Source organism: Ochotona princeps, chromosome 6 (assembly GCF_030435755.1).
Source record: "Ochotona princeps isolate mOchPri1 chromosome 6, mOchPri1.hap1, whole genome shotgun sequence".
In the NCBI taxonomy this organism is placed as follows: domain Eukaryota; kingdom Metazoa; phylum Chordata; class Mammalia; order Lagomorpha; family Ochotonidae; genus Ochotona; species Ochotona princeps.
The window spans coordinates 77890993-77963081 of record NC_080837.1 but is presented as its reverse complement, the minus strand read 5'-3'; the positions used below and the strand labels follow the sequence as shown (position 1 = coordinate 77963081).

The 72089-nt window shown below is 42.0% G+C and overlaps 2 protein-coding genes across 2 annotated transcripts; one reads left to right on the top strand and one right to left on the bottom strand.

The window, feature by feature from the left end:
• Positions 1-45309: 45309 nt before the first annotated feature.
• Positions 45310-47025, top strand: MKRN3 (makorin ring finger protein 3). The gene has a single exon (XM_004593141.2). It carries the CDS (start codon positions 45404-45406, stop codon positions 46892-46894), a length of 1491 nt encoding a protein of 496 aa, XP_004593198.2. The 5' UTR covers positions 45310-45403; the 3' UTR covers positions 46895-47025.
• A 17743-nt stretch (positions 47026-64768) lies between these two features.
• Positions 64769-68307, bottom strand: MAGEL2 (MAGE family member L2). Its single transcript, XM_004593177.2, has one exon. It carries the CDS (start codon positions 68273-68275, stop codon positions 64769-64771), a length of 3507 nt encoding a protein of 1168 aa, XP_004593234.2. The 5' UTR covers positions 68276-68307.
• Between the last annotated feature and the right edge of the window lie 3782 nt (positions 68308-72089).

The window sequence follows — 72089 nt, the reverse complement described above, 5'->3', positions numbered from 1 at the left end:
CCTCACTCCCCACACTCACCAGCATTGATTGTTTTCTGATTTCTAAGTGGAGTGAGGTGAAGCTTCATTGTGGTTTTTATTTGCATTTCCCTGATGGCTAGTGATCCTGTGCATTTTTTCATATGTCTGTTGGCCATTTGAATTTCATTCTTTGAAAAACTCCCTGTTCTTTAGCACCCACATTTATTTTCTCTCAGGGTGACACTCTGAAGATGATATGCAACATTGATGTTTTCATCACCCGTTTTAGGACACTATGAGCTATAAAATGCTTTCATAGCATTTAGTCCCAGTGTCTATTACTACTGGGACTAAATTGTAGCCTGCAAAGGCTACTGGTAACAATTCATTGTAGTCTACTTGGCAGGTGGCTTTGAGATCCTCCCTTTGAAAATTACACTCCATAGCCATCTCTAGCATTTTTTTTTTTTTTTTTTGCACACAGAACAACACATTGGCAAATCATACTTGAGAGATACAAGAATATGATTATCATAATCTCACCTCTACATGGCCTTAGTTCCCCCAAGTCCAGTCTTATTTATTCATGGTAAAGAAAATTGCTATTCAGTCTGAGCTTGATTCCTTTTTCTAATTTTCCCTAGTATTTCTCCATCTGTGCTGATACTTTTTCTCCTGATATTCTTCAGAGTACACCTTCATCCATTTTCAGGTAGCCTCCAAAACAGAGTAAGGATTATCTATATGGAATTGTCAACTTCCAACCAAGTAGCCTTTTTATGATCAATAACACCACTCATAGAGCTCACACATATGAACTGAGAATTTGATTTTTTTTCCTCCATTTGTCCAAAGGAGAAGTGAGGCTCCCAGCTCATGAGTGTGAGGAGTACTCAGATGTCATTTCCCTGGTAGTATGTCAGTTTTAGAATTATTTTTCTTCATTATAGACTCTCCAGGGTACTGCTTTGCTTATTCAAATGTCTCCATTGTCATTAAAAGAATAAGAAGATTGTTTCATATGTTTTGATTGAAGCTAATCAGTGTGTATTATCAGTCCCATGTTACAATAACTTGGTAATTATTTATACGGCTTATTCTATACTCTTTAAATTCATTCTTTAAACAATTATCTGTCACTTGAGAGTCTGTGATTGTTTAGTTCATGTTTATGTCTTGACTGATTTCTGAAATCTTGCTTCTGCAGAATGGTCATGTACTTTAATAACTCAATTGAGATTTTCAGGACTGAATGTGGTACTTTATTAGGACATATGACCTATACAATCAAACTTCCTATTCACTTCATAAACGCATTCTTTTGCTGTAATGTAGAGTTGATCAGGAGTAAATAAGCAAAATATCAGTACTCGAATTTAAAAGTCTAGAAATACAGGTTAATCTGTGATGGTAACATTAACCCACATATGACACCCTATAGACTAAGTGGGTGTCATTGAATCGTGACTAAAAACGCCATTTTTTTTTTTCCTGGAGAGACAGATGGTGTATAACCAATATAAGGAAATGTGGTGACCACCATGACCCCTAAAGAGTTTGGGAACTATGATTAAACTGAACAGACACTCATGGATGTACCATTTACACTAAGATCACTGAGAAATGTGAAAAAAAATAGGAAAATAGTTTACAGAGGAATAATCTAACATCATTTTCCAGTCCTGATTCTCCTTGCTGTTTCCCCAGGAAGATAAGCTCTAGGCTAGATATAAAATTCTTGTTGTAAAACTTTTTATCTGAAATATTAAATCCAGAAACAGCATTAACATCCTTGTCCCACAACTGAATGGTTTACAGTAGTCACCAATTGTGGATAATCACAAATTTCATCAGGTAATTGAGGATGGGGACACTAAGAGTCATCAGCTCTGGGGAACCAAATGAGGAACTCATGCAGAGTTGAGGCTGGAGTAACATAACAGGTATAAAATGTCATGAATCAACTTGGAATGATAGAGGAGACGATGAGACATCTGGGGAAGTCAATTATATGAGAAGATAATGAAGCATATAATCTAAATGAAGAATGGATGAGACTCATCTAATTCTTAATAGTGTCTTTGAATCCGGACAGTCTACTTTATCATGAGGTTTAAAGGAACCATATTTGGTGCCTGTGAATTCTACATTCTTACACTATATTTTGGCTCATATCAATCTGTATCTGTTACTGTTCTTTAAAAAGGGAAGATGCTAATTATGAATAAAAGCTTTCTTTGGGAGCAATAACTGCAAAATAAGGAACTTCTGTAAACAAATTTCTGACTAAATTCTGAATCACAGATTAGCTAGCGGCAATGAATGTGCTCATCCTTGAATACCGCATTATCAACCTGTGGATTAAAATTGCCTATTTTGTAAATACCATAGCTGCATTCTCTGATATTTTACACTTTTTCCCCATTGTTTCAGGCTGTGAAGTAACAAAATATAATAAATACAAGTGACCGTGTGGCCTGTTAGTACACTGGGATAAAGAAAATTGTAGCCCCAGCTTAGCAATGTGGAAACAGAAAAGGAGAAACAGGAGATTCAGTTTTAAAAAAATAATGCATATTACCTAATCCAGTATGCCTTAATTAATATGTCTTCATTTGAATTTTCCCTGTCTTTACCCATATCCTGCAACATACACACATCTGAATCAAGGCCTTTGATGCGGGTTATCTATTTTTAAAGTGCTTCCTGGACATACAAGTAGGAACAGTAAAAGTAGACAGTAGGAGAGCCCATGAAGTTAGTGTAACTGAGAGGTTTACCTCTGTGAGCAACTAAGCATATTTCCATCAAGGACCCATTAGAGAGTTTGTGCACAGTTTTTTTTTTTTTTTTCATAATGTTCCACTAAGAGAGCTGCCATAGTTCTTTGTCAACTTACATAACTTTACTATTGTCCCAAAGTACCTGTCGGCTGCACAGTGATCAGGCTGGTCAAACAAGTGAATTAAATGGGTTCTTCCAGGTGAGAATGAGACAGTCAGATCCTGGGGGGGGCGGGGCGGGTAGAAACACTGAGCATGCCAGACCTGTTCAGGTACAGAACATACAATATAGAGTCTGATGCATTACTGACTGTGCTGAGAATTCATATCAAGTAGGAACTACAAGGAAATAGTGTCTGTCACTCCAGAATCTTAAGGTGTCCAAGGGAGCACTGGAATTCCTTGTCTGCAGTCCCTTTGATCTCAGCCAGAACTTTTTGTTGCCTAGGTAACTGCCTGTCTTACACAATAATACAGATTTTAATTGTTGAAGTGGCTAAATGGCTAGCTTGCTCTCCAGAGGATGGTTATTTCAAAGGACAATTTGTTATCTATAACCATGTAATCTTGAGGCAATTCAGAGAGGATTGACTGAATATTATTCCTTCATTTCCTTTACTTTTTTGGAGTCACAACTCCAACCTCTCAGAACAGTCCAATACAATTAGCCTCTGTGATACAATATAAATGTACATATTTGTCAGTTGCCACAGCGACCTCACAATGACTACACAGAAAATGCTCATATCAGAATAATTGGGCCCTTACTGATCTGGTGCACATTTGCATAGGTCAGAGTTTGGTTTTACTTATAATCCAGAGATTGAATTACCTTTCCTGCTGGATTTTTAAACAGAAAACACACTAAAATCTTATTAGCTTTAGTAACTCTTGCAACACAAAACTTTCCAGCTCATATACCATAAGCATTAGGGCAACTTGAACTATTTATTTGCTCTAGGTATAACTTGAAATTCAACCTTCCAAGTCACCCAACATATGAGTGACAGAAGTATCACCAGTATTAGCCATGAACCAAGTAATACACTTCCCAAGGCATTAACCAAGTACTATATGGCTTTCTTCTTTATAAAAAAGATTTATTATTGCTTGAAAGTCAGATTAACAGGAGAGACAGATATCCTCAACTCACTGGTTCACTGGCTAAGTGGCCACAATGGCTTCAGCTAAGCCAATCCTAAACTAGGAGCCAGGAACTTCTGGGATTCCCATGTACTGGTTCCCCAGAACTTGGACCAATCTCCATTGCTCTCTCAGGCATAAGGAGGGAGTTGGATTAGAAGTGCAGCAACTGGAACATGAACTGAAAGGAAGCAACAGAGTTCACCCAGACACTAGAGCAAATGGACTTATTTGATATCTACCAAGTGTTACACTCTACAGACAAATAATACACTTTTATTGTCAGTACAAGGAACTTTCTCCGGGAATGACACGTTATAGGTCACAAAACAAGCCTCAGCAAATTAAAAAAATATATACAATGCATCTTTTCTGATCATCACAGAGTCAAACTGGAAACTAATAAGTCCATACCACAGAAAACATGCAAATACCTGAAGACTAAATAATAGGTTGCTAAGTGAACAATGGGTTATAGAGATCAAAGGGGGACATAAAAATTTATTGAAATAAATGAAGGCATCAACACAACATATCAAAACTTATGGAGCACAATTAAGGCAGTGTTAAGAGGAAAGTTCATCTCAATTAAAGTTTATGTTAAGATATTAGAAAAGTTTGGCCCGGCATGATAGCCTAGCGGAATCCCATATGGGCACCGATTCTAATGCCGATAGCCCTGCTTCACATCCAGCTCCCTCTTGTGGCCTGGGAAAGCAGTCGAGGATGGCCCAAGGCTTTGGGACCCTGCACCCGTGTGAGAGACCCAGAACAGGTGCCTGGCTTCAGATTGGCTCAGCTCCAGCCACTGTGGCCACTTGGAGAGTGAACCATCAGATGGAAAATCTTCCTCTCTCTCTCTCTCTCTCCTCCTCTCTGTATACCTATCTTTCCAATAAAATTAATAAATCTTAAAAAAAAAGAAATTAGAAAAGCACCAAGTAAAGGAACTAGCCATACATTTGAAGGAGTTAGAAAAACAGCAGCAAAGCAAACAAAATTATCAGGAACAAAGAAATCACCAAAATAAGGGAGCAAATACACCATATAGAGACAAAAAGAGCAATACATTAGACCAGTGAATCAAAGATCTGGTTCTTTGAGAAACCAACAAAGTAGACACCGCACTAGTCAGCTACAAAAAAGACAGCAGGGAAAAGATGAAAAATGGTAGAATCAGAAATGAAACAGGAAATATGAAGCAGATGCCTCAAACTTACATAGTATTACTGCAAACTATTACAAGCAATAATATGGCAACAAATTAGAAGACCAAGAAGAAATAGATAAGGTTTTGAACACACACAACCTATTAAAACTGAATCATGAGGCAAAGAAGAATCTCAAATACCTTAGACTTAACATAATCAAACATGTGAAAGATCTCTATAATAAAAACCATAAAACACTGCAAAAAGAATTAGGAGAAAAATTAAGAGATGGAGAAATTTACCATGTTCCTGGATAGGCAGGATCAAAATCATAAAATGCTTAGAACACCAAAAGTGATACACAGATTCAATGCAATCTGAATCAAAACACCAACAACATTCTTCTGAGAAATAGAAGAGATGATACAAAAGTTCATCTGGAAACACAAGAGACAATAAATAGCCGATGCTATTCTGAAGAATAAAAATCAAGCAGGAGGAATCCCAATTTCAGACTTCAGGACATACTACAGAGCAGTGGCCCTCAAAACTGTCTGCTACTTGTACAGAATCAGATAAGATGATCAATGAAACAGAATAGAAACACCAGAAGGGTGTCTACACATGTACAGTCAAGTAATATTTGACAAAAAAGTGAAAACAATCCAAGGAAAAAAGCTGGTCTCTTCAATACATGCGATTGGGACAATTGGATAGCAGCCTGCAGAGCTAAAAAGCTAGTTGATAAATAAATAAGTAGCTGTTTTCTCTGCTTTGATTTGTCCTGTTACAAATATTAATGTTTATAATATATACAACAAAAGTTTTTGGGAAACTCAATGGCTTAAGATTGCATAGAAGTTTCTTGATTTGAAGAAGTTTGAGAACTACTGTTCTAGGGTGTTGAACCTCTACCACTTCACTAAGGCAGTGTGTCTTTCTTCTTTTGTTATCTACTTATCTTACCAATCATCCAGAGTATTTGCCTTATCCTGTAAGTTGCAGTTTCAAGGAGAATTTTCTTTGGAACTGGTTCCAAAATAAGCAAGAGGATTGAGAACTCAACCAAAGAAGCCATTGGGCAACATTTGGCCATCACGGGTAATCAGTATGCAGTCACTGTGATGAGTTCTGTGACTTGTTTTGGGGGGTCTTTTTTAATTGAGAATTTATTCTGGAGTGTATTTTCTATCAGAAAATATAAAAATTATTTCTCTTTCATAAAGGCAGCAGTATATATATTTTTTGTGTATGTGGCGTATCTACTTTATCAGTTCCCAGTAACTGATAAATGAGAGAGGATAGTACAAGGGAAACTACAGGGGTGACAGCTGTAAAAGATCTGGTTACATTACACTAGCCCTCCTGCCAAAAGCAACAGTAAAAGCTAGATGCAGTGTATAAAAGAGTTGTCTGAGACATTGTGAAGCAAGGTACAAGTCAGTAATTGAGGGTCTATAACCTTGGAGAAGCAAGCCCATGAGGTGAACTACACAATCACCTTGGTTTCCACTGTGGGGATTTTCCATATCAGAGTGCAAGGCAGCAGAGGTCAAACAGAAATCCGAGTCACATTAGTGTAGACAGAAAAGACACAGGTTGGTGTTCCTCGCTGAAAAAAAAAACCAGCTTGGAATTATGAAAGAGAATTCCAGAGAGGAAAAATCAGAGACGTGAGCTGAAAACTAAGTGGAATGGTGGAGTGAATGCTGCCATAACTCTGCTCTCCCATCAAGGCCATGAAAACCCTGACAAAGCTGATCAACATCAAAATTTTCAGGACTCTGGAAAGAAATTTAAGGCTCGAAAAACTTCAAAGAATGTTAGTTCAAGAAAGCTGAGTGGATGACAGCAAGAACATCAGATTAACAGACCTGTCAACATGTCCTAGTGCTCTCCACTTCTTCTCAACTTCACCGCCCCCATGTGACGATGTGATCCACCAAAACCACACTGGAGGGATCAGAATATGCCAGAGCAACCCCATTGCGACCGCCAGAGAATGCTTGCTATTTGCTCTGAGAGGAAGTTTGCTTACAAGCACCATCCACAGGAACCTGTCCTTATGAAATTGAAGTCAGAGCTCTCACTATGCAGACTCTTCTCTGAGGCCACCGGCCAACAATGAAACAGAGCAACACAAAGAAAACACTTCTTTTGTAGCTGCCTGAGGTGATGGCTTCAGCTGGGGCAAATATGTGACTGCCTGATCAGAACCTTGAAATAAAAATAATGGGAGTCACACGTCTTCAGGGGATTTTGAAAAGCTCTCACACAATGTTGAGTTCAGAAGGCATGGCCATGTTTAAGGATGTATGCTTGACCAGCAATTGGAGCAAGTTTCAGCTTCAGAGGTCTTCGGAGGGTTTTAAGGCTCTGTGTTTGCAAGAACTGAAGGCAAAAATGTAAATAGCCTGTCTGTGCACTACAAGTGAGCTTGAACACACACACACACACACACGCATGCACACACAAGCACTCATGCATGCATGAGCAGAGTGAGGCGCTGAGAGAGCCTTTCCCCAACGTGAGACTCATTGCTTGCAGGCATTTATGGGAATCTTGACCCATTCGCTGGCTGGTGACTGACACAATGAGGCCGAGGCTTCAGTGGCTGCACTAGAGATGCAGTGAGGATGCCAAGGAGGCCAAGGAGGCCAAGGGGATTGGATGCCCTCGGAGGCCGAGTACTCTAAGGTCACCCACTCCCAACCGGAGCTTCCGCAGGGGATGGAAGAAGTCCAAATACTACCGTGCAGAAACCAACGTCATCGGAATGACAACCAGAAGCCCTGAGCGGTCCGCAGAAACAGAAGAACAATAAACGTCCTTCGGGACCAGGGAGGAGAGCTTTCTCTGGTCCGAGCCTGGCTCCACCTCTGGACCCCTGCCCTCCCTCGCAATGACCATCGGGATCGCTCCGAACACCCCTCATAGCAAACAAACAATCATACAAACTAAAAAAACCTAAAATAAATAGACAAACAACAAAAAGTAGAGCTTGGAATCGGACAGGAAAGAGCTGGCGTGGATTGGCTCATGCCTCGCTGGGTGGGACACAAAGATTAGTCACTCCTCACCATGGTGTTGGGGATTTTCCTGCACAACCCCCCCCCAAAAATGTTCTGCACTTTAATTGTCGACAAATGTCTTGTTAGAGTTACAAGCCAGTCTAGATTATCCTAAAATCTGCCAAGAGATGCAGTGAGGACTGGCCGCCTCACTGAGGAAGTCACTCAGCAACAACAGCCGTTAGTGTCAAACTCCCAGCAAGTGGGAGCATATAAAATGCACATGTTTAAACAAAAGTTACATAAAGGGATCAGGGAATTATGGTTCTTAAATAGGGGAATGAGCAGTGAGTGAAGTGTGCCTGAGGAATAATAGACTAGACTTGGTCATCAAGGGCTTGAACTCAGCTGTTTTCATAAAAGTGAAAAAGACCTTACCGAAAGAACAACACAAATACAGGGACTGCCTTGGCAGAGATCAATGTATAGGGCAGTATTTAAAATAATAGAAATTATAATATAGTACAAATTCTAGAAATCATATTTCTTCTAAGTAATAACAACTATCAAATCACTAAAGGAAATAAAACATTGATTTCAAGTGACTAGAGAAAAATAGTTAGGTCAACTAAAATTATTTTATTGAAAGAACAGAAAGATACAGCCTCAACAAGGAAAGAAACCAAGTAAACCTAAGGTCCACAGTTGAAAAAAATCATATCCATCTATAGTATATTGAATGGATGTCATTTCAAAAGCTGAAAGAAATCATAAGGAAGGAAACAGATAGACAATGTGGGACTGGGCAGTATCATGCTGTTCTTAAAACTGCATGTATAAAATACGTAACATCCATGCCCTCCATGTAAGAAAATAAATAAAAATTTAGAAGAATGTTCCACATGACAAAACAAGAGCATTACTTTTTCTTAAACGTATAGAAACATGGCTAGACCACTAGGTCACAAAACAAATCTCACTAAACTTGAAAGTATTTCAGTTATAGAAAATATATTCTTATAGTGTAAGGACAGGAAACAGAAATCAGTACCAGTAAAATTTGTAGAATTCACAAACATGTGAATTTTGAACAGTATGTTTATAAACAGTTGCTGAAAGAATATGTCACAGGGAACTTAAGTATTTTGAGAATAATGACAACGAAATATGTATCATGCCAAAAGAAATGGGATACAGCTAAGGTATTACTTGCAAGAAAATTATATTTGTAAATGCCTGAATAAAGAAGAAGAAGGATATAAATCAATAATAAAAACCTTGAGCCTATGAAACTATTAAAACATGAATGATACCAAGGCAAGTGGAAGGAAGAGTAAAGATTAATCAGGATGCATGAAATAGAAGACACAAGAATAAAAATAATGAGTGGCATTGAAAGTTGGTTATTGTAACATTGAACAAATTTGATGAACATGCAGCTATAATGAATAAGAACAAACTCTTATATTAACAAATCATGAATTAAGAGATGATGTCATAAGTGAAAATCTATTGTATACCATGGTGACTATAGCTAACAACTCCTCATTATATAATTGAAATTTGCTGGAATAGTAGATGTTAAGTGTTACTACTACACACAGACAAAAGATAAATACATGAACTGGGGGTGTATGAATTAGCTAGATTGTGAAATCATTTCAAAATGTATATGGGATCCCAGTACGTGCAAAGTGAGGACTTTAGCCACTAGGCTACCACGCCGGGTCCACAAGATCCTTTAAATAGACAGTAAACAGCCCTGAATTTCTTTTACATTTTTAATTACTTTCTAGCATGTTCAATGTGATTTTTTTTAAGATTTATTTTTATTTTTATTGGAAAGGCAGATATGCAGAGAGGAGGAGATATAGAGAGGAAGAACTTCCGTCTGATGGTTCACTCCCCAAGTGACCACAATGGCTGGAGCTGAACCAATCCAAAGCCAGGAGCCAGGAGCTTCTTCCAGGTCTCCCAGCGGGTACAGGGTCCCAAGGCTTTGGGCCGTCCTCATCTGCTTTTCCAGGCCACAAGCAGGGAGTTCGATGTGAAGCAGGGCCACTGGGATTAGAACAGGCGCCCATATGGGATCCCGGCGCGTGCAAGGCGAGGATCTTAACCACTACGCTATCACGCCGGGACCTCAGTGTGATTTTTAAAAACAATTCCAAAGCGATACTAGAGTCATTCCTTCCCACTTCCAGTTTCTGCCTCACACACCCTCCTTTATTCTCTCTTTGTTTTAAATTTGTATACAGTATTTTGCATTTACACTGTGTCAAAAATTTTAATCCTTCCCCGAATGGTGTTTAACATAAAGGCTATCATTTAGTAGAATCATTTCATCCATATACAGTACATTCTAAAGCAATCACAAATCATAAACAGCATATCAGTATAAAATTCTTAACCACTGTTTCATAAAGGTATGAAACAAAGTTTCTTTTTTTATATAATTAGAAGTGTTTATTTATTTATTTATTATTTTTAATTCATTAATTACATTGTATTATGTGACACAGTTTCATAAGTACTGGGATTCTCCCCACCCCTCCCCAAACTCTCCCACCATGGTGGATTCCTCCACCTTGTTGCATAACCACAGCTCAAGTTCAGTTGAGATTCCCCCATTGTAAGCGTATACCAAACATAGAGTCCAGCATCTTATTGTCCAGTCAAGTTCAACGGCTTCTTAGGTATACCCTCTCTGGTCTGAAGACAGAGCCAGCAGAGTATCATCCCGGTCAATTAAAAGCTCCAACATACCATCAGCAAAAATTTCCATCATTATGGAATTAATTGACATAGTAATGAGTAACCAATATGTTAAAAGTAAATGCGAGTTCTTAACCACCTTCTGTGACCACCTCATTGACAATGGCAAATAAACATATGAAAAGATGCTCAAGTTCCCTGGCAATAAGGGAAATCCAAATTAAAACATCAATGAGGTACCACCTAACGCCAGTAAGACTGGCCCACATGAACAAAAGCACCAACAACACTTGTTGGCGAGGTTGCGGGGAAAAGGGATCCCTACTCCACTGCTGGTGGGGCTGCAGGCTGGTACAGCCTCTATGGAAATCAGTATGGAGAATATTCAAACAACTCAAATCAACATACCGTATGATCCAGCAATAGCACTCCTAGGAATATATCCAGAACACTTGTTTTATGAGAAACCAACATGCACTCCTATGCTCATAGCAGCACAATCAGTAATTGCAAAAACATGGAAGCAACCAAAATGCCCATCAGCAGAGGATTGGATAAGAAAGCTATTGTTCATCTACTCCATGGAATACTACTCAGCTATTAAAAAAAACAAAATGCAGTTATTTGTGGCCAAATGGGCCAAACTGGAAACCATAATGCTAAGGGAAATGAGCCAATCCCAAAAGGTCAGATACCACATGTTTGCCTTAATTTAAGATGATATGATGTTATGTATAACATGTTATGTTTTGCATGTTATATGTTGTGTATAAACTAAAATTGAAGTATAGGTGAGGTGGTCACAGAAGGTGGCTGGGAACTCGCATTTACTTTTAACATATTGGTTACTCATTACTATGTCAATTAATTCCATCATGATGGAAATTTTTGCTGATGGTATGTGGGAGCTTTCAATTGACTGGGATGATACTCTGCTGGCTCTGTCTTCAGACCAGAGAGGGTATACCTAAGAAGCCGTTGAACTTGACTGGACAATAAGATGCTGGACTCTATGTTTGGTATACGCTTACAATGGGGGAATCTCAACTGAACTTGAGCTGTGGTTATGCAACAAGGTGGAGGAATCCACCATGGTGGGAGGGTTTGGGGAGGGTTGGGGAGAACCCAAGTACCTATGTAACTGTGTCACATAATACAATGTAATTAATGAAGTTAAATAATAAATAATTAAAAAAAATCAAACAACTCAAAATCAACATACCGTATGATCCAGCAATAGCACTCCTAGAAACAAAGTTTCACAAAGCTATATTTGCAGCCTGAATTTCTCAGTGTTGAAACTAGCTCGTCTCTCAAGAAAGCATCAGGGATATGGTGAGCCATGGGCGCCATCTGGTGGTTAGATGGTTTAAAATAAAAACAGTGATGCAAGGCTAGTGAATCCATGCTGCCTGGGTCTGATGCCGCTGCCTGGGTCTGATGCCACTTCCTTGGAGACAAGGAGTGCCATTAAGTCCCGGAAACACCAGCCTCTTTGTCTACTATCTCATCCGTGAGTCAGTCGTGTGTCTGCATCTTTGTTGAGTTCTTTTATTTCTTCTCCTGACCTATAGAACAGTGTGTTCTCCGCCGGGGCAGTTCTTAAACATTCTCATGATTATAAAATGTTACTTCTAAGAAGAAAACCCCAAGCCTCAAACATTTCTCATGATCCAGTATCTCAACCTGAATATCACTTTGGACTCACAACCTCATAGTGAAACAATATGTCTCAGGTTATGTCTCCTCTTCAATACTAACCTGTTACCCTGTATTTTCCCACTTACGTGCCTTTACATTTGGGCAGCATATGGAGTGCTAATTTTATTATGTTTGTCCTTTCAGTAGACCCTTTTTTAGTCCAAAACTTGTTTCTTTATAATTACACTGGCATATTAATTTGTTTTCCTCTTCCTTGTGAGATGTACGAATTTCAGTCTCATTCAACAGTCGTTATTTTTCCAAAATACCCACTTTTATCAACACATTATCCCCAATTTTCAATGTTAATTCAGTCAATTATCAGTACCTGATTATTGCTGATTTTTTTTTAGATTCATTGATTCATCTTCAGAGTCAGATATCATACTCATTCACCTTGTTTACATAAGAAATAAACCAAGTTCCCAAAGTCAGAGCCTTTTTGGACAGACACATAGGAAATGGTGAGTGATAGAGCCACAATTAAGACCCAAGTTGGTTTAATAAAACCTTGGATTCTCTCTAATTGCCCAGAATAAAGTTTCCACCAGTGGGTAGCTGTTAATGAGAAGCTTCAAGATGAAGTCTCTAACTCCTTAAGAACCATCTTTAAGCAAAAACCACTTGATTCTCTCGCTTTAGTCTCTTACTGCTCTTCTGCTCAAGCTTGCTGCTTTAGGTGTCTTTGACATGGTTATTTTTTTCCAGATTCCAGGAGGATTCTGTTACACACAGGAAGATATCTGCTGATATCTGGGGTGGCCATAAGATGCATGTCTTCAAATCAAAGTGTGAGAAGTAATTCAGTGGCATATTCTCATAAAATACTTAGTTTATCCTTACTCTGGCCTTATCAGGTCTCCATAGCACATAGGATAGAGTTGTAAGAATGCCCAGGCAGGTTAACTGTTGAGCTGGCTTTGCAGTCTTTGCAGTTTTCAGCAACTCTGTAATCTGTAACTCTGGATACTGGTTACACAGTGCCCACAGCTCAGTCCCTGGAATCCCGACAGCTCAGTCCCTGGAATCCCGACAGCTCAGTCCCTGGAATCCCGTTGACCTCACTAACCAAACAGTGTAAGTTCTCTTTCCCCTTCTCCTGTCCTAGACGTGCCCAGAACCACCCATTCCCAATATGCCTGTTCCTTTTCCATGTTGGGAATCACATTGAATTTAGCATGTACCTCCCAAAGCTTCTCAACCAATTAGAAACTGGGGGAAAAATGAGAGTCACGAATAAATTCAGTCTCTGAAAGCAATGCCTGCTCTTTAGACTGTGTAACAATAAACGCCTCATTTTCTGCTTCTTTCACATTTGAGTCCATCTTTTGGACTACAGCAATAACACTCAGATAAAAACAAAAGCATGTGTTGGTTAATGGTTGGGCTAGCTTAGTGCAAGGTCTTAAGTCATTGGAAGAAAAAGACTCACCCCAGGAAGCTTTAACGTGGTTGGGTTGAAGCACACTAAGACTGCTAGGGAGGTTGACATACAAATCATACTTGAAATAAGAATAATGGGAAAGCAATAGGATGCTGCTATACCTGTGTGCACTCTTCCCCTTCATGCTTAGCCTAGACTACACTAGAAATCAAAGGGCAAGGCCTGCCCCTAGGGAAGGGGAGGCTGGAGGGACCATAGCTTATTTTTCATGATGCAGGCATCATGCAGGCAGCAGGGCAGCTATGCCCAGGAGCAGGAAAACCTGGCATGACTCAGGTTAGACAGCCAGGGCACCAATGGCACCTCGCAAATTCCTCAGGCTACCTGGCAGTGCACTCTGGGGACTTGAGCCTTTGGCTTACAGGGCCCTGTCCAGGTGAGGAATGACTGCTGAGGGATGTTCATGCACAACACCACTGTACTTCCAGGTAAGCAAAGGGACTGAGATCCAGTGGATTGGAGAGAAGAACTGGAAGAACTTTAAAGGTAGACTGAGGTACTAACATATGTGGGAGACCTGAACTTGGGTAGATAGCATCGACCATCACTGAATACTACCCACTGGCACACACTAAAGCTAGGGCTAGGGGCCTACTTGGCATGTGTAGATCAAAGTATCTCCCAGTGAGTCAGAGAAGGGGATGAGTGTTAGGCTGAGCCATGAAAAAGCTGTGTGTGGGGGTGTATGTGGGCTCACTCCTGTAGAATAGCAATCTCCATTGGCATGTACAAAATCTGTGGCTCATAATAGGCCTGGCTGGGGAGCTAAGAGGACACTCCAGTTGCACTCTGGTTCCCAATAGTGAGTACGAGAGCCAGAATGGTGGCAGAAGGCTGGGTTGGACCTGCATTCTCCCTCAGCATGGGTGTGGACTGGGTCTGGGGAGTGCTAGACTGGGCTAGACCTCAACACCCACTGGTACTCCTGAGATCCAGGGTGGGTGTAGTAAGGGTTGAACTAGGTTTTGGCTCCTGCTGAACCATGTGAGAGTGGTGTTGTGGTGTGGATCAGGTGTGGCTAGGCTGTAACACCCAATAGTAAGAACCCAAATGGGTGTGAACCAGTTGGTCAGGACACTATTCCTGCCAGGAAAAAAAGGTGGACAAAGTCAATCTGGACCAAAGACCCACCAGTGTGTGTGAGATCTGTCATTAGGAGGAGACTTCATAGATGAGCTTGGGAACTCCTTTGTCAGGAAACAGCACCTACTGGTGAGCAAAACAGCCAGGTCAAGAAGCAACCCAAACCAAGCCAGATTATTGTGCTCTCCAGCATACATGTGGGTCAGGTCTAGGGGTGGGCCAGGCTGGGCCAGTTCATAACACCCACTGGCATATCTGAGAACCATGACAGAATACAGGAGGGGCTGGGTTGGGCTGCAACACCAACCACACTCTGGGGCTGGGGGGCTGGCTGGGCCAGGCTGGCTGCAGCTCCCACCAGAGTGTGCTAGACCTGGGGGCAAACTGGGCCAAGCCAGACTGCAGCACCTGCTGGTGGATGCCAAGGTGAGACAAGCCATGCCAGTCTAGGGGTGGAGGGTGCCAGGTCTATGAGCTTGGAGGCTGAGGGTTCTGGCAGGGCCTGGGTTGCCTGGTCCAGGTACTTGGACTCACCTGTGCAGTGAGTGTCAGGTCTGTGAGCCCCATGGATGGAGGTCCAGGGCCCAGGTGACCTGGCCTGGGTCCTTCCTTGTGCCTGCCTGGGAGGTGGATGCTGAGTCCTTGAACTCTGATAGTGTGCGGTATGTTGGGGACAGGGTCACCTGTCCCAGGGCCCACCTGTGTGGTTGTTGCCAGGTCTTTGAACCCCAGGGAGCGGAGTCTTGTAGGGCCTGGGTCACCTGGCTGGGGTCCTTAGGCCCACTTGTGAGGTGGGTGCTGGATCTGTAAGCTCCAGGGTAGGGGAGATCCAGTGGAGCCTAGGCCGCCTAGCCTGGGTCCTTGAGCCCACCTGTGAGAACTGGTCCTCCTTAGTGGAAATGATGGAGCACTAGATGGCAGGCCCTGATGCACATCGAGAATATAGCAGCCTATAGTAGTCTGTAGAGGACATCTGGTACCATAGCAGAGGAAGAACAGAACAAATTGTGCAATTACACTAGCCAAATAATGACAGCAAAAATCTGGACGAATGTTGACTCTAAGGTTGACTGTCAGCCAATGGTCATTGGAAGAGTTTTCTCATCTTTGGATTGAGGAGCTTGATGACATTTCAGAACTATCAAAACCACCTGGGCAGAACTCTCAGAGCCTGTGCCACAGCGTGACCCTGGGTTGAAATCTTTGGCCATTCACCATTCCTGAGTACTGGGGCAGTTGGGAGGCTAAGTATGGATTCTCCCATTATCTCCATCCTTCCACCAGAAATAGGAAGAAGAAATAGAAATTGTGGAGGAAAAGAAAGAAAAGAATACAAAAGGCAGTAAGAATAATTCTAAATGTGATCACTGCTTCACACAAACCTGAAGGTATATATTTACTACTAGCTAGTGCAATATTTAATATTATCCCTCCTTTTACACCATAACTCTTCAGTGATTACACAAACACAACTAAAGATTAAATTCCAACATGGGATGTCTTCTAACATATCTAAAATGCTTTTCTTCAATCTTTAATACCTAAGACATGACAAATGTAAATGGAATTTTAGTGCATATAGAGGCTTTATAGTATCAATATCAGCATTGCCATGGTTTCTTAAAATATAGTATCGTTTTACATTATTCATATTTGTCGCATATAGAAATTTTTTAATTCACCAACTTTGACCAAAGGAGCACTCAAGAAGTAAGATCAATGTATTCACTCACTTGTCTCCTTCTCATTAGTAAGTGACCAACAGGAAGTGGATATTAATGATTTGAAGAATATTGGTATTTCTCTACTATGAAAAGTTATTAGTCAATGGCTGTTATATAAATAATTTAAAAGTAATTTTCATTTTTATTTATACAAGTGATATGGAGAAATACAGAGAAGGGAGACTTAAAGATACACCCTGCATTGCTCGCCACCCTGAAAGCCCGCATTAGTCATTTGTCAACGGTAGGTAAGAAGAACACACTCCAGGTCTCCCAAGTGGGTAGAAGCAAATGAGGATTAGAACTTGGACATTCCATATGGGATACAGGTGTCTTTACCGATGTCTTAACTGTCACCTTTACTACTACATCAAGCATCTATCCCAACAGTTGCTTACAGTGCCTTCAATGAAACTAATCATGAGCTGAAGTAAGATGAGGAAAGGAGAGATCAGGAGGAAAATATAACATACGATGCTTGAAACAGCAGGTGATGGCATAAATGTCATATAATTGTATAATTACAATACCTTTTCTTGTACTCCACTGTCAGTGTTTCCCACCACAGTCAAGCTTAGAAATGCTTGGTCTTGGGTTGGCACAATAGCCTAGTAGCTAAAGTCCTTGCTTTGTATGTGCCAGGATCCCATTTGGGCACCAGTTCTAATCCCTGTGGCCCACTTCCCATCCAGCTCCCTGTTTGTGGCCTGTCAACGACAGCCCAAAGCCTTGGGACCCTGAACCCATGTGGGTGACCTGGAGGAAGTTCCTAGCTCCTGGCTTTGGATCAGCGCAGCACCGGCCATTGTGGTCACTTGTGCAATGAATCATCAGATGGAAGATCTTCCTCTCTGTCTCTCTTCCTCTCTATATATCTGACTTTGCAATAAAAATAAATCTTTATAAAAAAGAAGAAAAGAGAGAAAGAAAAGTTTGGTCTTGGTTTCTGCTTATATTGCTGTAGGTGAATCCAGGCCAAATGGAGAGTCGTTGTATAAGACTTTAGGCTGACATTGTCACAGTTCTTCTAACAGTTGACATCAAGTTTCTGATGTGTGAGTGGCAGGGCATCAGGAAGACTCCAGCCACAGCCACTATCTAGGTATCAGTACAAGAGAAACTCTGAGGAAGAACCACCTAGCTGAGTCCTACCAAGTGTCAAGGGCCAGGAAAAAGAATAGCATGATAAATCTTATTTGATGCTTTTTTGGAAATACTTCTATACATTTACAGAAATTTTTTGATAAGAAAGACAGGCTTTGGGTACAAAAGATTCAGAAGTGAGTGAATACAATTTTTCATAGAGTTAGCCTTCTAGTGTATAGAGAAATATGATAAATTCATAAATTGTCATTTATTCTTTTGCATTGGTCTTAGGATAACAATATGCCTTTAAGACCATTCATATGTATCCTAAGCTGTGATTATAAGTCTCTTCAATGAAGTCATCTCCAACTACACTGGGATATTCTTAGGATTTGTTGGTTATAAGGCTCCCTCAACTAAGGAATCATGCTAGTTTATCCTGTAAAGGATAAAACCAACAAATCTTACTTTTAAAAACATATCACTGATTTATAATGTATATGGAAAACATTTTTCATATCTTAAAAATGATCAAAGACTGAGAGAGAGAGAGAGAATCCCTTATCTACTGAAAGAACTCCTCAAATACTCCATAATGACTATTAATTGCTTGGCTAAAACCAGGGTCTGGTTTCAACCTAGATCTCCCACCTGGGTGGCAAGGACCTAATTGCTTAGGCCATCAGTGCTGCTCCCGGGATCTTCATTAGGCAGAAGCTGGTGTTGAATCTCATCATTCTAGTATGAGATATGTGTGCCTTAATGGGCATATTGACTGATAGGTTTAAACCTTCACTCCCTGCTGTATGTATTTGATGTGTAAAGCCTGGTGAGTCTTGAGATTAGAAACTATCTTCAGCATCAAAACCATAGAGGTGCCCGTCATCCCAGAGTTTCTGATCACCTCTTTTATTATTTGTATTTCTTCTGGATGAGCAGAGTTCCAAATGTCAAGTATTCAATATAGTGCTGTAAGCTATGGATAACACTGAGGTGCAGTAGATCTCCAGAGATTGCACTTCCTGTGTAATTGAATCTCTTCTCTTTTGATCATTGCTTTTCTACCTCCCTCCAAGGTCCCTGGCAGTCACCATCTCCATGCTTCCATAAGTTTAACTTTGTAGACTGCACATGTAGGTGAGATCATTTTCCCTTTCATAACTAGCTTATTTCACCAGACATGCCCTCTAGTTCAATCCATGTTGTCATAAATGGTAAGATGTCCTTTGTATGTTTCAGATGCTGCAATGAACAAGGGAATGCAATGCTTTTGAGCTCTCATTTCCTTTGCACGTACAGCCAGGAAAGAGATTTGTGAGTCATACACTACCTCAAATTTTAATTCTTTAGAAACTTCTTTTTTTTTTTTTTGTCACAATGGTTACACCAATACATATCCCAACAAATAACGGGCCATTTAATTAGAAAGGAAATGGACTATTATAACAGGAAAGTTCTTGTTAGGTTAAATAAAAAAGATAAGAAACCCTAGAATTAATATTAAAGGTCAAGTTGCTTCAATATGCTTTATTCAATAAATCCTGTCAGTAGAAATCACCATGCTTAGTCATAAGGAAGTATCAGCTGCCTCAGCAGGACAGATCAATGTTAACAAGATAGTTGGAAAGGTAACTATTGGAAAGAAAAAGGAGAGGAAGTACGCACAGGGTAGAATTTGTACAATGAGCTTAGGCAAAATTTGAACATAAAATGTTAGAATTATAGCCTATCTCATCATGTCTTTTTATGGTTTCAATTGTCTTCCGAAATCCACTTTCCTTTTATTGTCTTAGCTCCATTCTGTAAGAAGGGAAAAGATAGTTATGACAGCTTTCAAAACTGCCCTGTTTTTCAACCTGGTATTAAAACCAAAGCCCAGGCTAGCACAGTGGCGTATTTGGTTAATCCTCTGCCTGTGGTACTGGCATCCTATATGGGTGCTGCTCCATTTCTGATTCTGTTCCCTTTTTATGGCCTGGGAGAGCAGCAGAGGACAGCTCTGTGTGAGACCTGGAAGTAGCTTCTGGCTTTAGATCGATTTCAACTCCAGCTAATGCAGCCTTTTGGTTAGCGAATGAGCAGACAGAAGATTTCTCTGTATCTCCCACAGTCTGTAGCTCTGACTTTCAAGTGATAATAAAAGAATCTTTGGGGACCCCCTTGCCATTACTGGACCACTGGACTCTGAACTCCAACCACAGGGAAAATCACAGGATCTGTGTCTAACCTTGGAGTGTGTGTGTCAGAGCTGTTTCCTCAGTTGTTGCAGCCTGTGTAGCAGATTTCTTGTGCAGATGCACTTGGGGGACATGATGACCAGTTCATGGACCTTGGAAGGGTTTCCTCAACGTCGGAGCAACAAAATTAAAGACGTCTCAGAACTATTAAAACCACTTCAGCAGTATTCTCAGAACATGGTCCACATTAGGGACCTGGGATGATATCAGGGGGTAGCCCCAGCCCTGGGCACTGATACAGTTGGGCTGCTGACAGTGGCACTCTTCTCACTTTCCCCAGATACAGGAAGGAAAAAGGAGATTGGAAACAGTTGCCTCATCCACTTTGTCCCATTCCTCAACCCTCCCCATCCTAATCCACAGTCCATGTGGGCACGCATCCTTTTTAACATCATCAAAAACAAACTTAAAAGAAAAGAAAAGAAAAAAGAAAATCGTATTAGAGTAAATGTTCAGAGTATCTATAAAATGCTCAGTTCACGTTAGACCCCTGAACAAATATGAGACTTATGATAGATATGTTTGCTATTTACACAGAAACACATAATCCATTCCAAGTTCCATTCCATAATAGCAGTCATATAGCTTATATGAGACCACTCCTTTTTTTCATCCCATGGGAAAGACAGATGGTAAAATTTTGTATAAACCTGATCATCTAATTTGGAATATAGATCCAGACAAACTTGAGGATTTTTGTTTGTCAGACTTGATGTATTACCATCATGTACAGATGAATATAAACTATTTATTTGTATTAAATATTTTTTTTAATTGTGAAGGCAGAGTTACGAGAGAGAGAGAGAGGGAGAGAGAGGTTTTCTATTCACAGGTTCACTCCCTAAATGGCTGTAATGGTTAGAGCTGAGCCTAACCTAAGTTAGAATCCAGGAGTGTGTATTGGGTCTCCCACAGAGCTTAAGAACTTCAGACTATCCTCCACTGATTTTCCAGATCACTAACAGGGTGCTGGATGGGAAGCAGAGAATCCAGGATTAGAACCTGCACCCATGTAGTACGTCAGCTCCACTGGGTAAGGATTGGCCTGGTATTCAATGACACCAGCCCCTGAATTATGTTCAACACCTTATAACAGAAATAACCTTTGTATCTGACAATAATTAAAGCATAAAATAAAAATGGTTGTGATAGACAGTGGAGTGCAGGGAAAAATGAGGAGCTCTGGATTTAATATCAGAACATAACTAAAATGTTTTGCTTTGCACAACTCTGTGTTTCATGTTGAAGGGATAATAAAATAAGGCAACCCATGTAGGTCATTAACAAATGCAGTTAGTTAAAGCAACTTGTCACAAGAATGATCTAACTTTCACCCTCAATTGCCAAAATAAGTCCCTGTGAAACCTAACAAGCTGTGAGAGATGGGTGAATTTTGGATTACTGAATTTCCTTTTGACAAGCCTAAATTTAGACATTAAAAACAACTAAAATGCCTTTCTTGGATTAGATTGTTACACCCACCCTCCAAATTCCAGCATCAATGGCATAATCCCCATGGTAATAGTATTTTGGAAATAGGGCCTTTAGGGAGATATCTATGATGTAAAGGGGTTCATGAATGTGGGGCCCAAACCCAATATGATCGGAATCCTCCTGAGGCCAGAAGGGGAGATCAGGGATGTGTGTGCATAGAGGAAAGGGCAGACAAGGACCCAATATGGAAGCATTCTGATATAAACCAAAGAAAGGGGTCTTGGGAGACTCTGAACCTAGAATTATCTTGGTACACAACTTCTATTATTGAGAATTAAGAAAATACGTTTGAATCTCCCAGTCAGAAATGTCTAATAATGAAAAGTCTGGAAGACTAACATGGGATCTGATAAAGTAAAATTGATTGTGGATGATTCCCAATCATTTATGCAGTCAATAAAATTTAATTAAAACCCTCACAGTGAACCATTTCACACACTGATCCAAGGAAGATACGACTAAAGGCAAAGAAGAGTAAAAAACAAAGTGAAGAAACAAAAACCTTCCAAAAGCATATAAAGTATGAGTCTATCTTTTCAGATCCCACAATTTACTAAGAAAATAATACGTAGCAGTCTTGACTCAGGTTGCATAGTTCAGGATCAGGAAGACATCTTAATCTTGTGTAGTGAGTACAAGGGAATGATCAAGGACTTAGCCAAGAAGCAAAGAGAAGTGAAGTCAAATTTAACTTAAATAAGCATCCATCAGGCCTGGTGCAGTAGCCTAGTAGCTAAAGTCCTTGCTTTGAACTCGCCAGGATCCCATATGTGCCCTGCTTCTAATCACGGCTGCCCCAGTTACCATCAAGCTCCCTGCTTGTGGCCTGGAAAAGCAGTCGAGGACAGCCCAAAGCTTTGGGACCCTGCACCCATGTGGCAGACCCAAAAGGGGCTCCGGGCCCCTGGCTTCAGATTGGCTCAGTTCCAGCCATTGTGGCCGCTTGGGGAGTGGATCATCACACAGAAGATCTTCCTTTCTGTCTCTCCTCCTCTCTGTATATCTGACTGTCCAATAAAAATAAATCCTTTAAAAATATAAGCATCCCTCTTGTCATAAGAGCTGTATTCTGAGGACAAGCACCCAGTGATCTATAAACCTCCCCCTACACCCTTCACCCAGATGCCATATTTAGATCACGTCTCCATCCTAGCCCACCAATCATTAATATTAATCCGTTTACTCATGCCTGAGTTAAACTAATATTAACTTAGACACAAATCTTGTTCAACTTGTAACAGGTACAAATAAATCAAGCACTGGAATAGAATATAGAACATAACGGTCCTAAATTTTTATGGATATCTCTTCTATGACAAAATTATCATAAAATTATAAAAGTTATGTTGAAGAAGAAAGAAATAAAGGTGATAGGACTCACATGAGAAAAATACAATTTCTTGCCTCATGCTATCAAAGTATATAAAACAGCGTATAAAACAGCAAAAATGTGAACAACTTAGTACAAACAATTGGTGGTGAGAGACACAAACATTTTTCATGGCGAAGTACTCACATCAGTCATTTGCTAGCCAAGTAAGCAAGACAACAAAATGGCAAGATATTTTAACCTATTTAAATTGTCAAAAATATTACTTCTTCTGAGAAATACCATTGCTGGTGATACCACAAATGTAACTTTGTCTATTGCAAGCTCTATGCTTTTTCTGGGACAGACTCAGAAAACTAAGTTTTTCAGGCCACTTGAGCAGTGTGCTGGATTAGCACATTCCAAAGGCATCTAAGAAGTCAAAGTCCATAGGTATGTGCTTCATTAAAACAATAAAATTTATTCTCAAAATCATGCATGGATTTCACTTTTTGTACAAAAATAAAATTATCATTTTTAAAAAAGATTTATTTTACTTTTATTACAAAGTCAGATATACAGAGAGGAGGAGAAAGAGGAAGATCTTTTGTCAGATATTTCACTCCACAAACAACCGCAACGGCTGGTGCTATGCTGATCCGAAGCCAGGATCCAGGAACTTCTTCCAGGTTTCCCACATGCGTGCAGGGTCCCAAGGCTTTGGGCTGTCCTCAACTACTTTCCCAGGCCACAAGCAGGGAGTTGGATGGGAAGTGGGACTGCCAGGATTAGAACCAACACCCATATGGGATCCTAGTGAGTTCAAGGCAAGGACTTTAGCCTCAAGGCCACTGTGCCAGAATAAACTTATCTTTTAATTCCACCTCTGCCATATATTTCTTAGCATTCCCGTGTGTGCTGTTTTCTAAATCCAATGAGACCAATTAAGGATTAAATCCTCCTTTTTGGTGTTAGGGCAGAAGCAACCTGCTTTGTTTCTGATGTGTTAGCTTAATACACTCCATACCAGTGAACCTCTTGATATGTTAGTCAGCTAGACTGATAATAGATAGTCATGGAATTTATTGCACACTGCTTGGTTTGCACTTACATTATACAGTAATCTCTAATTTCTGCTTATCAGACTTAATCAGCATTATATCTTTCACATAATGTAGGAGTTCAATAGGCTAGGGATGTGACAGATGATCAATTACTGGCTTAACTGTTGAGGTGGTTTTTACTAAAATGTATAGGGAAAATAAAAGGAAATTTTTCAGAGCAATAGCTGCAAGCCAGGTGTACCATGGGGTTGCTAATTTCCTCAAACAACAAAACCACACATGGAGTAGTGGTTACAATTGTAGTCATCGCCTGACAACTTTCCCCTGATCCACTATCATTCTTCAGGATCTGAGTTGGTGCCTTGAGTGGGAATGTGGTAGTACTCACCACATCTCCTTTGGTGAAAGCAATGATTGCAACAGTCCCTCCAGGAATGCATGACTGCTTTTGCTTAATAATTTCTGCCAGTAGAAGTACATCTAAGGGATTTAAACAGCCTTATCTGCTACCATAGCTTTCATTCTATCAGAAATAAACCTGAAGATTTGGGGATTCTGCCAGGTACTGATGCTGGCTAGGCCAATTATGCATTCCATAAACAAGGAAATAGGGTTCAGGGAGCCACTAACTTGAAACAGCCACTAACACCTTGAGACAGATCTAAGCTAAAATGGCATTGGTCAGCTGGCCTGAATCAATTCCCATTCAGACTGATGAAACTCAACTTAGAGTCTTCAGAAACTAGTGAAGAGCCAGGAGTTATCAAAAAGTCTGATTTTTGGCATTGTCAAAATGCCTGAACCATCCGCTAGTCCATTCACCAAATGTCTGCAATGCTTAAAGCTAGCCAATCTAAAGCTGGAGGTGAGGCATATCCTATTCCACATACATTGGTGCAGGTGTCCAAGGAGTTGAGCCCTTCTCCACTGCTTTCCCAGGCCATAGTCTGGGAGATGGATTGCAAGTGCAGCAGCTGGGATCAGAACCAGTGGCCATAGAGGATGCTGACACTGCAGGCAGAGGATGAGCCTGTTATGTCACTGCACCAGCTCCCATTTACGGATATGGGTCTTGATTTATTATTAGCAGTTCCCACTGATATTTCCAAACCATAAAAATGCACTGTTCCTACAGATTTATTTTTCACAGGTGTAATGGAAGGTTTGTCCTCTGTATTCTCTCATTTTGAATGAGGAGAAAGTACAGGATAAACCGATCCTATCACCTCAATATGCCTTAGCCATTGAATGCCTTCTTGAATGCTCTACCAAGACAGTCTGTATCACTACTTTTGGGTTCATATTTCAGCCAAACAGAGCCTTTTCTTGACTTCTGATCCAGGGTCTATGCCCAGTTTGCACATTCCAACAAATTCAGTGTGATAAACTTCACTGTTGCTTCACCACACATCATAGATATAAAAATTGGAAAGATGACATTAAGCTGGGTCCTGGAAAGAATTCTCAGGACCTTTCAAGGCAACTACCTATTAAGAGGCAATTGCATGCACTTCTGGAAAAAATGTAGGTACCTTGCTTAGGCAAGCACAGAAGTTTAATTAGAGTCGTGCAATGCTGGCAGCCCATGTGGACATCAATGCGAATCCTGGATGCTCCACTTCCAACCCTCCCCCTGCTACTGTGTCTGAAAAAGTGGTGGAAGATGGCCCAAGCACACCAATGGGAGACCTGGATGAAACTGTTGGCTCTTGGTTTCGACCAAGCCAAGTGTTGGCAATTGTAGCCATTTGGAGAGTGAACCAAATGTTCAAGTGTATGAAATATCTGTTTCTGTCTCTTAACTGTGACTTTCAAATACATACATGCTTTTTTTAAATAAGAAAGTAACTTAAAGCTTGGGGCTCACATTTTCATCAGAAGCTGACTTTGTCTCCCCATTTCGGTATTCTAGGTCCCATTTATTCTGTATGAGTGACCTAAATTAACAGAGAAACTTAATCAGTAATGTTGTCTTTATCAAGCATTTTATTTTATAGGATTTAGTATAATTTTTTCATCTATATTCACAAGGGATACTGTGTTTCTTTTATGTTTCTGCTGATCACACAAATTAAGTAAAACTGTCCCTGTGTTGATGAAACTATTCTCTTCTCTTGCCTTTTCAGTGATAATTGTGCTTAGTTTTGAAGATTATCTTTTGATTTCTATTTTAAACAGACTCACAGATTTTGATCTATATCAAATTGAAACTTTTAGCTCTTTTGTGTTTCTCCTGTCACTCTTCAATGATTCCTCAGAATTTCCAGTTGAAAAGTTTTTGTGCTTTATAACTTAAATAATTTCTAATTTCATCGGATAGATAATACAAAGAGCTTTTACAATACTTCCACTTTACAGAACTTACTTCTACTGTCTCTGCGGCAAAATTACATTATAGTATAAAAGTGCAAAATATAATGTCCAAGTATTTATTAAAAAGTTGGGATTTTTCTTGTTAATTTTGAGATGTTCTAGTCATCTTATTACTGTTTTATATTTAGAATATTTTTCTTGTTCTACTGTATTTTTAATTGTTTGTCTTTTATCCAGCTGGTTTATCTTGCACTGAGAATAATATTTTCATGTACTCTATGGGAGTGGGCATTGGACCAATTGTTAATGAACCAGTTAGGTCTCCAACATTCCACACCAGAATGAGCCTTGTCCCTCTCAGCTGTCAGGGGCATCTAGAAAATTGATAAGTGAATAGGAGCATTCTCTTTCTCTCTCTCTCTCTCTCTCTCTCTCTCTCTCTCTCTCTCTCTCTCTCTCTCTCTCTTTCTCTCTCTCTCTGCATATTAAAGAAGTAAATTAACTTTTAAGAAATATGTTACTCGGAGCCGAGGGCTGCGGGAGAGGACGTCTAGCTCGGATCCCGAACCCAGTCCGCCATGTGCCCATGGCTCATGGCGGGCTGGGCCCGGACATGCCTGGGTGCGGGGCCTGCTTCTTTCTGGGGTGAGTACGCTGAGGGGGGAGGCCTCCGTGACTGGGCATGTCCGGGGCACACCCACCACCCTCATTGGGTGGTGAACGGGATTGGGGAGGGGCGCAACCTTGGGCCTGCAGGATTACACCTCTGGCTGCCAGAGGCGAGCCGAGGGCTGCGGGAGAGGACGTCTAGCTCGGATCCCGAACCCAGTCCGCCATGTGCCCATGGCTCATGGCGGGCTGGGCCCGGACATGCCTGGGTGTGGGGCCTGCTTCCTTCTGGGGTGAGTACGCCGAGGGGGGAGGCCTCCGTGACTGGGCATGTCCGGGGCACACCCACCACCCTCATTGGGTGGTGAACGGGATTGGGGAGGGGCGCAACCTTGGGCCTGCAGGATTACACCTCTGGCTGCCAGAGGCGAGCCGAGGGCTGCGGGAGAGGACGTCTAGCTCGGATCCCGAACCCAGTCCGCCATGTGCCCATGGCTCATGGCGAGCTGGGCCCGGGCGGCCAATGCGCCATTTGGCGCCAGGCTGAGCCTGCTGGCCGCATGGCCGGGGAGCTCTGGGGTATTGGACGTCTGAATCGCTGCTGAGATAGCTCTAGAGTGACCCCACTGTTTCTGGGGTCTGAGTCAATCCTAAAGATTCCCAATGCCAGTAACTCTTCCTTTGAAGAACTTCCAATCCCTTAATAATGCTGAGCTTTGAACACCTATCAAGTAAAAGATAAGCTCCGGCTTGTCTAGCAGGCTGGCACCTAATGGTCCTCGGAGCAACCACGTGCAGGTGCGTGATTTACGGCTAGGAATGGTCCCAATCTGGGATGCCACAGCTGGGATGAGGTTCCCACCAAGGGGTGTATGTGCTGGAATGGGGGCTGCGTTCTATCTAGGAAACAGTTGCAGTCACCCGAGGCACTAGTGTGGGCTGGGATTGGATGCACCAGGACGGTTCAGATCCCAGCACCATCTGGTGTTATGGAGAAACAGGGTAGATGTGGGACTGACTAGGCTGGGTCTCAATCCCCTTCTGAGCCAAGTGTGAGCTGTATGTGGGTATGGACGAGCCATGGCTGGGCTGAAACATCCAACAACAAGAGTCAGAATGGGGTGAAAGCCAGCCAGGAAAAGCCACTGTTCCTGCTAGGACAGGAGGTGAACTGAGTAGGGTTGGCTCAAGAACCCCCTGGCAAGCGCAAAATCTGGCATTGGGAGGGGTTCTGATGGAGGAGCCTGGGCAACTCCTCTGGCAGGACACACCTAAAGAGTGCATAAACCGGGACAGAGAGACCTGGGAGGGAAAAAGTGGGTTCCCCCTTCTTGGGTCACTATTCCCGTGGGAGGGCATGAAAACTAGGACAGGGGCTGGGATGGCTAGATAGAGAGGTACTCAACAATATCTGTGAGGGCTGGATGGTTGAGTTGGTTAGATAAAACTAAGCTTTAATACCCATTGACAAGTACCAGAGCCAAATGGGATGGGGGACAGATTGGTCTTCTGCTACACATACTGGCAAACCAGGGTAGGGGGCGGGCCTGGTGGGGGTTATTGTGGGTCGCCCCAACTAGGCTACAGCTCCCACTGGTTGATGTAAGGGCCGAACCAGACTGGACTGCAACACCCATTGGTTCCAGTGCAACTCGGGACTGAAAACAGAACCAACACAGCAATTGCAACCACCAGCTGATCAGGGTGATGGACTGTGCCGGGCCCTGTGCTTGCTAGAACATACAAGAAACTAATCTGGGAATACCTCAAAGTATCTTTGGAGATCTCCCCACTTGAACTGCTGGACTCAGAATTCTAACCAAGAAAAGACAGAAGACAGAATAGGACAATCATTCATCTCAGCTACATGTTGGCAGCGAAATATGGGACAAATGGAGACTTCATGATGGACCATATCAATCAGTGGACCACCTCATTGAGCGAAACTGGCAGTGACTCATAACTGGAGAACTATTAACTCCACTTGAGCACATATCTCAGAGCATGCCCCACATCCGGGACTTGGGGTGGGCGGGAAACCAGGTGGGTCTTCTCCCTCAATATCCCCCTTTACCTCAGATATATGATGGAAACAATATGGACATAATAGTATTGCCCACCTCCCTATCCCCCTGAACCTTTTTTTTTCTTTTTCTTGTTTTTCCTTCAACTATAGTTAACTATGTAAAGATTGTCAACAACAATACAATAAAATGGATTAAAAAAAATCAGTAAACAACACTTTACAAAAATCAAAAAAAAAAAAAGAAATATGTTACTCTATGATATGCTTTTCCGTTTCTTAGTTCACTTATAATTTCTACTTACAATGACATTTTAGATAGTAATAGGTAAGATGTGTTCATCATTAATTAGGATTTAACATAAAAAATTCACCTCTTTGTATTTAATCATGTTTTGGAGTTGACAATTTTATTTAACATAGGGATTGTTACCCATGCTTTTTTTATTGCTTTCATTTTCCTGGTGGGCTTTTGTCCCTACAGTGTAATGATTGTTCATTTTATTGTAGAAAACATTCGGTTTTGCTCTGTTTTGTCCCTGTTTAAATAACTCCTGGTGCAGTATCCCCTCTGCTGTCAGCATGATTTGTTGAGAATTTTGGGTAGGTGTTGGAGGATCATTCAAATGGATTTGTTTCTTATTATCCCAGGTGTCCACTTATTGCTTATATGAGTTTTCACATTTTCAAATAATATTTATCTATTTCAGCCTTTTCTTTCTACAATATAATGCCTTACAAGGGTTGACACTTCAGAGCTATTTCAGTTATTGCTTTCCTATATCCCATACCCTGGACTAATGGAGTTTTATTATTATTATTGTTGTTATGGTATGCTCGGAAATGCAATGGAAATTTTCTTTTCAGCTGTGATCTTCACATTTATCATTGTTTCCTCTTATATTTGTTGAAGTTGTTAGGCAACTAATACCAATTTGCTGACATCACCACTGCACTAGCACACAGACATTGAAATATTTTCTCTTAACTGATTGCGAGTTCTGGATATTTTCTCTTAACTGGAATCCACATTGCTCAAAAAAAAAAATATTTGCAAGCATCTTTTTGGTGCTCCTTTGGCCCAAAGGCAACAAAACCCCTTCACCTACAGCTTTTATGATCTTGTCTTTGCTTTGGTTTTCTATTACCAAATAATGTGATCTCAGTGAGTTCAGACTTTCTGCAATGCATTGAGATGTCATTTATAGTAAAGGATAAAGTTACTCTCTGAACTGTCCATATTTCCTTGATGAATAAGTACTTTAGAGATTGTCCCTGCCTTATGATGATTCAATTTTTTTCAATTTAGAATGTTGCAACAGTGATATTTATTCAATTTAAACCGAACTGTAAAAATAGCAGTTGGATAAAGTAACTGACCCACCATAATGATTGTGATCACACCACCCTTATTTATTTCACTTAATTACGGCAACAAGATAAGAACTCGCATTTACTTTTAACATATTGGTTACTCATTACTATGTCAATTAATTCCATAATGATGGAAATTTTTGCTGATGGTATGTGGGAGCTTTTAATTGATCGGGATGATACTCTGCTGGCTCTGTCTTCAGACCATAGAGGGTATACCTAAGAAGCCGTTGAACTTGACTGGACAATAAGATGCTGGACTCTATGTTTGGTATATGCTTGCAATGGGGGAATCTCAACTGAACTTGAACTGTGGTTATGCAACAAGGTGGAGGAATCCACCATGGTGGGAGGGTTTGGGGAGGGGTGGGGAGAATCCAAGCACCTATGAAACTGTGTCACATAATACAATGTAATTAATGAATTAAAAATAATAAATAAATTTAAAAAATAACGGCAACAAGAGTAGTGATACAGAAATATTAACATAATAAAAACAGATTTCACTTACTTCATAGGTACAATTCTGAGTTTATGCTGTTTATGGTTTTTGTCATTTTAACCTTGTATTTAAGCATAAATTGTACACAAATGTGTTAATCTTCTTTGTTTTATCTTCTACAAGCCAAGAATACTCTGATCTACCATTTACACATGGTAATAGCATCTCAGGCTCTATCTCACACCACCACAAGAGGTCAGTACAGTACAGTAGACAGTTTTGTAGAGGGACATCATATTTATAGAAATTTATTTTGTATTTAATTACCTATTGTGCTTAATCTATAATTTAAACTTACCATGGTACATATTTATAGGGAAAAAAATCTAGTACGTAAAGCACTTAGTGCTACTCATGCTTCCTAGCATCCACTGTGCAGTCTTAGAACAGTAACCTCTGTGTGTTAAACAACACAGCAGATGTTCACACTTAACAAGTAAAACAAACAACAATAAAAAAAAAAAAACTCGGAGCATTCTTGGCTTTTAATTCATATAATAAAAACATAGGAGATGAAAACATTTGAATATACGGTGTAAACTCAAATACAACAGGAAAGGGAACAAATGATAAAATCTTAAATATTAAATGAAATCGGCTTTCTTTACAGTAAAATATTTTTAAGTCTCCCTAAAGCCTGGTAAGTGCATAGTTGAACAAGGAAACAACATAATTTTCTTTTCCTGGTAACAGGATAGGAAGAACAAAATGACATTTCACGGATTAGGGCGTGCCCTTTTTAGCGGTACCAAGGTCCCTCCACGAAGATCCACACAGGCGCCGGCGGAAGCGGAAAGTCACACGCTGCATTGTGGGAGTTGTAGTCCAACGTGGGTCCGCGCAGCCCATCCACTTCCGGTCACCTTGGTAAACCCCAGGATGATCGACTGAAGCTAAGCCTAAGATGAAAGCACAACGTACAACGTCACTTGTAAATACTTCGAGCTTATGAGCAGGGGGAGCAGTTATGTACAGTGGCGTGAAGAGAGAGGAAGAGCTCAGTAAGCATGTGCCCGAGTTGGCGGTCCGTGGCATGTGCGCATGCGCCCGCGCATGCTCCTGCGTCAGGCGGAAGTCCGGTAGACAGCTTCTCCGTGGTTCTCTCCCGATTTCTAAAAGGATAACGGACTGAACTGAATGTCCACCGTGCACGCCCAGTCATTGTGATAAGTTAGGGCTTTAATTAAAGCGGCGAAGCGAGTTTTCCTCTCGACTACCTGAGATCAGTGTCTATGGAATGTGGTGTCTCCGCATTTCTCGAGGCTCATGCTGTCCACCTCAGGGCTTGTCCACGGGCATTCTCCGTCCTGTTCGAGAACATCAGGTGGCCTGGCGGCGGCTGGAAAGAGGGAGTTCTCTCCAACCAAGGCGGTTGGTCCCGAGTCCCCGAGACCCGAGTGGGTCATTCCGCGGCTCTCCCTAGACACTGCAGATTAGTGACCCATTGTCTTGTAGAGTAAGGTTTTCAGCATTTGGCTGAAAAAGAGTGAACCTGGGCCCATGTCCTTTTGTCACCAAAGAACCTTCTTGTCTAAATGCTCAGTCCCTGTGACAGAAGCAGAACTCAGATTCTAGAACGTGTGCAATCAACAAGTGCCTAGCAGCCAGCGAGAGTACATTCTGAGAGACAGTTACATACTTCTTCCAGCTCTCTAATTGCATGGTGCATTTTCCAAACATTTCTATTTTATACCATTTCAGAATTTGTTTAAAATCTTTTCAAAGACATACATTGAAAAATCCGCTCTTCCTTTTTATGCGTTCTGAGCAGCTTTTCATTTTCTTTGGCCAATTGGGTGCACTTAGGATATTTTGATTAAATGCTTAGTGAAGTACATTATTTTGCCATGTATTTATAAAGCACATGTATATTTCAGAGCAAAGGAATTGATGCTGGAAAAGCACTTGATTAATGTCTAACATAATTTGTTACTTGAAAATGTAAAACAGGTATAGCAAGGACCGACCTCAATATGATAAATGTTATTATAAAAAATTATTTTTAAAAAACCTACTTTTAATATCAGTTAAGGTAATTTCCATTTAATCAGTTGCTGACAACTAAGGAAACTGATAGATTTCATAACACAATAAAAAGTACAGAGTTTATAGGTTTAGTTTAGACAGTCACAAATAATGATAAATGGTAATATTATAACAATCTGGAGAGGGAGGGGCGATTAGATTCCTAGGTGTTTGTATTTTCCTTGAGGGTCAGTCCAGTTTCTAGGGCAATGAGGCATACATAAAAACTGGAAAATATGACCAAGCTTGAACATTGAACTAACATGCAAAGAAATGAAACCAGCTGTTTTAAATCATTTATTTAAAAAGTTAGAGGAAACAATGCTAGAATGACGACAGGAAAGGACGGGGGAAATGACTTGCATAGAAGAGAATATCAATAGAAATTCCATTTTCAGATGAATCAAATAAAAACTCTGTAGTTAGACTAGGCATGATAAGCTCACTATGTAATGTTTCTGGATCCCAAATGGGCATCAGGTTTGTGGCCTTGCTGCTCAACTTCCCCACCAACTTCCTGCTATGGCCTGGGAAAGCAACAGTGGATGGCATAAAGTCTTGGGACCCTGTACCTATTTGGGAGACCTGGAAGAATTTCCTAGATCTTGGCTTTGGATTGGCTTAGCTCTGGCCTTTGCAACTATGTAGAGAGTGAACTTGCAAATGGAAGATCTTTCTCTCTGTATCTCCTTGTCTCTGTATATTTGCCTTTCTAGTAATAATAAGTAAACTGTTTTTAAAATTCTGGAGTTGATAAGTACAACTTGGTTAAAAGTCACCATATTTAAATAGTCACAAAAGATATGAAGAATTCAGGACAGGTCAGTTGACATTATACAGTCAAAGAAACAAAAAGGAATAATGGTAATAAAATCCCCAGATTGTATCAGAAAAAAAATCTTAACACCAAGAAGCTTAATGAGTTTCAAAAAATGGTGGACTCAGGAACATCACATACAAAAATATCATGATCAAAATCTGGTAGTATTAACATCAAACTATGACAGGATAAAAGCAGGAAAATTCATAAGCACATTGAAATTTATGAATAAAAAGTGAATCAAAGGAAAAACAGGAAAATTAGAATATACTTAGAAATAATTGAAAAAAAAGGCACAACTATTGTATATGGTAAAAGTCATGCTTAGGTTGAAATTTGCTGCCATAACTACTTCTGTTCGGAAAGATCTAAAATGAATAATTAAGTTTTAAGCGCAAGTGAGATGAAAAAGAGCCAGCTAATCAAAAGACAAAAGGAAATATTTCAAGCGCAAATAGTTTAAAGAACAGAATGGAAACAATCAAAATTTGATTATGTATATAAAAAACAAAAACACAATAGAATCAACAAACCTATATGAGGCTGACCAGTAAAGAAGAAAGGACTTTTGGAATCTACCCTCTAGGCAGTTCTTTGTGGCCAAATGGACCAAACTGGAAACCATAATGCTAAGGGAAATGAGCCAATCCCAAAAGGTCAGATACCACATGTTTGTGTTAATTTAAGAGGATATGATGTTATGTAGAACATGTTACTTTATGTATATTATGTTATATGTTGTGTATAAACTAAAACTGAATTAACAATGAGGTGATCACAGAAGATGGTTAAGAAATCGCAATTGTTTTTAACATAGTGGTTACTCAATACTATAACTATTAATTACACAACGAAGTTAATTGTTGCTGAGGATATGTTGGAGCCTTTAATTGATTGGGTTGATAATCTGATGATTCTGCCCTCGGACCGGACAGGGTCTCCCCAAGAAACTGAGGAACTAGACTGGACTATAAGATGTTGGACTCTATGTTTAGTTTATGCTTGCAAAGAGGGAATTTCAACAGTACTTGATCAGTGGATATGCAACAAGGTGGAATATTCCACATGGGGGGGGGAAGGGTGGGGTGATTCCCAGTTCCAACGAAACTGTATCACATAATACAATGTAATCAATGAATAAAAAAAAAGAAAAGAAGAAGAAAGGACTTTATTAATATGATCAGAAATAAAATAATACTACCAACCTTAAAATGCAATGCTAATATGCCAATTATGGAAGAACAAATTATGTAACATGGAAAAATGGAAGATTACCTAGAAACACAAACTGTCAGAACTGAGTGAAGTAGGTATATCGCATGGTGGTCATGATGCCCCATAGAATGGGAGCATTTCACAAATAAAGTGTCTGGGTTTCAGTTCCACTTCCACTCTTGATCACAGCTTACTGGCAGTGTACATCCTGGGAGGTGGCAAGTGACAGCTTAGATGTTCTAGTTCTTGTCACTAATGTGGTAGACCAGGATTGAGTTTTCAGCTGCCAGGTCCAACCCAGTTCAACCCTGGCTGCTGTGAGGGGTGAAACAGTGGGTAGAAAATCTCTACCAGTCTCTGTCTTTCTACATTTCAAATAAATAAAAAAAATTTAAAAATTATAAAAAGAATAAAAAATCTGAGTCACACAATGTCTTAAAGAGTTTGACTGTTCAAAAAAATTGAATACAATGTATATGTAACCATTCCACTCTTGAGAACCTAGCTAAGATTGCTGTACATTTATGTTCATACAAGTACTCGTACATTCAAGGTCATAGCAACTTAATTTTAACAGAAGAAAACAGACAACAGCCAAAGTGTCCATCAAGTGGATGGATGAATTACATATTGCTATTTACTGTTGAACTATAGCAATGTTAAGCTGTTACTGGTGCTGTGATGCAACACGTTATATTTCTACTTACAAGCCCTCATTATATGTCCAATTGCTGGTTCATACCCAGCTGTTCTGCTTCTGGCCCAACTCCCTGTTACTAGAGGATGAGCCAAGCAGTTTGGTCCCTGTCACCCACATGGAAGACCCAGATAAAGTTTCTGGCTCCTGTGGCTTAGCAATAAATGAGCCAATGGAAGATGTCTTTGTTTCTGTCTTTATCTTTCTCTCACCCTTTCCCTTCTTTGTCTCTGAGTCATTTTGCATTTCAAATACAAAAAGTTTTTTTTTTCAATGGTGATTCTTTGACAAATGCTATGCTGTAGATGATTTTGAAGGTACCTGAATGAAAGAAGACAGATAAAAGAGTACAACATGCAGTATTCCATTTGTATACATTTCTGAGAAGGCCTTCTAGTGACAGATTAGTTATTATGCAGAGTGAAGGAATGGGACAAAGAATAAGGATATAAATTGGCTTCACAGATACATCAAATATGCAAATATATCAAATTATATAATACTATACAGTCTATCGTGCTTCAACAAGGCTTCTTAAAAGCAAATATTAATGATAATCAAATGGTATTCAAGTGTAATTTATAAGTATTCTGCGAAAACATGAAGGGTAGTGTGTCTGTGTGTGTCAGTTTATGAAAAAAGGCACATCCCTTATTGCTGGGGTCTGTGCAGTGGGTGTGAATGACACAAAGGTGTGAAGAGAACAGCTTCCCTGTGTGGCAAGGCCCGGGGGAGCTTCCAGCTGTTAGGCAAGGCCCGGCAGAAATCTCTCTGACCACCATGACACTGTTTCACCCCGTGGTTGCATGAACACTCAAGCATCCCGCTAAGAATTCTGTAATCTATTAAGGCATTGTTGTTTGCCCCTGTGAGACAGTTTTTGCAACCGATGTGAGCTTGAGAGTTAATGTCACTGATAATGTCTTGGTGAGTGGGCCTTTGACAATTTACACACAGGAGCATAATTAAGCCCATGCCATTTTTGGACACCTTATTGGGTACTTAACCATTGCCTCAGACATGTAGCACTCCTTCTGGGAAGGGGCTTGAAAATATCCTAAATATTAATGCAAGTGATGGGAGTGAGAGCTGACACTGCTATGGCAATAAACATAGTTATTGTTATCTCAAAGGCTAGCCTGTCTTTGCAATTTTTTGGAGCATAGAAAATGTAACTGTTTTAGCCACTTTCATAATTTTTAGCCAGTGGAAATAAGGATGCTTTTATTAAAGAAAAATGCTTTTGATTATTGTTTCATTGTTTATGGGGTTGTAGAGTCTATAATTGTAGGGGGATTTAACATTTGAAACTTTTGTTTTTAGATTTTACATTTTTTCCCTTGTAACCTATTCTCCCATTAAATAATGGGCAAATTGTAGAAACAGAAATGTGGTAGGAATGTACTACTGATTAGCAGGTAATTGCATGTGCCTTGGTCTTGGAGTTTTGGCTGTCACTCCATGGCTACTGTTGAAGAATGAATAATGGCTAGCTTTGAAGAATATGAATACAGTATTTTAAAGAATTATCTTTAGGGACACCTGCTTAGCCCTGAAGTACAGACGGAGTGACCATATGTCTGTACATGCCCCCTTAGTCTTGAAGTAAAAATAGAATAATTAGTTGCTTGTGCAGAAGCTTGTGAGGTGTCTGAGTAAATAAAAAGGACAGCTTTTTCTTGGGCTGTTGTGAGAACGCACTAAGTGTCAGTGTCTGTGTCTTTCTTTATCGCCAACTCCATGCACCCATCTTGAGCTCCGAACTCGGCTGGAGCTGGACTCAGGCACCTTATTAGTACAGACTTACTAATGTAAAACCATTTATCATTACCACTTCTCATCTCCATATTCTGAATCTTGGATTCTATGGCCTATGTTAGTTTAGGGACTAAACTACCTGAAACATCACTTCCATCTCCTAGATCCAATTTATCAGAAAGCCAGAGCCAGGAGTCACATGGAACTCAGCATGTAAATGAATCTCTTAACCACTAAGCTACATACCCACCAGCTACTTCAATTCAGTTTAATTCTCACACTAACTGGAGTTAGGTAGATGCCATAAGGGTTCAATCTCACAAGACTCTTCCCCTCAGTTGAGATATTAATTCAAGTAGCAGGTTCTTGAACTTCCCAAAATTTATGTTCAACTTAATTATAAACCAGAAGTTTCCATGGACCATTTTTCAGGTTCATCTTGCTAAAACAACTCACAGAAGTCAGAAGAACAATTCATTTACTATTGCTGGCTTGTAAATCGAAGAACTATACTGTTGTAATACTATGGGGCCAAACACTTGGGGGAGGGGACTGAAAGGGGAAATCCCTATGCCTGTGGAACTGTATCATGAAAAATTGAAGCATATGTATATGTTTAAACAACAACAAACAAATGAACAGTCAGCTGCAGAGATACCAAATGCAACATATGGGAGAAAGAACAAAGGAGCTTTTGTTAGAGTAAAGCTGGGTGTGCCACACAACCCTAGCACAAGAACGTAGATATGTCTCTGGAGATATCTGAACCCCCTAATTTAGGAAGTTTTGTGGTGTTGTCATCATGTGGGAATGACAGCTTATTAACACAAGTTCTTATCTATTCTATAGAGCATGGGGTGGAGAAAAGTGAAAATTCCTAGTTTCTAATCATGCTTTGGATTTTTTTGCTGACCAGTCCCCCAAAGAAGCCCAATAAGAGTTGCCTTTAAAAAAAAAAAAAAGACTGAATTTGGGCCCAGCGGCATGGCCAAGTAGCTAAAGTCCTCGCCTTGAACGTGCCAGGATCCCATATGGGCGCCGGTTCTAATCCCAGCAGCTCCACTTCCCATCCAGCTCTCTGCTTGTGGCCTGGGAAAGCAGTCAAGGATGGCCCAAAGCCTTGGGACCCTGCACCCATGTGGGAGACCCAGAAGAGGTTCCTGGTTCCTAGCTTCGGATCGACACAGCACCGGCCGTTGCGGGTTACTTGGGGAGTGAGTCATCAGCTGGAAGATCTTCCTCTCTGTCTCTCCTCCTCTCTGTATAACTGACTTTGTCATAAAAATGAATAAAATCTTAAAAAAAAAAACTGCATTTGAGTTTACTGAAGATGGCCAAATATAGCTGAGTGTACAGAAAGATACAGACAAGATTCAGTGGAGCAGAGAGCTAGGAGAATTGCTGGGAAAGGTGTCTGAAACTCCTTGGAGTCCTCAGGATCAAGGCAGGTGCCATGCAGGAGAGGAAAAGCCAAAACAAAATGTGCAAGACCGCAACGTGCATCCTGAGTAACTTAAAGCAGACACCATCCAGAGCAAACAGAGACTTGGGCAAAACCTGGTGAGTTACAAACCGACACAGGGAGAATCCCAATGGGAGTCTTTGTCTACCCATAGGAGACAGAAGGAGGCAGAAGGGCCCTTAGGGAAGGATACTGATGAAAGAAAGCCAGCTAGAGGAGGAAATCCAAAGGCACGGAACCAGGCAACTCCTACTGGAGGAGGGCATTGGAAAGAAGGCAACCGTGGAGTGGACCACAAGAGACAGAGACATGTGGTGCAAGGTCTGAACCCATTCACACCCAAAGTCTCTGAATCCTGAGCCCCCAGAGGGACACCAGAATCACATGAGAGGGAGACACACAATCACTCAGGGGCAGAGGTTTCTGTTGGTCGCTGAGCAGTGAAAGTGAAGAGCCAAGGAGAGAAATTAGTGGCAGAAGTGCAGTCCCCAGCCCACAGCTTATTCCTTGAGGTAAAAGGATTCTAAGATGCTGAACAGTAAGAGTGCAGATCCTGGGATGGAAAAAAAGTGGCACCCGAAACACAATCCCTTCACTGCTTACAAGTCAGGGGTGAGGAAGTGTGCAGAGCCCCTGGAGCATGGCAGTGAGTAACAGAGAGTACACCTACTGTTCACACACAGAGCAAAAGCTGGGACACACTTGCGCTGAGTAGCCACCTACCCAGTCGGCAGAGACCACAGAAATGCTGAGCGGCATGAGTGAGGATCCTGGGAGTGAACAAAAGCATTGGATGAAACACACTTCCACCGCAGTTTGCCCGTTGGGAGTGAGGGAAGGTGCTAGGACCCCGGAGTCAGACAGTGAATAATGGAGAGTGCACCTAATGCTTGCACACATAGTAACAGCTAGGACACACTCCCACTGAGTAGCTACCTTGTGGGTCAGAGACCACAGAATTATCCCAACTGTATATCTGCCGGGACCAGGGGAAGGCAAGGGTCCTCAGGGGCCGAGGAAAGAGAACAAACTGGTCACTCACAAAGTGGCAGCAGCTGGTAAACATTCTGGTTGCTTAGCTGACTGGGAAGTGAGGATTGACCCATCTGCTGCCTGAAGAAGGCAGGTCAGTGAGAAACCCTCACATCCACTCACAAGCAGGGAAACAGCATGTGTATATCTGTCTTAGCAACTCTCAGATCATCAGACAAGTACAGATGTTCCAGACACCTCCAGCAACATGAAAGAGGCTGAAGAGTCAAAGTAAGAATAAAACACACAGATATGTGGAAAAGAAGCAGAAAAAGAAACAATTCAGATTAAGGAACTAGCAAATCTCCCCAAAATGATCACAATAGTCTCACAGCTGCAAAGTGAAGACATCGAGGAACTGCCAGATAGGGAATACAAAAAACTCATCATGCTTCATCACAGAGATAAAACAGGTGCAAAATGAAACAGTAGGGCTAAAGAACACAATAGAAAGCCTAACCAACAGAACACATGTTGCATAAGAAAGAATATCAGAAATAGAAGATAACCAATATGAACATACACAATTAATTAAACATCTGGAAGAAAATCTGAATAAAGCCAACAAATTTATCCAAGAAATGAATGACAAGATCAAAAGTCAAATATAAGACTTATAGAAATTCTGGAAGGTGTGGAATGAGAGGCAGAATTGCATGAGATATTCAGCGAAATTATTACAGGAGGACTTTCCAAACATTGGGAGCCTAAGGGCAAGCAAAATACAGGAAGGACAGAGAACTCCAAACAGATTCAACCCAAAAAGAACCTCAACCAGACATGTGGTTATCAAGCTCCCCTTAAACAAATATAAGGAAAGAATACTGAAACAAGCACCAAGAAAAGATTACATAACACTTGGAGGAAAATCAATCAGAATTACTGCTGACTTCTCAGAAGAGTCCTTTTAAGCAAGAAGAGAATTTAATAACATTTTTCAGATCCTAAAACAGAACAACTGTGAGTCAAGGACAATGTACACACCAAATCTCTCAGTTGTATTTGAAAAATAAAATAAAATATTTACACAACAAAGTTAGAAGAATATGCCAATAATAAGCCAGCTTTTGAACTGCTCCTTAGAAATGCCCTGAAGTCAGAAAGAAAGGAAGTAAATCATACTCAAACATGGCAAAGGGAAAGATCTTTTCATTAAAGCCCATAAAAAAACAAACCTAAACAGACACCAACACACACACACACACACACACACACACACACACACACACAGAGCAGGGCTAGATTAACAGAATGGGTCAAAAAGCAGGATACAATTATCTGTTGCCTAAAAGAGACACATCTAATCAACAAAGATGCAAAGGAATTGAAAGAGAAAGGATGGAAAATTATATTTCATACCAATGGAAATGAAAAAGGAGATGGTATAGTTGTTCTAATATAAGATGATAAAAACCTCACTTTGAAAAACAGTAAATGAAATAAAGACGGACACTATCTAATGATAAAGGGAGCCAACCACTCAGAAGAACTAACAATAATAAATATTAATATACCAAACATAAGAGCGACTATCTGTATGATACAATTATTGACAGACTTCAGGGGAAACATAGTTGACAATAAAATAATAATGAAGGACCTTAAGCCCCATTAACACCAATAGATACATCAACAAGACAGAAATTCAGCAAAGAAACAGAACTCACACAGGTAATAGAACAATGGACTTAATAGATATATACAGAACCTTTCAGACATATACAGAACCTTCCGTTCCCAGTCCATCCAGAATCCAACTGCCACTAGTGAAGAGGAAACAAACAATACTAGAGTGTTACTCATGCCAAAGTTGAAGAAAACAGCTTTGTTCAATTTCAAAATGAAAATCATTTCCTCTATGCTCATCAGTATGAAACTGCGAGCTTCATCATCTCTCATAGGTCAAGAACTTTCTGGGACCTAAAGGGATGCAAGTCTTCTTGCTGTGTATGAGTAGCAGGGTTTAGAGGCTGACAAAGACAACGACTTCACACAGAGGATTACTGGGGAGGTCTAAAGTAGAAAAGATGAGCAGGAACTCAGCATAGCAGTTAAGCCGCTATTTGGAACAAACTCATCTCACAGAGCACAGCACTGCTTCACATTCCTGCTTCTGGTTAATGCACATCTTGAAAGACAGTAGGTGATTGATAAAATATTCACAAAATCTGGAAACAGTAATAGAGTTCCTAGCAACTGGCTTTTGCCTTGACAGAGCCCTGCATGTTGTAGGCATTTGAAGAGTTAACCAGCAGACAGAGGGAATCGCATGCTTTGTACCTCTAGCTGTCACTCCAGCTCTCTTAACCCTTCTTGTCCCTCTGCCCTTCAAACAAGCAAAATATAATCATTTTTTAAAAAATAATACAAAAAGGTATTTGTAAATACCTCAATGATTGGTCCTTATAATCAAACTGCTCTGTCTCAATAATTACATAAAAATTATTTAATCCAGAAAGCATTTGAGCTAGTCAGTGTTATTCTAAACAGGATAATTATAACAAAGGTGAATGCAGCATTTACTGCCTCTGATGTTGGTTTCTACTTCCCTTTAATCTCTGCACCCTGTTCTTGCCCATTGTCCCCTCCACTAGTGCCTAAACATTAGTTCCGAAACATCTGTGAGTGCTGTGAGGAATGTCTTCTGTGCTGTGTGTTCTGTAAATATGGACATGAAATACATGAACTGAACTCAGTGGCCCCAAGCTGTGTGGAACAGAAGGCAGAATGGCCATCTGTTGTTGTTGCTTTTTCTCCACCCCTGCAGTTCATTCAGAACTAATCACACGGCTCTCAGGCTGCTGCGAGACTGCATGGGCTGCTCCTTTTTAAGCTCTGCTGTGCCGTTGTCTTAAGCTGGCTCCCCTCTTTTCACCACACTCCTTTGGAATCTGAGTGCTTAGACAAGCCTACTCTGGGGGAATCCCAAGTGGTGATCTGACAGCACCCCTGTGCCACCCTTCAGACTGCAGTGTCAACAAGGACCTCTGCTACCTCACAGTCCCCCTGGCTCTAAGGGGTTTTGTTTGTTTTTCTCCTTTGGACAATAAGAAAACCCTAACTAAGCCAAATTACTAGAGAACAAAGCAGTGTGTGTTCTGAGACTGTGAACCAGGATGAGAAATAGTTGTTTAGGCCATTGAATAAACACTAACAAATAGTTGCAGTTCATTCACATGATATTAGAATTCATGGGATGACATTTTAGTTTATAATAGTACATACAAAATATCATCAGGACAAATATAGAAGATGATAAGACATGACCATGACTGGGAGCCCTAGAGGTGAGGGTCGTAAAGCAAAAGTCATGCATTTTTAGTTGCAAAGCCTTGCATAAGTTCAGAGACATTTTACTGCTGAATTCCCTGGTGTCCAAAGAAGCAGAGGATCAATTGTGGCACAGGACTTCAAATGCCATCTGCAGTACTTAATAGTCCAAGGTGGGCAACCAAATCTTAAATTCATAATCATAGGGTTACCAAAGGAATCCTCCTTAACCAACACACCTATAAAAGGAACACGTTATGCTAGAGAGTTCAAGTGAGTCCAACTCTGGGAGAACTGACATACAAAATACAAAACTTAGTAAGTGCATAATGGAGAAAAGCTTGCTGGAATTGGTAATAGAAAAGTCGCAACATTCTCAAATGATGAGCAAACTTTAAAAAGTTAACTTTAAAAAATATTGTGTATACTAATGTCTGATCATTGGTTATCATCAATTATATGTTGTTCTTGCTATATAAAAATCATTTTTATTTTATTTCCCAACCTTAATTACTTCAATTTCTAGGATAGTTAGCTTTTGGGTTTTTATAATATATTATTACATAACATATTTAAACATTACTCCCTTTTTTTCTACACACACACAACACAGGCACCTCTGATTTTTGCCTACTGAACCCCTACCCAGTGTCCTTACTTATTAAGTCTGTATTTCTGCTGCCTTCCATCAATAATTTCTTTCTAATTTTAATATCTTGTATTTTATGCTTGATGTATTGCACTAGCCAGGGCTTATAATAATAAATATAAGTTTTCTTACTTTTATACTTACTTTTGAGGGGATGTTTTACAAGCTTTTATTCAGAAGATTATAGATTATATACATAACTTAATAGACTTACACTAATATTTTCAAATTTCCAATCCTGTCATTTTTATAAATGTGTTCTTGGTAAAAACACACTATAAATAAATTTTTCAGAAATAATAGCTCAATGTTCCTGATATCCTCTCACTATCTTTAATATCTGTTAATTAGCCTCATTCTTTAAAAAATTTTCTAATCTGGGTTACTTGTACCTTCTTCATTTTTTTGGTAATTAAGTATAAATTTACATTTGATTTTCTGACTTGAACAACTATCATAAACATGTAGACATTTTGATTTTAAGATATAAATTTAAATTTTCAGCTATCCTCCAAGGCATTTATTCTAACAAGCAAAATTCAGTAATAAAAAACAATGAAGATGCATCCTAACACAGAACGATTTATTCTTAGAAAACCAGCAAGTCAAATATTTGAAAATCTAATGCAAATAATCACATTAAGAGAATGAAGGGGAGAGGGAATGTAACCTCTTCAAAGATGCAGAAAACTTCCCAACAACATTCAGTAGATACTCATAAATACTCTTAGCAAAATGTCAATATGAAAGCTGTTAATTCTTAGTCTAATAAAAATTTTCAAAACTTCTCACCCACCAGAGAGTTGCAATGTAGCACTTGGGGGCAGCACGGCGGAGACTGTGCTGTGCGAGGCACGGATGCTGACACAATGCAGCATCGCTCTTGATGAAAGACAGAGGGGGACAAAGGACCACCGAGCCTGAGCCGGGCAGTGAACACAAAGGCTGGGTCACACAAGGGCCAGGGCTGTAGCGCTGGGCGGGAGCACACAGAACCAAACAAAGGACACCCTCTGCCTGTCACTAACTCAGCCCCCTGCTAGTGCCCTGTCGCAGAAAAGCCTCTCCATTCAGTGCCTCCAGAAAATAGGGAGCCAAAGCAATGAGGTTTGGTGAGAGGACAAAGAGAACAAAGAGACAGCCAGGGTGGGGGGGGGGGGGGGGCTGTCCCCACAATAGACACACTATGGCGTGAGCAGAGAGAGAATCCACAAAATGCGTGTTTGACAGGGTTCGGAATACAAAATTCACTTTTCAGCATCTGGAATGCTGGCAAGGATGACGAGTTTGTCCGAACGCACAGGTGTGAAGAAATCATCCAACATGCATCACAGAAACATAAACAGACTAAATTAAACCTTGTCTTCCAGAGAAGCCTCTGTAGGGAGTGGGGAGGTGCTTAGGGACAGCCAGTCTGGAGGCAACTGAGCAACTCCAGAGGCCAGGGGAGGGGGAACTCAGCGTGCCTTCGTGTGCGTGAACAAACGAACTGTCAGGTTAGACATCCGCCATTGAGACCTACATGGCACTACCGGTCCTCCCGCAGGAAGTGTCCGCCATGCTGCCTGCTAGTGGAAGGAAGTAGGAACACACAGTCACAGGGAATGGAGAGCCAGGGGGAAGGAAAAAAAGGGCGCACTTCCCCCCTAAAGCAGCCTCGGTGACCATCCCGAGGTCCGGGACTCAGACCAAAAAGGCAGAAGCACCAGAGAAGTTCTGGAATCGTTTTCTGGGGAGCAGAAGTTGCCATGGAAGAGCCTGCAGCTCCCTCTGAGGCCCCCGGGGCACTGGGGGCCCAGGCAGGTGCTGGGGCAGCACAGGAGGATGTCCCTGGACCCAGCCTCCTGCAGGGTGAGAGCTCCGGGAGGTCAGCGGCTCCGGACTCGGCTTCTGCCCATGCGGCTTTGGGTCTCCAGCCACTCCGCGTGGCCCCCAGCCCGGCCCACCTGCGCACAGTAGGCCTGAGGCACGTGCAGGCCGCCAGGGCAGGGGCCAGGCTTAGCCAGGTGCCGAGCCGCAGCACCGGTAGCTGGACAAAGCAAGTTGCCTGCAGGTACTATCTACATGGGCTCTGCAAGGAGGGGGAGAACTGTCGCTACTCGCATGACCTGGTTGGTCGGCAGGGTTCTGCAGACCCCCAGGCCCCGACCCAGCCAGCAGCTGATACCCCTGCTGCTGCTGCAGCTGCAGCCCCCAGTTCCCCTCCTGCTGTTGGCTCTGCTGCTGCTGCTGCCACCGAAGGGGGGTGCCCAGGAGCTGCGACAGCCAGTGCAGGCCAAGGGGCTGTCGGAGGAGCAGGTGTAGAAGGCTGGGAAGATGCTGTGGAGTTTGTTCCCGGGCAGCCCTATCGGGGCCGCGGGGTGGCTTCCATTCCTGAAGCGCCTCCCCAGGGCTCAGAGGTGGTCGAGAGGGAGCAGGTGGCTGTGGGCAGGGGGGTGCAACTTTGCCCTCACGCTGCCAGGGGAGAATGCTTCCGTGGGGAAAGCTGTATGTATCTGCACGGAGAGGTATGCGACATGTGTGGGCTCCAGGCCTTGCACCCCATGGATGCCGCGCAGAGGGCAGACCATAGGCAGGCCTGCATGGAGGCACATGAGAAAGATATGGAGCTGTCATTTGCAGTGCAACGCAGCATGGATAAGGTGTGCGGCATCTGCATGGAGGTGGTGTACGACAAGGCCAACCCCAGCGACCGCCGCTTTGGCATCCTGTCCAACTGCAGCCATCCCTACTGCCTCAAGTGTATCCGTAGGTGGCGACGCGCCAGACACTTTGAGAATAGGATCGTCAAGTCCTGCCCGCAGTGCAGGGTCACCTCCAACTTCGTCATTCCCAGTGAGTTCTGGGTGGAGGAAGAGGAAGAGAAGGAGAAACTCATTCAGCAGTACAAGGAGGCTCTGAGCAACAAGCCCTGTCGGCATTTTGCGGAAGGCAGAGGCCACTGCCCCTTTGGAGAGCACTGCTTTTATAAGCACTCGTCCCCTGAGCGCCAGGGAGAGGAGCCTCCCGGGCAGGGCGGGGGCCCATCCCTCACCTACTGGCATCAACTTTGGCAGCCCGTGCGGATGCGGGAGGGCAGCAGGCTCTTGAAGAGCAGTAAGAAGGAGCTGGTCGTACTGCGGCTGGCCAGTCTGTTGTATAAGCAGTTTCTGTCTCTGAGAAATGAGCCCCCCTTCTCTGAGGAGCAGTGGGATCTGCTTCATTATCAGCTGGAGGAATATTTCAACCTGAATCTGTAGCGCTGCGCCGCGCACTGGGATCCAGTCAGCTGAGGCTGCCTTTCCTTCATCGACACGCCTGTCACTTTGAGGGGCTGCTGTGGCAGTTTCTGTGAACTGTTCCTCTGTTTTCTTGTCTGTGCAATGTTTCTAACCCCTCGTGTAATGGTGGTTTTTATGTGTTTAAAAAACAGATAGTAACGAACGCTTACAATTGGTGTTTGGTGGAGTTAATGTGACTGTTGCTTTGTGGGGTTTTTGTCCTGTCTGTTTTCATTCAGTTTTAATCTAGTATTGAGAGAATTTCTTCGCTTACTTTGGAGACCCTCAAAAATGAATGTGACAGGGTAAAAGGGGAAGTCTTTAACTACAAGCTTTCTGCTACGGGTAGCCTTACGGAGCGGGCAGTCACTGGGACTTGCTTGTCTGTGTGTGTTTACATCTCTGTTGCTGTGTTCTTCAAGTACACTTGTTAACTTGTGGATGTTTTGTGAGTTCCTGTTTGACTTGAACAAAATCTGGTGCTTATGTTTACATGTTTTTATCCTGTTCAACTTGAGGTGAGAGTATTTCGTTTATATTTGGAAGCATATATTTAAAAGTGATATATATGCATAAATGTGTCTAAAAGCTGTGCATTGGAAGTTCTATATGGAATATACACCCTGATGTGTATGTCTGTGTAATAAAATAAATGGCGATGAACACAAAGGACAAGGGCCCACATGTTTGGCCAATGAAGACTGCTTCAAGTGGTTTGGAGCAGAGATAACAGAAACAGATCTTAAAGGAGTTGGTAAACAATGTCGCTAATTCCTATGACCTCACTTGTGCTCATATAAATAGAGAAATGTACTCTTCAGCTGTCATCTCACATGTTATAGCATCAGGTCCTAGTTTCAGACATATAGGTGTTTGCCTTTTTTAAAAAATATCATCTGTGTAGTTTTCCAGATGGGTCACTTATGATAAAATTTATCAGAACAAAAAACAATAACAAAAGTAAAACAGAGAATATAGTCAAATAAAAAAATAGACAAAAGATTGGAAAGATTAAAAATCAAATCTTGTAAAAGCAAAACTAAATACAGAAAATGTATAATACACTTTATAATTAAATTAGATGCAAGTAGTACACACAGTCCAACATTATCAGACTTGATTAAAATTGATCTCTATTTGTTTAAAGTAAGCAGTGTAAAAAATACAAAACCATTAAAAGTAATAGAAAGGGGAGAATAACAGAAATGCTGTAACTTCCACCTTGAGTGCCTGGAGACAGATATTACACATGCCGGAGAGAAAGAAATTATACACAAGCAGTAAGTTAGACTTCATCAGGAGTAGAGAATGATTCAGATTGTTTATTCAGTGATATTGCACCAGAAACATAATTGAGAAAGCTAATCAACCCAACATTCAAAGAGAATGGAGCTGACCTAAGAGGTTTTGAGAGCACTTGTACTGACCTGCTGGCTCTACCCCCACATACATGACATGAGGCAGGTACTGGAAGTGTGCTATGACCTCGACATGGGTGACCGAGCCAGGGCAGTCAGAGGTGCACACAGATGACATCACACCAGGAGAGCCTGGAGAGGTTATCCATGGGCCGTTATCAGATTCCGCATTTCTCAGTCCATTACTCAGAATGTACCTCAGTTGTCCATGTTTTTACAGTCTTTCCTCTTGTGGCATGATTCTTGGCTTCCCTTCAGTAAGTATTTCAGCCTGATTCACTACCCTTGATTCATTTTATGCAAATAATCCCCTAATGAAGACATCTTGACTGCCTGCCTGTTTCCCCTTAGATGCAAGTGGGCAAGATTTCAAATGACCAAAGAATGGGACCAGATGGGGCATTTTCATATTGTTGAATTCATATTCACATTCACTCTGAGAGAGAAATGGTAATGTTTGATCAATACAGTTTGTACAAATGTCATAAAATATCACACTATATCCCATAAAATACATGTAGTAATTACATGTGAATGAAATTGTGTATAATACTTGTAGAATGTAAAAGAAAAGTTGGATTCTGTCAGCTGAGCTTTAGTATTGAGTGAGCTATCTAGGAGGTGATTTTAAAACAGCCTGTATGACTTTGGAAATTTTACCCTAATATATACTTCCCCACACTGTGCCAGGGAGTAGTAGTAAACTTCAGGAGATACAGTGTGGTAAGGGTTAGCAAAATAGGAAGCCTGGGAGATAAGCAAGGGATAAATAAGTGTCCTGGTTCTACTTGTAAACAGCCAATCAGTGAGCAGGTTAATTAAGTGTTCTGTACCTCAGTTTCATCGTATGAGAAATGGGTACAATGCCACTTTATTTTGCTGAATTTTTGTGACATCAAAAGTGGTTGGATCAAAGATCTTGAAATACGGAATTGTTTTTAAAGTGCCATATGTGAAAGTGACACATTTATATGTGAACCCAAACAGTGATTAGACCAGAATTAAGACTCCCTAGTTTTTGCCTTGGAGGAATAACTGGAATGTGTGTAAAGGTAACCTTATTTTGTGATTATTTACATATGCAAGAGGAACGATGACATCACCCTCATAATATTTTTAAAGGTGTAAATATTTTTTGCAGGAAAAATTAGTTGAAATTTAAAATGTTCTGATCAGTTAATTAATACTATAGAAAACCAAAAAAAAAGAAATATGTCTTATTTGTGGCAGATACCCAGATGAGGCAAATAAAAATAAGGGGGTTTCTCCTTCCCTCATTAGCTGGTTGAAAAAGAGGTCAGATTAAAAAAAAAAAAAGAATTCAGCCCAGGCAGAGAGTCTGCCTCTGCTTTCTCAGGAAGGCATGCAGGCTGGAGCTGCTGCGATTGGAAACAAAGGAGCCCTTGCCACACAAAGGTTTGCTCCAGAAGTGATTCACAGTGCAAGCAGGTTCCTGCCGCCAGGAGGACCCACAGCCCCAGAGGACCCACAGCCCCAGAGGACCCACAGCCCCAGGTTCCACTCATGTTGTATGATTTCAGCTTCCACAAATGACGCCAAGCAAATCTGATTTATTTGTGCTTAATGAATCCAAATGTGTTGGTTATACATACAGACTTGTGCTCAAGGAAATATATCTAGTACTCCCTTCCCTCAAGCAAGTGGAAATCTCTTGTCTTACGGCTTACAGGTCATTAAGTCCATTGACTGAATTTCACTGACTTAAAGCAAAAACATCTCCAGGCCACAATCGATGAGCATATGCTCTTCGATTCTTTGCTTTTGTAACTCTCTTCAGGGTGTAGTTCCTATTTTCACAGCTGATGCTAAACTATAAGTTAGATGTGGATTTGAGCTGGAAGAGGGCTTGGCAAAAGTAATATTGAGAAAGCAATCGAGCAGTAGCGCAAAAGGTAAATTTAGACATGTCAGAAACCTTGCCATGGCAATTATAAATATAATGCCATGGTTTTCAGTACTGACAGAGCTTTTACAAAAAAGTAATTGTGTAACATTACGGTGAGATTATCAGTTAAAATAGCAGTTAAATTGAGAAAGCGTAAGAAGTAAAGGCATTCTGTGATGGTAACACAAGAAAATAAGTCACCACAATCTGCATTCTTTTTAAAAGCCTCAATAACTAATGTGAGTTAATACTTTAGCAAATAATAAATACATAATTTAGTAAGAATATGATAGTGAAAAATTACATTCTGCAAGATAGCATTTTTCTGTACTCCTAAAAATTCTCAAGTTTCAATACTAATATACTACTACATTGTCCAGAAATGTAGATAGCATTAATAATAGATATCCAAATCTAAAATTTAAAGCAATCACAACATGAGTGCACACACTCTCCACACCCACATAAAATAAATGGGAGAAGTTAAAAATTAAAAGTTAATGGATCAGAAAATAGAAATATAAAGCCTGATTCTTTTGGGAAAAATGCAGATCACTAGCAGTCAAAAATAAAGGAGGCAATTCAGTTAAAAGAGAAAATAATAAATAGGAAGCAGTCCAATATTTTAAAAATAAAAGCCACTGGGCTGGTGTTTGGATTATCTATCAAGATGTACTTGGGACCCGCCTGTGTCCCACATTGGCGTGTTGGGTTCAGTTGCCAGCTCTGATGACTGTTCTAGCTTTCTGCTAACATGCATCCTGGGATGTTTTGCAGAGTGGCTGAAGGAGTTTTGCAGAGTGAAATAGCACATGGACAATCTTTCTTCCCCTCCCTCCTTCTGTCTCTACCTGTATCTGCCTTCTCCCTCAGATAAATATAAACACTAGATGAATAAGCAAATCCTTACATTTGTTTTATACCTGAGAAAGATAAACTTGAAAATGTGGAAGTGAATTAAATTCTTAGGAAACACAGATGGAGGCCATCCTAGCCACACAACATGATAGCTCTGCACCTACAGAATTAACACAGTGTGATTGTCTCCAAGGCACAGCGCCTGCATCCCCGAGAGAAGCAGCCTGACTTTCACAGAAGTCCACCTGCTCAGTCGCCACTATGGCTAAGGAATTTGTTTCCAGGATGCCCACGGGCAGTGCTGGACACTGAATGCTGACATTCAGGAAGATCCATCTCTGGATCTGTGATCGAGTGTTTTCTAGATCTTTCCGTCATCTTGACGACTAGCAACTGACTACCTTGAAGCCATGATGATTTTTTTTTTTTTTTGCCAAGGTCTTTTGTGATCCTTTGATCCTTCGCTCCTACTGAAAATAGTCTCTTTTTATTCTTCCCATGACCAGGCTGAACATTTTCAAAATATTAGTTTCTACTTTCTGTTTAACTTATGTATTTAAATGATTTTCACTCATTTTATTACAAGAGCCAGAAAAGAACACACGACACCTTTAATGCAGATTTAGATCTGCAGTAATTCATAAGCGTAGGCTTGGATAAAACACGCATGCACACACACACATACACACTATATATACCAGACCCAAGTTCTTTGTGAAAAAATTGCCAAACGTGTAAGGAACTCAAGAGAAATACATAAAACATAGAGAAAAGATAAAGGACTAAATATAAAGCCTGTGCCTGAGAAATATTTATAAAAGACAGCTATGGGATTTAGTCAACAAAAGGCACACACATATACAACAGGGAAAATAAGCAATGATCCAGTCAAACAGAAGTAATTCGTCAGATGAAGCCAGCGGAAATAGCAGAAAGAAATGAGTAATTTTTAATATTTGTAATACTTCAAAGTATAAGCTAAAATATATAAAAAATAAGCCACATGTTAGCAAAAAAATCAAGAAAAACCAATTACATAATCATTGAGTGACACCTTTTTATATCACCATGAAATCTAGAAGTTTCACACATAAACACACACATGTCCACACATACATCTACACATAATCAATTTATTTATGAATAATATTGTAAAAATTAAGAAAATAGATTCAAAATAAAAAACAATATTTCAATGTTTTATTTCTCAGCAAGCCAGGGAATGTCAAATAAGCACAGGTGTATCTTTTGACTAGGCAGACAGATAACCCCATCCCCTCACTTCTTTCACCTCAGCTAACATTATTTTGATGTATAAATTCAACAATCGATAAGACCAAAAATGAGACAACCTTCAAAGAAAATACAAATTCATATCTCCCAGCAGATGGCATATCACATGGCAAAAATCTAAAACTTCGAAAAGCTTCATAAAATAGTATTACTCTAGAAATATTAGCATGGTAATACATTTCATTCTAGAAAGAACAATCTGTGAAAATGTTAATGGAGTATCTACTCTTATGGTGACAATAATAATTTCAGATGCATAGGAATACATTTTAAAATAATGCACAAAAGTTACAAAAATAAATATTTAAACACTTCCATGAAACCTCAGATGGTTTACTATAAAATACAAATTTATACCCTGGATTTATGGGTAAATTCAACATAAGTAGTAAATTACAAATAGACTACTTAAAACTTGAGAGAAAATATATTGTGAATGTTCACATGTTAAATAAAAATTTAACAAAAAAGAACCCGAAAATTGCAGAAATAGATCTCAGCCAATCTCAAAACAGTAGTGTATTCCAAAAGCAAGAAAAGAACAGTGAGTGATACATTAACTGATACAGCTCAAAAAAGATGATTAAATTAAAATTAACACATATTAGAAATGAATTCCTGATAAAATTCATCAGAATAATTTTTGTAATAAAATTTGGATGAACTAAAAAAACTGTTTAGCTAATTTATGCATACTGTATTTTACAACAGTATAAATGCCAATTACATCAAAATTTCAAATGTTAATATGAAACCTAAAGTGTACAAAAACAGCATGGAATTTTTAAAGAAAAATCTTCTGGTAAAGAATATTTTTGCACAGTTTTTGTTACTATAAAGAGAATAGATTTTATACATTACATTATTACAATTCGGAAGAAGAAGAAGAAGAAAACTCTGCTCATTCTCCTGCTAACCCATTTTCCTAATCCTCCTCCTCTTTACATTTTTCATCGGTTTTTGCTGGATGTAATTTTAATCCATTCTATATTTACAGGCTTAATTCATCCAAAATAAGAGCTTTTAGAAAGTTGTAAATAGGAAGACCCCAGTTCCATAGACGCATAAACAAGGATTAAACATGACAGCCATATCCCAAATGGCCATTTCATCCCTGTACATTTTTATATTTCATATTAACTGCCACATATCATATTTCTTATTATATATCTTATTGATCAAAAAGAACAGAAGGTATATTCTTAATAGTTATAGTTCAAACAAGACAACCACATTACCCTCACTCCCTACCTCCCTTCTAATACCCCTTCCTCTTTTTTCATTTTTAATTTTGTCTGAGAAATGTGGTTTTTTTTTACCAAATACTTAATCTATTGCATATACATAGGTGTATTCATCACTAATTATAACATTCAACAAGTAAAAGATAGAAAGACTACATTTCAAATGCGACCATTCCTATACATGTTTGTTTTCGTATTGCTGCTGCCACATGTGAAGAAAATAATACGTTTTTATGTTTTTGAGACTGAATTATTTCACTGAGCCTAATATTTTCCAGTTTTATCCATTTTATTGCAACATGGAAAATTTTATTCTTGTTTATGGCTGAGTAGCATTCCACACACACACACACACACACACACACACACACACACGTTGATAGACACCTGGACTGAGTCCATATTTTAGCTATTGTGAATTGAGTTGCAGTAAACATGGGTATACAAATAACTCCCATTCCGGAATGTCTTTCTGTGACACACTTGATAGAAAGCTTACTTAATGGAGATTAAGGTGTGCTAAGCTGTGTTCTAAGATATTTCACCCAGTGTAATGGAATACCAGAGACTGTGTCATTTTTAAAAGAAGTCTATGCAAGTCATATTTCTGGATGTTCAAAGACAAGCTTCAGAGATCTTGTCTCCAATGTGTATCCCATGACTGATGGCATTCTACAAGGGGTGTGTGTGTGTGTGTGTGTGTGTGTGTGTGTGTGTGAGATAGAGAGAGAGAGAGAGAATGAATATTACATTTCCAGATAAGAAGGCAAGTGGCATGGCTTGTGACAATAAGTTAGGACTCTCTTGATAGAACGAACAAGAGTACTGCCTTAGTGCTTTCCAGGGATGCAGCTATGGTGATCAGAGAACTTTCACTCACCTCTGAAAGGCTCACAATACCTCTGAACATCAGCACACTGGACGAAACTTCCAAAGTATCAATCCCCAGGGAAACAAACCACAGCAGATACAATCAATGGGTAGGTCCTGTTATTATCCCCTTGCTACAACAGAGCAAATGAGATTCAGGAAAATTAAATGTATGTCCGTGGGTCACATGATGGATGGCAATCGATTTCACTCCAGGGTCCAATCTCAGCTTCTACTCTGCGTTAAAAATGTAAGTCCCTTAAAATAAGCCTCACAATTTCAATCTGAACGCCAAAAAAAGTGCGGAGTCAGACTTCCCCCCAACAAAAGACAATATTGGAATTCACAAAATGGGCAAGGATTTTAATAGGTAAAATGTTCTAGCTTAAAGGAAAACCAGTAGCTAAATAAAAAATCGAATAGAATTATGAAGTATCTTAGACAAAGGGATCTCAGTTATTCCAAAGATGGGAACATTTGTGAGCCCTTACTAAAAATGGTGAATATTAAAACTGGGTGGACTTTGTGTTTTCTCCTTTCAACTTGATAAAGACATATGCTTGAAAGTGCAATGAAGATTGGGAAAACAGACACTGCCTGTATTTCTCATAGGCATATCAATGTGTACCTTCCTTAGGGAAAAATTGGAACCCATGTCATATATACACAGACACGCACCTCCACCCTAGTCATTCTGTTTAGGTAAATCATCATACATAGGTAAATCCATCATACAGGTAGATTCATACATGTAAAATTACCTGCATGAAATCATTCAAGTATAAGCATGGTAATTGCAGCATTTGTGACAACAATAAAACATTACAAATGACAAAAATAACTCAATAGTATCTAGTTTAAAAAGTATACATAGTATCACTAAGAAAGAGTTAATAATCTAGCCAAAGAAATTAGATGTCTGTAGAGCTGAAAACAATGTCAGTTTTTGATACATCCTGATCCTTTGTGAATTTGTACTTTATAAAGAAATGTAAGTCATGTTAAACTCCAGTTAGGAAAATTGTTTTACGGGGCATAAGCTAAAAGTTTTTGTGAGGATACAGGAGACATTCCTTGCTGCTAACCACTACTTTGTTGGAGCTGAATCTCAGGGCCCCATGAGTGAACACCTGGGTCTACTGTAAAGGTTTAGGACTATCTAGTGTTGCCTTAATATAATAGAATCAGTGCTCTACATGCATAGATCTGTAGAGTCAGCAGTATATACTTTCCTGGGCCTTGCGAATAAAGACATTTATTAATTATTTATTAATAGCCATGAGCTTGTAAAAGGAAAATAAAATAGTAAATCTGGAAGGAGATTAAAAGGGCACAGAGTAAGCAGGACAAATAGCAAATGAAATGTAATACAAACTATCCAAGAATTTCTAGATTTACTTATGTTGGACAAAGTTAAATTTAAGGCAGAGGTGACAGAGTTAATCTCAGATATCTCTGCAAGTTAAAAGCATCTTAAATTTTTGTTCATATATTTACATAGCTTCAGCATATGAGAAAAAATGGAACTAATGGGAAAATTTGTACAAATACCAAATAAACAGGTATTTTACTGCACTTTACACAGATGTATATTTTTAAAAGGTAGGATGGAGTAGATTGGATAATGGAAGTTCTAATAATATTAAAATCAAACTGCCATGTTGTCCAGGGATTCTACTGGGTTATACGTCCAAAAGGTATCAAATGGACATGTCAAAATGATATCCGCACTCCCCAAGCTTTTCACAGCATCATTCATAATTGTTAAAATGTAGAATCTTACTGTGATGATCAGTAAACTAATGTAAATAGGTCGTTACATACACATACATGAATGATTACCATGGTGTTAATAGTGTTATTACAGTGTTATTAATACTTAGCCATTCAAGAAATAATGAAATCCGACCCTGTGTGGCAACAGACAAGCACCTGTAGGTTATAAACCATGCACAGGAAGGCAGAGGCCTCATCCCTTCCCCCTGTGGGAACTGAAGAATTTACATTGATAGAGGGAACATGCTTACCAGAGTCAGGGTAGTGAAGGCAGTAGGAAATGGGAGAGATTAATAGAAGTGAAGTTGTAGCCAAGTAGGAGTAATGTGTTTCTGATATTCCGTTATCCCAAAGGAGAACCATGTTGTGTCAAATAATTTGAAATAACTAGAAGAAAGCAGAGGTTTGAATGCTTTCATCACAAATTGTGAATTTTTCAAACAATGCAAACTTTTATAGGCTGATTGATCAGAATGTGTGAATGTTCTAAACACCACATCATATTCCATAAAGATGTGCATGAGCTACCATTTAATTAAAAACAGTTGACAAGGGACTGTTACACATATTTCTCAGAAGATGTGCATGTGGCCAGTGGACATATTTAATAACACTCAGCTGATCTTAAGAGAAACGCAAAGTAAAACTAAAGTGAGAAATCACATCACAGATGTCAGAATTGTTGTTATCAAAGAGAGAGTAGATAACAGATTTTGGGAGTGGAACAAATGGTAGACTAGGGTGATGACAGGTTTAAACAGATGGAGGAGGACCATCCAACAGAAGCAGAGAGGGCACAATCCCGGAAAACAGGAAAGGACAGGTGAACAGCAGAGGAACACTGGGAGAACTGTGGAGTGGTGAAGCAGCAGACAGTGGCCTGCTGCTACAGAGGACAGATTCCCCAGTGGTGATCACAGCTCCATCATTGGTCAGGTGCGAAGGCAAGTTCCCTGGGAACTCTGGAGACTGTGGATGCTGCTGCTGTTTTAAGTCTGACAACAGAGGAGTGGCAGAGCCATAGTGGTCAAATGTAGGAACAGGATGGATTTCACGGCCCAGATGCTCACCAGTGCCACTTCGGGTGCCATTTCAAGTTCTGCGCCAGACACTCTGGAGAGAAAACAGACCTGGGTATGCACTAAGCCAGGGGAGAACTTACTTCTTGCTCAACACATTGTGTTCCATAGGGAAGACAGTGCTGACTTTGGATCCTGTGGGTGCTGTCCAACGTATGTCTCGATTCTCCCGCAGACTTAATTGCCAGCAGTTCCAGCAAGAAGAAAGAAACAACAAAATCTGCCCAAGTAATACCAGGCACCAGTGACAACACTGTGATCCAGGTTAGAGTCACAGCTGGTGTTTCTCTAATCCTAGGCGCTGCTAGAACTGGGAATGGGAGAAAGGCTGAGCAGGCAGTGGTGTGGCCACACATGGGATCACAGGAATTGGAGAGTGGTGACCTGGGAACCGGGACTGCTGGGACTATGGTAGAAGCAGAGGTGACAGTTTGGGCCTGAAACTCAGACACGTGACAGCAAACAGAGAACCTGGCACTGAACAGGATCAGTACAACCAATCTGTAGACCTGTGGAAGACACAGCTTTAAAAATCTGCCCTGAGGAGAAAAATCCACTAATTTGCCTTCAATTGCATCTATATCCTAACCTACAACCATATGAATTGATGCACTCTGTATGAAGTGATAAGCAGATACACCTCTTTGGTTGATGCAATTTCCCATCTGGAAGCATGAATTGTCCTTCATATCCACTTTCTGTGCTGTTTTCCATTAAGGACATAGCATCGGGTGCCAGAAAACTCAATGGCATCCTCAACTACCTTTCCCTCCCATCTCCTTGGGGACACAGTGGGAGCATGCGGGTGGTGACTAGCAAGGAATGACTGCTCTAAATCTCCAGGTCTGTCATTTTCTCATCTCACTGCCACTGCCTCCATGCAGCCGCCTTTAACTCTTTGCTGGCTGTAGGTGTTCCTTCTGGCTTCCCTGACTTGGTAATGATCCTCATGCGGCCCACACACAGTCCATTAGTGGCTTTTCCTGATCTCTGTTCCTTTGAGTGTGACTGTTTTAATGCTGGTGAGAGTAAAGCTGGGGCACATTTAGAGGTTTTATGATGGGAAATTAACCGATTGCTACACCTTGCTACTCAGAAAGTCATTACAGATGCTGGTGGATTTTCACCTTCCTTGCCCGAATCAAATGTATACCAATTGAGAAATAGATGTCTAAAATTTTCTTCTGTGCAGTTTTTCTTATTACCTCAAGGTGACCTGGAGTTTAGAATCAGGGGCAGAGATACGGATTTTGACGGATCCTTTTGGTAGCAGGAACACATCTTCCTGACCTAGAACTGAGAAGAGGTCTCAGGTGATGAGCAGTGCTTCCGCTCTTTACTCCTGTTTCCTCCACGTTCCTTGGCACAGCTCTCCTCCTGGAGCCCTGTCCCCCCAGGGTCCTGCCAGTTCTAGAAAATTCAAGGCAAATTGTATAGATGATACGTTTAGTGAGATATGCAATTTGACAATTCCCAATATGAAATTCCAGAATTCAAAATATACCAAAACAAAAACTTCGCGTGCTGACATGGCACCACGAACTGAAAACTTTCACAATAAAAAACTTTGGTTCTTGCAAAAAGTTGTAAAAATTACCTTTAGACTGTGTATGAAGCACTTATGAAGTGAGTGAATTTCAAGTTCAGACTTTAATCTCAAACCTAAGATGTCTTCTTGTGTATCCATAACTTCCAAAGACAAAAACAAACAAACAAAAAAAACAATTCTGGTCTCAGGGATTTTGCATAAGATATTTCAATATGTAATGCAGTCATTGCATTAATAAAGCTTTTGAGTCATGAATTCGTTTTATGTTCAAGGAGTTTGTGGATAATCTGCAGAGTTATTAGTGTTAGTTTGATTAGATTTTGATTTATGTTGACGTTAATATGTGCTTTACAATGAGACAAACTGCAAGCAGTTGTTAGTTAACATGGTGGCCGCTAGATGGCGCAGCACCTCAGTGGCGCTGAAGTTCTTCAAGGTAATACAAAATGCAAGGAGCTGTAGTTTTGCTGTGTGGCCACCAGAGGGCCGAATAGCTTCTAATAGATTGTAGAACTAAAGATGTTACCAAAAAAAAAAAAGGTGTCATTTGTGGCTAAAGACTGCTCAGTAGAAGCAGCCCTTGCTGCATATGAAACAAGTTCACAGCCTCAGGAACTCTGTATGAGAGTCTGTATGAGAGAAATTTAAAATAGGAGAGCCTGCTATCAGAATAAAGTGTGGTAAGGTCGTGTGCATCAAAGCTGTAACATTGTTCTTGTACTTCAGTTAGATAGTAATGTAGAACTTGTTGCCCTCGTTTTTGTAGAGAAAATTAGGGATTCTATAGAGTGAACTAATACAAAGTTTAAAGCTGGGTTACTGCAATGCCCCTTCAAGTGTCTGGAGCATATTCTACTGGGTGTTTCTTTGCTTATTTATTATTTAGAAGTTTTCACAATTAAAGGGTTTTTTTATCAAGATTTATTTATTTATTTATTTTGGAAAATCAGATTTATAGAAAGAAGGAGACAGAGAGAAAGATATTCCATATATTGATTGACTCCCCAAGTGACTGAAAAGGCCAGAGCTGAGCTGATCCAAAGTTAGGAGCCAGGGGCTTCTTCCGGGTCTCACAGGTGGATTCAGGGTCCAAGGCTTTGGGCCATCCTCTGCTGCTTTCCCAGGCCACACGCAAGGAAGTGGAAGGGAGGTGGGGCAGCTTGGACCCCAGCTCATGCAAAGGCAAGACTTTAACCACTGGGCTCTGCGCCAGACCCACAGTTACATTTTTGTTTGTTTGTTTTTCATACAAATTATTGTGTTAAGGAAGATTCCTTCTTTTGCTGTCACTTCGAGAGTGGGAACAGCCAATGGGAGTTAGATTTTGTGCAGTGGATCCTTTGCATCTGTTGCCATGACTATGTTCTAGTTTGTTAATATTTGCATAACATTTAAAAATGCTGAACTAGTGTTACATTTCTGGAATGCCATTTGGCTATTTTTGTAAACTTTCCTTATTTTGCTGGATTTGATTTGCAAAACTTGTTTCAGAATCATTGAGGTATTGTACTTTAGTCTCCTTTTACTGAAATGGTTTTGTATGTTTTCTTACTAGTGAAATGATAGCTTCATTAAATGAATTATCATTCCCTCTTTTATGGTTTCTGTGGAAAATCGGTATAATTTTTATTATATTTAAAAACTATGATTTATTTGTTTGAAAGAAAGAGAGGGATGGAGGATGGTAGAGACCAAGAGAGATTGTATATCGGTTCACCCTCCAAGTGCCCACTTGAACCTGACCATCTCTGGACTTTGGCCCTCATGAGGTCCTTTGAGCTGACGGCCTGCAGTTATACAAAGGAAAATCATAAAGGTCAAAAAGTGCATGGAAGGGTGTTCAACACTTCTAGACATTAGGAGAATGTAAAATAAGATGTCCACTTCTCAGCCAAACACTGCAAGGATTCTAACAACATTGATTATATCAATTGCTAGTGAGAGTGTGGGAAACTATCCACACAGTTATGGTGAGAATTTGAAATATTATGGCTGCTCTGTAAAATGATTTGGTGTGTTCCTTAAGTAAGTGACCATACACCTATTCCCTGATACCACAATTACGCATTTCACACATTTGCCAGACATGAAAATTCATAGTATCTCAACCCCAGAAGCAACCAAAATGTTTTCCACAGGTAACAGTTGAGCAGCACATGTCTTAAAAGGAGTGAATCATTGACACATGTCAAAATGTGAATGGAGGGCTGGGGCATTACGTTGAGTGAGAAGGTAGAATGCTACATTTACATGCCTCAAACTGGCAAAGCTACAGACATGGAGAAAAAGTAGTGACTGCCAGAGTTGGGAAAAGAAAGACGGGACTGCGAAGGACAGAGTGGCATTAGCAGATCTCAGGGGGAGATTACGAACCAATACCGAGCATCCTCCAGGGAGCCTGCTGGGCCCAGGCAACACTGCTGTGCTTTGTTGTTGCTGAACTGGCTACACCATCGGTACAGGGCTTCTAAACCCGAATTCACTCTGACTGAGTGACAGCACAGAAAGCCAGTCTCAGTTGGAGGTGGCCTGGCTGCCTGCAGAGCCAAGTTATCTTCAGGGCAAAGGTTATCTCACCCAGCACAGCCAAGATGCATCGTTCATGCCAGTAAGCCAAAGAGGAAGAAGCTGGCAGCACAGAGGTGCCCCAGGGCATCAACTGTTAAACAGACAGGGACTGGTATAACTGCAAGAGTTTCAAAGGGTTGGAGAACTGGACCAGTGGGCTGAAAGTGTTGCATGATCCCTTCATGGAAGTTAGCACCACAGTTAAAACGATTTGACTGTTTGCCCACAAGAAAACACCGTTTGGGCCCCAACAATGAATCCACTCTAGGGTCTCTTTCCTAGAAGTTGTCTCCAAAGAAGTCAGACTTTTTATACTAAGAATGCACTTACTTCTCATACCCTTCCAGGCAGGGGACCCAAAAAACAGAGTCCTGCCAAGGTGTTCATCTCCAAATCTGCGCGCTTCTTCCAATCAGCCAGCAGAGGGACCCCTTGCTTCACTTGTGAATGCCTTCTCAGGCTCCTCTACTTTTAACCCAGGGCCCCTTCACCCTCAGCGCGAGGAGGGTAAGCTGAAAAAGGACCGTGTTGCTCCGAGGACCCCTGTGAGACATCAGGTGCTGAACACTGGCTGAAGCATTTGAGGTCTGCACCTCTGCAGGACAAGATAGCGCAGCTGGTGTCATTTGACAGTGTGTCAGTTGGTCAAGTTTCCCAGGGTTTCAGGTTGGACAGCCCAAGGCAGGAGGGCAGGAAGGATTTACATCCATCTGGCCATGATGCCAGAGTGTCACAAGGCCATTGGTGAGAAGACACGACGAGCTGTGCATGTGCCCATCACTCTGAGCAAAAATCAATGACTTAGGCGGTGTTTCCAGTGGAGTGTGTATTGCTGAGGTTAGAGTCCCAGAACCCTTAGCTAGAAATAAACCTCCCTGCCAGTCACTGTCAGGATCAATCATTAACTCTTATTTACTGCCAAGTTTGCTTTTCAGTATGGCTTTGACAAGCAAGTGGCCCTTTGTTCTGTGGGTCTCAGGAGCAATGCTTAGGCTAAGATTACTCTAAAGTTTTTTAACCTCCTGTTGTCAGATGATCCTTAACATCTTAGGATGAAAAGTATTTAGCTAATACAGTTTATCATTAGTCATAACATATGTTTTGTTATTGTTAGCCTACATAATAGAAGCATGATGGAGCAGTACGATGGAGGATCGTATGTGGGTATACAGGCTTTCCACCATGGAGCTGAGCCATCCTCACCTGAAATGCTGCAGTGGTGTCCCATGATGCTGTTCCCACAATGCCTTGCACAAAGCGCAGCATGGTGAATGAGCCTATGCACAAAGAGTTTGGGGAGGAGAATGAAAGCAATCATGGACAAGCTAAAGACAAACAAGATGTGCTGGACCTCGTGTTCTCTGTGGAAGACGATTCTCAGCTGGGACATGGCTGTTGCTGTGAACGCGTGCTTCTTATGGTCAGAATAGCTGGATGTTCATTCCAGGCAGACATGCAGGATGCTCTAACCTAAGGGGTACCCAAGTCACTTCCTTCCAGATCCAGAGGGCCTGGCCACATGGGCTTCCTGATGCTGCAGAAACAAGAGCAACATGGACTGAGGGAGGCTCAAATAGCACTGCAGTGGTGTCCTTGTGGCCTTAGATAATAAAAGCAGAGAAGAACATTTTGGTACAGGTCTTGGCAAAAGTATAACCAGAGTTTATGAAGAAAACAGCAGCCAGCACTCTGATAGTTGGAGTGTTAGTTAAGCCCTGCGGGAGGGGCACCTGCCACCTTGGCAGCACCATGGGCCTACCGCAAGGTGGCAGGAAAATTCCACCATCACTTCCCTTGCTTGGGACGTCCAGCTTATCTGGAGACTGGGGCATGGGGTTGGGGTTGGGGTTGGTTTTTTTTCTGCTGAGACAGAGGTGGCATGCAGGGCTGATGCTCCCCACCAACAGGATTACAGAGAGTGATGACCCCAAGAAACTCTGTGTCCACCAGCCTTGTCTGTGCCTGACTGTTCCCCCTCCCCACTCTTGCGTGCATGACCAGTTTTCTTTAACACTCAATTGTTTTTCCCCTCTTGTTTTTTTATCCAAGGCCTGAGTTGTTGTTTAGCAACTTGAGACATAGCCACTGTGCTAATCTGAGCTTTGGAATGGACCCCTCTTCCCTTGGGTATCAGAATTTAGCTTCTGGTCCTATCAGAAGCTTCCCTACAGACCTCTGTGACTCTGAGGAACAACCTTCCAATGTCCCAGCATAAGCCAGGAGGGTTCTCAGTTCATAGAAGCCAAGGTGTCCTCTTCCCCTGTCATGGACAGGGACACTTTTCAATGAGACTGTTTCTATCCTCATATTAACACATGGATGAGGCCCAAATAGGAATGACTGGACATTCCTTACCTACCATCTCCCTCTAGTCCCAGGATTTCTGGCTAGCCACCTTGGATAAGTGTGGGCCCATGTACCCTTGAGGAAATATTCTTTCTCAGATCACAACTGTGCCAGTTTGGCACAGGCCATTGTAAGTTAATCTACTTAGACTGTATCCCCACTGCTCCCATCTGCATAATGGAAACCATAGTAATGACTTCAGTGAGGCATTATTGTAAGGATGACTTCAGAGGTACGATGCCGCCATTCTAGCATCAGAGTCACTAACTTGTGAAGTTTTATGTAGATTTTAATGTGAATCTTACTTCGACCACCCATCACAGTTGCTCTGTCTTTCTAGGGATGAATGGAGCACACTGTCTGTAAACACTGTCATCACCAGTTTACTATCACTGATAGTAGTCTTGGTATTGGTGTGTTTTCATACGCAAGAGTAAGCTTGGCTCCCACCCACCTGGAGTAAAAATGATAATAAAGACAATCACTCCCACATTATGCTGCAAGAATATTTATATGTATAGATATAGATATTTACTCTTCTCCAAATGATTCATTTGACATTCAAACAACAACCAAACGCAGTGCTACTGAATGAGTATCAGAGTGGGATGGACAACGTCTCAAAAATTTCACAGACCCAGCACGAATCTGATACAAAAAAAAAAAAAACAAAACCCTAACGGTTACTACACAGAAACAGAGAATCACAGATCTCACTTAAAAATACAGATGTCAAAATACCAAATAGCACAGGAGCCATTTGAAATCAACACCACGTGAAAATGTACAAAGCTTTGGCAGGTTAAAAAACAGAAACAAATAGGAAATTCAGACTTATACACACGCAACTAGAACGTAAACACCTGGAACAGAATGTGTCCCCCTCCCCCCCCAGTCAGTGGCCGCTGGCCAGGTACCCAAAGGAAAGACATCTCCGCTACACCTATTAGCTCGGAGGGGGGTTGCTGGTGGGGTCATCGCCATTGTCGCTGCCATCGGGCTCGTCATCATCCGTGTCTTCAGGATCCCACTCGGCCAGTGCTTCGAGGTAATGGAAAGGCCAACACTGAGGCTGTGTTTTATGCAGCTTGGCCAGAAACCTCAGGATAAGCATCTTGCTGGTTTCAAGGAATGCCCGGGGGCCCCAGAGGAACTCATATTCTGCGGGCTCCGTGCAAGGGATCCGCCTGTACTCGAGGTACTTGTGCCTCACAAACACTTCAGTGATGAGCTTCCTCATGTTTCCAAAGAGACCATTGGTCTCCCGGACATCCAGCCCCAACCTGAAAAGCAGATGAAAAATGAGATCCTCCCTAACACAATTGCCTTTCATGAAAATGAGGCTCAGGACCACCATCAGCAGGCCTAACTTGGGCCTGTCTAAGTAGCACGCCACTGCTTCCCCTTGAGGGCACACCAGCTTGTTGATTATGATATAGGAGTGGGTTTTTATGTCCACTCCCTTCAAGTGGTAGCCAAAGGCACGCTCTAGCTTATTGTTGGCACGGTGGATGATTTCTAAGCACTCGTGTTTGTACTCTCGGATGATGACTTTCACCATCTCTGAGCGCTGGATGGGCACCTTGGCTTGGTCCTTGACCAAGAGGAGCTGCACCAATGCATCTGCTTGCTCATCTAATGGAGACAACGGGTGAGTCTCCAACATGGGGTCCTCCCGGGTAACACTGCACCCCTCAGACAGACATGGAACCTCGGGGGCAGTGAAGGGCTGGGGGCTACCCGGACCTTCAGAGGGACCCATGGCCCAAGATGTGCTGGGCCCTTCCCAGCCACTCAGGATCTGGGAGGTGCTCGGACCCTCCCAGCCATTGAGGCCACAGGGAGTGTTTGGGTACTCCCACTCCCCCAGAACCTGGATTGGGCTTTGGACATCCCAGTCACTCAAACTGAGATTTTCCCAAGGCCTGAGACCCTGCCAGTCACAAGAGGCCATCCCCTGGCCAGTGCTCTCCACCTCAGGCTCCAGGTGCTTCTTCTTCCTGGTGGCCTTGCACGGACGACGTGGTGGCTCGGCCGTCTTTGTGGCCTCTGGGACGGTCGCCGTCGTCTGGGGAGCAGCTGCCGCGGCCATCAGGAGAGTGGGCACTGCCGGGGGTGCCTTGGAGGCACTCACATGGGGCTGCGAAACCCAAGAGACTGCAGGCAGGGCCTCCACACACGCGTATGTACCCTGCAGAGCAAATGGCAGTGACTTTGGGGTCTCTGAGGCAGTAGATGGGCCCCTGAAGGCAGGCTGGAACTGGGAGGTAGATGGAAAGGCCCTGGAGGCAGCAGCAAAGGGCTCCGGTGTGGCAGGCAAGGCTTTCCAGGTGGTTGGCAGGTGTGCTCGAGTAGCCGACACCCCCCTGGGAGCACAGAATGTGGCCGCAAAGATCATGCGGTCCTTGGAGGGGGCTCTGCGCTCTTTTGAAGAAGTCCTACGTTCTTTGGAGGAGCCCCTACGTTCTCTAGAAGAGGCCCTGCACTCTCCTGAAGGAGTCATCAGTGACTTAGTGGAGCCCCCGTGAAAATTTGACCCCGTTATTGGGGCTCCTGGCTGAGCCTGCACGGCTGTCGGTGGGGCTTGCCAGGATGGCTGCAGTTGCACTGCAGGCAGCTCTGCCTGCGGCCCCGAAGGCTGGGCCTGTTGGGGGGGTAGCTGGATTTGGAGTGCTTTCTGGGAGGCCGGGACTCCCTGAAAGGGCTGCTCCAGCTGGACGATCCTGGGGGGCTGACCCTGGGCCTCCTGGGTGGGCAGGGGCTGCCAGAAATGTGTGGGAGGCTTCGGCGCCTGCCAGACCACCGCCTGTCCCGGCTGTACCTCCTGGAACTCCAACGACGATGGCAGCTCCTGTGGCACCGGAGTTTGGCCCTTGGGGGCCTGCCAGATGATGGACGGGCAGTGCACAGCCTGCTGTACCGTCGGCGGGACGGACAGCGGGGCTGTGAGCACTTGCTGGGGCACCTGCAGGCCAGCGGGTGCCACTGCGGGTACCTGTGTAGCTGGTGGGGCTGTAGGCACCTGCGGTGCTGCCTGCACCTGTGGGGTTGGCAGCCGAGCCTGCGGGGCCTGCCTCAGCGGAGGTGGGGGTGGCAGGGCTTGCCAGAGCTGTGGCTGGGTGGCCAGGATCTGGGGGGCAGGTCGGATGGGCGGTGGCCCCTGACGGATCAAAGGCGGTGCCTGACGAATCACAGGCGGGGCTGGACGGACCATGGGCAGGCCTTGGCGCACAGGTGGGGGGCCGGGGCGGATGGGTGGGGGGCCCGGGCGGATGGGTGGGGGCCCCTGGCGAACAGGTGGTGCCTGCCAAGCAATTGCTGGAGCCTGCCAGGTGACCTGTGTGGCCTGCCAGGTCAAAGGTGTGGCCTGCCAGCCCTGCGGAGGTGCCTGCCATCCCGCGGAGGTGGCTTGCCAGCCTGGGGGTGTAGCCAGCTGCGCTGGGGGAGCCTGTGGGCCCTGAGAAACCTGTGGAGGGGCTCTGATAACCTGAGATTGGATTTGCAGGATCAAAGGCTGAGCCTGTGGGGCCCAGGTAGCCACAGGTTGTGCAGGGGGGGGCACCGGCTGCACCATGGGAGCTCCTGAGGCTGCAGGCTGGGCGATTGGAGCTCTCGCACCTGGAGCATGTAGCATCAGGACGCCAGGACCTGGAGGCTTGGTCATTGGAGCTCCTGCGGGTGGTGGCTGGGTCATCAAGGCCGCTGGAGGCGGTGGCTGGACCATCGGGGCCGGCGCAGGAGGCTGGACCATCAGGACGCCTGGAGTCAGAGGCTGGGCCATCGGTGTTCCGGGAAGTGGAGGATGAGCCATCGGCGTCCCCGGAGGCGGAGGATGGGCCATCGGCGTCCCCGGAGGAGGAGGAGGAGGTGGAGGAGGAGGAGGATGTGCCATCGGGGTCCCCGGTGGGGGAGGATGCACCATCGGAGTCACCGGAGGAGGAGGGTGGGCCATCGGGGTGCCCGGAGGGGGAGGGTGGGACATTGGGGTGCCAGGAGGAGGAGGAGGTGGAGGAGGAGGAGGGTGGGACATAGGGGCTCCGGGAGCAGGATGCACCATCAGGACTCCAGGAGCTGGAGGCTGGGGCATCGGAGCTCCTGGAGGGGGCGGATGCACCATCAGCACTCCGGGCGTCGGAGGCTTGCCCATCGGGGCCCCCAGCGGAGGAGCCTGGACCAGCGGGCCCCCCAGGGTCGGAGGTTGAGCCATCGGAGCCACCGGAGGAGGCACCGCAGCCGGCAGCTGGCCCTGCGGGGCTTCCCAGGCAGGTTGAGGTGCCTGCCAAGCGGCCAGGGAAGCCTGCAAGTCAATTGGAGGTGGATCCCAAGGGACTGGAGGAGCCCGGGAGGAAGCAGGCGGGGCCCGCATGAGAACCGTGGGGCGGCTATAGACAGGCGGCTTCGGGGCCTCCGCTGGAGGACTCGAATCACCCAGATTCTTACTTAGCTGCGACATGTCCCTGTGCTGATAGCTGGTGCGTCTTCTTCTCCGACAGCTGCTGGGCCTTTTCCTCCTGAGAGACGAGAATGCCTACGTGGCTGTTCTGAGGCTCCCTCCCTGCCGAATGCTGAATAGGAAGTGAGTGCTGCTCGCTCTGCAGCTTTCCGCAGTAAGGAGGAGGGGGGAAGGGGGGCTCAATCCCGCCCCTTCCCCGCCCCCGACCACCACAAGTGGATAGTGCAGAGGGGCGTCTACCAAAGCCGTGGCGGACACAGGATCCCTTCTGGCTCTGTCCAGTCCCCAAATGCAGCCCGGTCAGGCTCCACAGGCATAAGTTTTCACAGGGCAGGGACAGGGGTAGACCCGTGTTTTAGAAAAAATCGCAGGACTGCAGTGTGAGGTGGGAGCAGACCACTGGCGACATGGAAGATGTCCAAAAAGGGGGGAGATGGTGTGGTCTGAGCTCAGAGGCGAAGCCCATTTACGTAAGAGAGATTGCGGGGCTGTAGCAGAGGGCTTCAAAAAGTTCGCGGAAAATTCTTTCGTTGCTTTTTGTCCACGAACTTTTTGCCGCCCCCTCCCGCTAGCCACAGGCTTCACTTGCAGGTGGGGGTAGATAGAGTAAAAGCAAGGGAAAAGACACGCAGGTTTCTCGGACTTGGAAAAGTGGGGAATTGCTGAGATGGCTTTCTTGCCTAAGAATGCTAAGCGGGAAGAGTGATTGATGAGTAATGACTGGGACACAGGGCACTGGCAGCCCAGGACAGACCCCTGCCCCAGGATACACTCCTATGTTCCAGGTTGGAGTTCAAAAGACAGCAGTTGCATGTCGGGTTTGCCTGTTCCTTCTGAGAACAGAGCCGCAGGAGTTGATGTGGTTGCAGAAGAGTGTTCAGAGTGGAACTCCTGGCCACGCGACTTCAAGAAAATCCAGGTAGTTCAGGGGCAAACGAGAACAGGGGTGACAGAGCAGTAAGAGAAGGAAAGAAACCCCAGGAAGTAGGCTGTGCCAGAAATGTCTGAAAGAAGGCATTTTTTACCAGAGGGGGAAACTGCCTGTGGACTGTCTTAGGTGAGGGAATGGGGTGGAGCCACTTGGTGGTTGATGTTTGTCAGTTGCAGGGCAAGAAAGAAGGTTTAAAAACCAAGACCGAAGAAAAAACAAAATGCTATAAACAGCAATGGAACGTGTGAACAAATAATCAGCTCCAAAGTCGTTTTGTAGGAAAAGCAAATAAAGAATAAAACAGAAAGCGTCGGGGGAAATCTACACTCTGACAAAATCAGTCTAAAAAATGAGATCATTGATGTATTAGCAGATAAGGCCAAACAGATAAAAATCAACATTGACCTACGCTGTGGCAAAGTGGAGTGATAGTTGGACAGTTTTCTAGAAATGTATCGAGAAGTAAATAGATGTATCAAGAACTGTTTGCAGCCCAGGGCGAAAGTCCAAAAGTGAGGAAAAAGGTGCCACAAGGGGGCAGAAGAGGATGAAAAAGGTGATGCCCCATTGCTTTTAAGTGCCCTCAGCACATGTTCTCAAACTTAGGTGTCTTAGGAACCCAAGTGAAGGCACACATACGTACCTTCCAGTGAGAGTGTGTCATGGGAGCAGAATTTCAGGGTGAGGTTTTTTTTCCCGATTTTTACCCTCAAAAATTGAAGTTCGATTTTTTTCAGGGTGCCTGATGTCTGGTCCCTCCTGTGTATCCTTAGGGAAGGTGTCCAGTTTGGGGTGAAGAAAAGCTACTTTCGTAGGATAGAAACCACCATGAGCTATGGTATTCAGTCTGTCGAGCAGATGGTTGAGTATAGGATTTTCCTCATTCATAGGGGTTTAAAAACACTTCAGAGGTCCAAATTCTAAAATCTATCCCTCTTGCTCTCCTAATATGCACTGTACTAAATAATAATTATTGCCAGCCAATACTTTTCAAAGAGTTGTTTCAACTTGGAGCTTGCTACTTCTGATAAAGCATGATGTTTCTTACTGTAATTCAAACACGGACAAACATGAGAGATTAAGTCGTCCCACCAACCATTCACTTACTCTTTCAGAATTCCAACTGGGTGAACATTCAGTCAGCCGTGCTGTGAGACATGTCACACAGTAAGTGGCTGCTGATAGGAACTGGTGATTCTCCTTGGTGTCAGAGCCATGTGAGTAGTGGTGTTACACCAAGTCCGTTCTGTGCAAAGACCCCCGTTTTACGTTAATAGGTGTTACAGAAGAAAGGAAAGAAGTAGGAATTACGCACAAGGGAGAATACATGTAAGTGTAATTAAAATGGATAACAGATTTATGAACAACTTCATTTGTTACCCTTTGGTAACATTCTGTAATTAGTAGAGGAAAAATCGAGGATTCAGCATCCAGGGGAATATTCATGTCTGGACACATCACTTTGAAAATACATCTGCCTATTTTAAATAGTCAGTTTCGTCATTTGGGGGATTCAAATGAGATGCTTACAAAATATTTACTCCAACACCTGAGGAATCCGAGAGTGTACAGTCCTGTTGTGCAAACAGATAGTTTTGAAAAGAACAAAACACACTATTTTCCCAAGAATGAGTAAAATATTTAGACCACACAGCTAAACTAACTCTCTTTAAATCCTTTTTCTCTGGAGATTCCCATCGTCCTTCTGGCATGTTCATGTTCTTTCTCTTAACACCATTGAACCAACAGTGCGTCCAGGTTTTCTTCTCTTATTTCCCAGCTTGAAAATTTGAAGTGGAAAACAAAGAGAAACAAATATGAAACAGCCGTGAATGTTGGCATATGTCTGTCTAATTAGAATGGACTTTTAATGACTTATGTAAATACATAACAGAAATGTTAAAAAAAATGTGGGAAGCTGAACTACAATAGGTGTAGGAAACCCATTGAATAAGGAGGATGCTGGATACTCCTTTGCTCATTCTTGAGTCCCCGGCTCATACAGAGTGCTCAGTAAGGGGCTGGTGAATGAACCTGTGTGAACAGCATCAGAACAGCCTGTATTTCACTCCTCTACAGATGCTAGAGTTGGTGTAAATATTCATAAATTATTAAAATAATTAGTAACAATTTTTACAAGTTCTATAATCTTTTTTAAATGAAATGCTTTCATTAAGCACTTATTAAATTCCCAGTCCTGTGTTGTATATGAAGCTCAAAGAAAAATCTGATGATACGATGTAAATTCTCATTGTTAATCTTTAAGGGACACTAATATGGTATTGTTAGTGCAATATGGTGTTATTGCTGTATTATTTAAAACTCGTATTGCTGCAGATTGCTAAGTACCTGTTTCTGCTTGAGACAAGGGCCTGGAGGGCTGTGGTGCTAACAGTGGAAGCGAAAACAAAATGTGAAGCTGTGGACAACTCATGAGTCTTCAAATAGATTGAACAGGAAAAAAAAAATTAGAAGGTATATCTGAGGTAAAAGGTGTTTGAAAAAATTACAAGGTTATTAAAGCCAGTAGTAATTATTAAAAATGCTTAATCCAATAAAATTCTTCCCCAAGAGCTTTATGTACACAACTTGTTAATTCCTAACGAAACCTGCAAGTGTTTGTTCTCAATGTATACATAAGAGGCTGAAGCTCAGGGGGTTAATTAACTTATCTTTTCCTGGAAGTGCATATTACAATCCAGATCTAAAGCTCAATGTAGTTGTTGACAGAGCCAACATTCTTAACCGGTACAGAGGTGCTGCAGAAGCCTTTTAAAATGTTAGATATGACTCATTTACCATTAAATGCACATATTTGAAGTGCTGTGCTTAATGAGTTTTGTCACCAAGTATCCAACACTTGAACAAGACAAACATCATTTT

Bases quoted from the DNA above. Each gene is read 5' to 3' on its own strand.
- MKRN3 (XM_004593141.2), top strand. From the start codon at position 45,404: ATGGAAGAGCCTGCAGCTCCCTCTGAGGCCCCCGGGGCACTGGGGGCC.
- MAGEL2 (XM_004593177.2), bottom strand. From the start codon at position 68,275: ATGTCGCAGCTAAGTAAGAATCTGGGTGATTCGAGTCCTCCAGCGGAG.